The sequence below is a fragment of the Pituophis catenifer genome, unplaced genomic scaffold (genome assembly GCF_029215685.1).
Source record: "Pituophis catenifer annectens isolate HBS135680 unplaced genomic scaffold, rPitCat1.0.hap2 SCAF_1, whole genome shotgun sequence".
Lineage (NCBI taxonomy): Eukaryota > Metazoa > Chordata > Lepidosauria > Squamata > Colubridae > Pituophis > Pituophis catenifer.
Genome location: NW_027256881.1, coordinates 129,158,650 through 129,230,738, shown reverse-complemented (window position 1 = coordinate 129,230,738; position 72,089 = coordinate 129,158,650). Strand labels below are relative to the sequence as shown.

The 72,089-nt window shown below is 40.0% G+C and overlaps 1 protein-coding gene across 4 annotated transcripts; it reads left to right on the top strand.

The window, feature by feature from the left end:
* The first annotated feature begins 31,596 nt into the window (after nt 1-31,596).
* FBXO25 (F-box protein 25) lies at nt 31,597-59,874 on the top strand. Of its 4 annotated transcripts, XM_070932961.1 has the most exons (11): nt 31,597-31,661; nt 33,888-34,030; nt 41,216-41,313; nt 43,313-43,362; nt 44,353-44,445; nt 45,498-45,591; nt 46,203-46,387; nt 46,886-47,068; nt 47,672-47,815; nt 49,619-49,645; nt 58,686-59,874. In XM_070932961.1, the coding sequence occupies exons 2-11, from the start codon at nt 33,894-33,896 to the stop codon at nt 58,773-58,775; spliced, it is 1,101 nt and encodes a 366-aa protein (XP_070789062.1). In that variant the 5' UTR covers nt 31,597-31,661; nt 33,888-33,893; the 3' UTR covers nt 58,776-59,874. The 4 variants fall into 4 exon arrangements, with proteins under 4 accessions (XP_070789062.1, XP_070789064.1, XP_070789063.1 ...); XM_070932963.1 differs by lacking the exon at nt 44,353-44,445; XM_070932962.1 differs by lacking the exon at nt 49,619-49,645.
* The last annotated feature ends 12,215 nt before the right edge of the window (nt 59,875-72,089 follow it).

Genomic DNA, 72,089 nt, shown 5'->3' with positions numbered 1-72,089 from the left:
TCTACTGGATTTTTCGACGGGCATCTGCTGAGCGCGTCGGCGTTTCCTATGGCTGTGCCTGGCTGGTGCACGAGCCGGTAGGAGTAGCCGACTAGGAAGATGGCCCATCTCGTCATCTGTGGAGACATGAAGGTCGGGGTGGGTTGGTCGCCTGCGAGGAGTCCCAGGAGTGGCTTGTGATCGGTGACTATGGTGAAGCGTCTTCCGTAGAGGTATTCGTGGAAGCGCTTCACTCCAGCCACGATGGCCAGGGCTTCTTTGTCCAGCTGACTGTAGTTCCGTTCTGCGCCGGACATGGTCTTCGAGAAGTAGGCGATGGGGGCTTCCGTGCCATTGGGCAGTTCGTGGCTGAGGACTGCCCCCACCCCATACGGCGACGCATCACAGGTCAGCTTGATGGGCAGCGTCTCACTGTATTGAATGAGGACGCTTTTGGACGTCAATAGTCCCTTGATGGCCCGGAACGCTGCTTCCTCTTCCTGGCCCCACTTCCAGGAAGCCGATTTCCCCAGCAGGCGGTGGAGTGGCTCAGCAACTGTGGCTTTCTGTTTTAAGAAAATGGCGTAGAAGTTGAGCAACCCAAGGAAAGCCTGAAGCTCCGTTTTGTTTTTTGGGCTTGGAGCTTCATGGATTGCTTCCACTTTTGATTTGGTGGGGTGGATGCCAGTGCTATCAATGAGATAGCCCAGGAACTCGACTATGTAGTACATAGTACTCCTATGATGCACTTGTCCCGTCTGACCCTCAAACCCTTGGCCTTGAATTGCTGCAGGACAAGCCTGAGCCTTTCAAGGAGTTGAGCTCTTGAGTCACCGGAGATGAGCACATCGTCGAAGTAAGGCACCACCCCTGGAACGCCTTGGAGAAGGCGTTCCATCATAGATTGGAATATGCCGGGGGCAGCGCTGACTCCAAATTGGAGGCGGTTACATTTGAATGCCCCCCTGTGCATGACAATTGTTTGTGCCTCCGCCGTTTTTTCATCCACTGGCAGTTGCTGGTAAGCCTGGGTCAGGTCCAGTTTCGCGAAAATTGAGCCAGACCCCAGGGAATGCAACAGGTGTTGCACCACTGGGACTGGGTATGCGCTTTGTGCCAACGCCTTGTTGATGGTACAACGGTAGTCGGCGCAGATGCGCACCGACCCATCATGCTTCAGTGGGGTCACAATGGGGGTTTCCCATGAAGCATGATCGATCGGTTCCAGGACGCCCTGGGCAATCAGCTTATCCAGCTGTTCATCTACTTTAGGCCGCAGGGCAAACGGAACTCGGCGGGGCTTAAGCCTAATTGGGGTGATTCCCTTGTCCAGATTAAAGGAAATTGGCCTCCCCACAAATTTCCCCAGTTTACCATCGAAGACTTCCTTGAACTCTTCGATGATGGTGTCGAGTTCGTCCCTGTGGATCTCGTGGATGCCCTGAATTGAAAGTCCCAGCGGCTTAAACCACTCCACGCCTAACAAGTTCGGTCGGCTGTGCTCCACGATGGTGATGGGCAGCTTTCCGTTGAAGTCGTTGTACTTCACGTGGATGGTGGCTCTGCCCAGGATTTCGATGGGGTTTCCATTGAAGTCCACAAGCCGCGCCTTCGGGGTTTTCAGCTGGGTCTTTTTGTAGGAGGGCTTCAGCTGCTGTAGGTGCTGCCAGTCCATGATGGAGTAGGCGGATCCGGAGTCTACCTCCATCTTGCACGGTGCCCCCTCTGCTATCAGCGTCACGTGGAACTTGGTGGTCCCCTCGTCGCTTGTGTGAGCGATGGTGGTCTGGTGCACCGTTTTGCTTCGGGGATAGTCCTCCTCCCCGCGCCGGGACTGGTTTGAGGACCGTTTGGATGTCCTCTGGTTGTCTTTGCGATTCTCCCGGAATCGTGGTCTGGGCGGTTCCGGGGCTGGATCGGTGGCTCTGCAGGCCTCTGCGATGTGCCCCCTCTTCAGGCATCGGCGGCAGGTCGCGTCCCTCCATCTGCAGGTCGCCCTGGGGTGGTCGCCTCTGCAGCTGCCGCATCGTTCTCCCCGGTCGCCATGCTGTGGGTTTTCCCGCCTGGGGGGGTGGGAGACCTTGTGGACGGCCATTTCCTCATCCGACTCGGATTGGGTGGTTGCCTCGTCTGATGAGGTCAGGCCCGACTTGTGGATCTTATGGATCCCTCTTGCCTTTACCATCGCGGCGGCTGCTTGCTCAGATGTTTCAGCCGCTGTTGCTTCGTCGAGGACGTCTTTGAGCGGGATCCTCTTCCGGCTGAGGAACTTCTTCTGCAGCCCCACATCTCGCATCCAAACACAACGCGGTCTCGGATTGCGTTATCAACGTTGTCGAACTCGCAGTTGGCAGCGATTTGGCGAAGCGCTGCCACGAATTCCTTGATGGATTCACCTTCCCGCTGATTTCTTTGCTGGAAGGTGAACCTGTTTGCGATGGGGGTGCCTGTAGGTGCATAGTGCTCCTGTAGGACTTCCTGCAGGTCGTTCCAGGACATCTCCTCAATGTCCCTGGGTGCCACGAGGTCAATCGCCATCTCTAGGACATCCGATCCGCAATGAGCCAGGAAGAGGGCTCTTTTCCGCTCATCGTCGAGGTTCTGGTAGCCATTACCTCGCAAGAACTGTCGGAATCGGACCATGTATGATCTCCACTTCTCCCGGGATGGGTCGAACGGGTTCAGCGCGGTCATCGGGGCTTGCGGGGTAGCCATTCTGGAAGTCGCTGTGGTGTAGTGACTTCAGCTCGGTGGGCGATCGTGCCGTGAGTCTTTCTCAGGTTCTCTTCTCTAGTCCTTCGTCGCCAGTGTTAGATCAGGCGCAGGAACAGAAGACGTGACCAGCTCGATACATTGAATAACTTTATTAGTTATTATTGTTAACAAGTAACAAGACAAGACTGCTGGCGCGCTGCCGGAGCTCTCCTTATATTCGCTCCCGGCAGACGCACCGCCCCTTGACAGGGATTCAAATCTCCCGCCCGATGGCTAGCAGCCAATCAGGGTGGATGTCCTTATAAGGACATAACAAGATGAAATTTCTACTTCCCATATAAAAGATAATTTCTTCTAGCCTTGTATATGGAATTCTTTTGTACTAATTTCACAATTTTTCTATGGTGAATCAACTTTCTAAACTTTCATAACCTAGGAAATAATTTTCTTCTCTGTGGGAGAATAATTTTCTCTGTGGGGGTACCTGCCCTTTGGAACGAGCTCCCCCCGGAGATACGGACAATTCTGGATTTACGTACTTTCCGCTGGGCCCTCAAGACTTTTTTATTTCAACAAGCCGGGCTGGCCTAACTTCTCCAATTGTTTAATTTTAATTTTAATTTTAAATGGGGTATTTTAATTGTTGGACCAAATCGTTTAATATATTTTAAATTGCTTTTAAATTTCTGTATTCTATGTTTTTTACCTTTGGCTGTTCACCGCCCTGAGTCCTTCGGGAGAAGGGCGGTATATAAATTTAAATATAAATAAATAAATAAATAAATAAATAAATAAATAAATAAATAAATAAATAAATAAATAAATTTGCTTTGCCTTGCCTTGCCTTGGCCTGACAATAACATCTAACAATTTTGTTTGTAAATAGTCTATTCTTCTCTTGTAATGCTATTGACACAAATGAATAGTCCAGGAATTGTGTTGGAAGAATACCATCATGTCTACACTTCAGGCAAAATAACATCAAATGAATGACAGATCAGTGCACTGGCTTGTCTTTTTCAGTGTATAGCATGATAATAAACTATAGTAAACAAACTTTTAATTCAAAACCTAGTCAGTTGGTAAACAGAGAATGTATAAACAGCAGAACAGACAAGAAGGTAATAAACCTATCATTTTGCCCAGAGAATGGGTACTGAATTTTATTTACATCTAAGTTTAACACACATAAGGGATGTGCTGACAGAAACAGGGTAGTTTTTCTTATTGAAAGTGAAATATACTCTGGAAGATGAAAGTTCAGAATTTCAAAGGATATTTAAAATCCTTTCATTGATAAGTACTGTACCTAACACTTTTTGTTAATGACTGCATTACCTCAACTAAAATATATTACTCTTCAGCCAGATGTAAGTGTATGATGTAAAGTGTATGTTTGCAATTTTAAAACCCTGAGTTTTTCTAAATGTATTTGAAGCAGTACCTCTTGAAAATCTTTTCCACAATATTTCACTCTTGTCACTTTCCATGCTATATACACTGCCTGATGGGATTTGACTGCTTGTTTGATACCTGCATCAATCTTAATATATTTTTGTAATTTCCTTTGACAAATCTGTTGATGCCATTGATATTTCCTGCATCAATCATTCAAATGAAGTCAAGGTTATTTGGACATTTCCCATGCCTTCACTTATATATTCAGAATATGACCAAATAAGTCTTTTACAACATGTACAGTTTTACTTTTCACTTACCATGCTATAAACTGAGAGCTTTCATTATATCTTTTTTTTTTTAATTTGATTTATATGCCGCCCTTCTCCGGAGACTCAGGGCGGCTTACAATGCGTTAAGCAATAGCCTTCATACTTTTGTATATTTATACAAAGTCAGCTTATTGCCCCCACAAACTGGGTCCTCATTTAACCTACCTTAGAAAGGATGGAAGGCTGAGTCAACCTTGAGCCTGGTAAGATTCGAACCTGCAGTAATTGCAGGCAGCTGTGTTAATAACACGGTGCTTTAAACCACTGTACTACCAAGGCCAAGATCTTGCTTTGTAAACACCCAATAGAGTAGTCCATGTAAAATACTTTGCAGCTCATTCATCCATCTTCCTAGTTTTATTTCTGGGTGGGGAACCTGTGGCCAATTAATTCTGTCTAACACAGTGGTGGGTTTCAAATTTTTTTACTACTGATTCTGTGGGTGTGGCTTGGTGGGCATGGCATGGCTTGGTGGGCGTGGCTTGGTGGGTATGGCAGGAGAAGGATACTGCAAAATCTCCATTCCCACCCCACTCCAGGGGAAGGATACTCTAAAGTCTCCATTCCCTCCCCAATCCAGGGGAAGGTTACTGCAAAATCCCGATTTCCTCCCGATCAGCTGGGACTTGGGAGGCAGAGAATAGATGGGGGTGGGGCCTGTCAGAATTTTTACTACCAGTTCTCTGAACTACTCAAAATTTCCACTACCAGTTCTCCAGAACTGATCAGAACCTGTTGAAACCCACCTCTGGTCTAATGGAATATTCTCTGCCAGCATAGTAAAGGATGTAGATATTAGGGCATTGTTGAGTAGAATTACCTAGCCCTGCCTTTTTCCACCTCAATTCGACCTGCCTTTTTAATGTAAGTATGCCTACAACTACCATAATAGGAATAGGAATAAATCAATTGGGACTCTAACTCATCTGCATCTTCTAATTAAACAATAGTGTAAATTCAGCTAAAAGTAATTAGGTCTCTGGAATCCTCCCTTGGCTCTAACCCTACAGTAGCAAAACACCAATCATGTAAATGAATGTGTTAACTGCCCAATTGTAGGTCATTTGCCTGCTTTGGAATTCTTAAAACTAGGCACTGGGAGACAAGATTATTCTTGATAGGTGTTAGACTAAAATAACAATTTAGCTATAGTTCCAAAACCCGAGTTTTAAATTAAAGGATGTAAGTAAGTGTAGGGAAAGTGTGATTTCATGCTTCCATCCCTTTACCACTCCACTTAATTTGGGTATATACAATCACTAAAGCTAACCTTATAAATCACACAAATTATAATGACAAATCACAATTGTTAATTATTATTTTTAAAAACTAAAAAATTTAAAGAGGGCTTATAACTCCATCTTCCTTTAGGTTTTTGCATCCTGACCACATATACTGTGCCTGTAAATAAATACATTTATATTTCAAAGTAATGTCCTGGTCTCTGATTTAAATGTACCCTTCAGGGAAAATACTTTCTCCTACTCAACCCAGTTATAAGAAACATGGAATTATATAAATGATACAATTTGAAGAGGCCCAAGGACAGACACAACTATAAATCTCAAGGAAGATTTTGAGAGTGGATATCTTGCAGAGTATAGGGCCAGGCAATTTCTCTTGATGATGTCTACCTGGCTTCAGGTTCAGTAATCTCACCTATCAGTCACTATGACTCTTCTTTGGAAATAAAAAAGTCATTCTCAAATCCAACTTACCTCACTGATTTTATGAGGCATGTCCTCATGATGTCATCTCTGTCTGTTCCTTGGAAATGAGCACAAGTCCCCAAGCTTCTGTTGACTGCTTAAATCTACTGTGGGTGCCGGCCTTCACTAGGAACTGCCTCTACAGCCATTCAGACTTGAGCTCTGAAAGAGACAGAAAACCTGGCTTGCACAGAGTGGACCTACCTACCCGTATCTTTTTTGTCTGTTTTGACACAGTCCTATTGAGGACACACACACACACACACACACACACACACACACACACACACACACACAAACTGAAATGACCTATTAAAGCAATCTGATCTTATCCAAGATTGACAGAGTTATGCATAGCAGAAGCAAAGAAGATTCACCAAGATTGGGTGGCTGCATTCAGCACTTAAAACATGCAACTTACTGATTTGTTTGCTGTACAGCAGGGGTGTTAAACTTGCATCATCACAGCGTTATCACATGACGTATAGCAACTTTCCCCCCCTCCGCTACACCAGGTGTGAGCGTGGCCAGCGTGTGATGCATCCAGCCCGTGGGCCGTGAGTTTGACAGTCCTGCTCTACGGGATAAGAAACCTATGAGGAGAAACCATTTTCAGGTGAATAAAAATGCAAAAGACCCCTGGTGGCGCAGCAGACTAAAGCACTGTTATTAACATCAGCTGCCTGCAATTACTGCAAGTTCAAATCTCACCAGGCTCAAGGTTGATTCAGCCTTCCATCCTTCCTAAGGTAGGTAAAATGAGGACCCAGATTGTGGGGGCAATAAGCTGACTTTGAATAAATATACAAAAGTATGAAGGCTATTGCTTAACGCATTGTAAGCCGCCCTGAGTCTTTGGAGAAGGGCGGCATATAAATCAAATCCAAAAAAAAAAAAGATTTGCATCAGCTTTAAGCATTACAGGGATGTCCTCTTTTTTTCTGTACATACTCCCAACTGACAATGCAAATTGCAGCAAAAAATAGCGGGTCCCAAGACCCCAAAAGGAATTACATGTGTGAATGCAATTAGGACACAATGGTTGATGTGGAAAGACCTCATTTCTTTTCAACTAATAGAGAAATTGATTAGCAGCCTCAAAGCCACATTGCCTTGCCAAGCAAGCTGATTTAGAGCATGTGAAGGAGGAGAAGGTGGATGGGAAGTATCTTCCTAGATCTAGATCAAAGGGCAGCTAATTGTCTACTTCTTTGGCCTTTAATTGCTTTCTTTCTGCCATGCTCTAATTAATGCTGGTTCTGCTCTTCTGAAGAATTGGAAATTGAAAAATCCAGTGAACTCCCACAACCCCCCACCAGCCTTATCTAATTCAGTTGACATTCTGGTCCCTGGCATATTTGGAAGAGAAATTAAACCAGGGGTGAAATCCAGCAGGTTCTGACAGGTTCTGGAAAACCGGTAGCGGAAATTTTGAGTAGTTCAGAGAACCGGCAAATACCACCTCTGGCGGGCCCCAGAGTGGGGTGGGAATGGAGATTTTGCAATATCTTTCCTCTGGAGTGGGGAGGGAATGGGGATTTTGCAGTATCCTTCCCCCAGGAGTGGGGAAGGAATGGGGATTTTGCAGTATCCTTCCCCTACCACGCCCACCAAGCCACTCCCACCAAGTCACACCACACCCACCAAGCCACACCCACAGAACTGGTCGTAAAAAAAAATGGATTTCACCGCTGAGTTAAACCAATCACTTTCTACAGGACTGATTCACTTCCAAATTTTCCAGGCCTTGTGATGGCATTCTATCACACAAGCTCCACCTACATGGGCATCTTTGTATATGGACAGATGTGGGTTGACAAGCTAATCAGCAGTGGGAAGGAATGGTGTGAAATTTCTCTATCCTTTGTTGCATAGTGAGGGGGGGGAAATGCAATGAAAGTCCCATACACAAGTCAGAGGTTTTCTTTTCTATTCTCCACTGGCTCTAAATATTGTATATTAAGCTTTGGAAGAAAATATTTATAACAGGATCTAATCTGGGTCAGTTACCAGGACCAGAGGTTTTGTCTTCCGAGCTTTCAAAATCATGCTAGAACCCATCTTCAGGGGACTTCTCTCTAGCAGAGTGTGTGCTGTTTTGCTAGAGAGAAGCTCCCTTAAGATAGGCTCCAGCATGAGTCTCAAAGCTTGGAAAACAAAACCTCTGGTCCGGGTGACTGACCCAGATTGGTTCCTGCAACATCATCCTGGGAGATGTATATTCGCCTTCATTTGTGAGAATACTTGTAGCTCAGGATTGAACTGTGTGGTCCTTGGTGCTCTCTGACCTTGGTTGTGTTCTTGTAGACATTTCATTACCAAACTAGGTAACATCTGTGCTAACATCTTACATAGTTTGGTAATGAAATATGTGCAAGAACAAAGCCAAGCTCAGAGAGCACCAAGGACCTCATTTGTTGAAGGCTATATCACCAGATCTCCTTTTTTCTACTAGACCTGAAGGGAAGCCTTCTTGGGATATTGGTGAAGTCTGATTTTCTCCTGAGCCATGTGCTCCAAATAAATACTCCAAAGAATAACCTAACCTCTCTCTGACTTGAACAATCAGAGAGCCCTACTTCCAAAAGGAATTAAATATTGTGTGTGAGAGAGAGGGGGAAGGGAGGGAGGGAAAGAGAGAGAGAGAGAGAGAGAGAGAGAGAGAGAGAGAGAGAGAGAGAGAGAGAGATGTATTTGATTAGATTTCTTAGGAATACTTCACAATTGTCTAACCGTTTGGTCTTGTTCAGTAACTGGAGCTACTTTGGCAATACCCTTCATATGTGATGGGAACTACACCCCCTCCCCGACTCATTATAGTTTTGAGCTGGAATTGATGGTTCAAACTAATACTGGATCCATTTCCAATTAGGGTTTAGGGAAGTGCAGTCTAAAAGTCACTTCAATAGGAAGAATCCTGGAAATGTGGTCAACTAACGTGGCTGCTTTTGATAGGAGGTTTGAATCAAGTGGGATGACAAATTTTGGCAGCAACTGAATATAATTTATGAAATAAATAGTAACGGAAGACATATTCCCTATTATTTCTGCCAACATTTCTAATTAAAAATTGTGAGTCATGTTTGATGTACATGTGCTCCTCAGTACATAATTTTAATGACACTCGAGATGATGAAAAGGGGAACAAGTCCATTAAATGAAAAGGCTAAATTTATAATTCTCTTACCTGCTGTCTAAATTCCAAATGAATGATCATAGCTTTCGATTATACCAAATATAAGCCTTCTATGCTATGAGTTCTCAAAATGTCTGTAATGAAAAAAAACTAAGATGAAAATTATTGAATTGGATGGATATTGGATGGATTTAATAACTTTGCTTCCAGCAGTGGGCAACTTCTCATATTTGCATGAATAGCTATTTCATGAAACTAAGGTATCAATAATATCAAACAAGTTGTACGTAAGTTTTACACAGCTTTTATTAATTTACGGAAAGCACCATTTGTTTATTTCAATGCCAATATGCATACCTCTGTGGTACAGGCCATGGCAACTCTAGTTCCCCTACAGATGTATCAATTTAAATATTTGGAAAATGTGGTAAAATTGGCAAGAGTTCTGCCAGTTTCCTCCTATAGTAGAAGCGATCACCTACTACATCACACCTGTGACATCCTACTCTGGCTATTTCTGAACACAGGTTGTGAAATTGTATCACTAACATGGCTGGGATATTGGTATGAATGGCTCGTCCAGAAACTTGGAAGTTCTCACCATATTCTTAGGTTTTAATACTATGTTTGAATAAAGTGTCAACCTTAGTTCAAACTGCTTAATTTCAGTGAAACCAAAGAAATGTACTTCACAGGGAAATACAATTTGCCACTATCTTTCCTTTTTAGCAGCTTAAAAGAAAATGTTTCTAAACATCAACAACTGTTCAGAAATAGTTAGACATGCTGGCAGCAAATTGTTTATATTAGATATTATTAGCTGAAAATTGGAACAGGAATTTTTTTTTTTTGCAGCTGTCACTGAATCATCCCGTTTTTATTTTTACTAGACAAGATTTATAATTTCACATTGATGCAAAACACAACCCGCCTATCTGTGCCAAGTCACCAAATTCATGAAAAGTCACACTTCTGTTTAGTCTCCAGTGCAACATTTAGTTCGTGTCTCCATTTTACATTTGGCGTTCTCTTCCATTTTATCACACATTTGAATGTTTTTTCCCCCCAGCTAATTCTCCCACAATCTACTGCTTGTTTTCTCTGATGATGAGAAATCAACAACAGGGACATTGTTGAAGTATCAATAAGAGGGGGAAAAATCATTCCAGCTGAAAGATATGAAAACATGAATAAGGTCAATGCTGGCAGATCCACCTAGGGTTAATAACTTGAGCCCAAATAACATCAGCTTCCCATAGAGCACTGGATGAGAGAAACAAGCTGGTGACTTTTCTTCTAATACCAAACCTGTTATTAAAATATTTTTTTAGAACAGTTATTTTGGAAGGCTTCATAGCATATCTAAAGGTACTGGCCCTGTTTATCATTCAAGTCAAAGAATGTATACTGATATTTTGCTCCACATAGACCCAGAAGAAGAAGTTTTATGATTGCTTCCTAATATTACTTATTATTAATATTACTATTATTTCAGCCAACAAGCAAAGAACAATCTTCCACTCATGCATCGTGGCCTTTCTGGATCTTGGCACATGTGTGACATCACCACATGTTAAACGATTTTGCTTTTTTGGATAGATGAGAAATTGTATTGCAGTCTAAGTCTGCCACAGCCAGGAGTTCGATCCTGAGTGGCTCAAGGTTGATTCAGCTTTCCATCCTTCTCAGGTCAGTAAAATGAGGACCCAGATTGTTGGGGGCAGTATGCTAACATTGTTAACAGCTCAGAGAGTGCTGTAAAATACTACAGAGCAGTATATAAGTCTAAGTGTTATTGGTATTGCTATAAGAATTAGAGATTTCCACTTCAATAGCACGAATAGATGCCAATCTGCTTGTGGGGGGAGGGGGGGACGGACAGACGGACACCAAGCTGGAATAGTGAAGTAAAGATGTTCTGCCATATGGCAAGCTTAAAGAGGATGGAAAATAACATTCTAGAAAGTACTTTGTAGTACTCAGGTGCCATTTTGTAAGACTAGTCTAAATCAAATCGTCAAATTTTTATTACAGTTGAAAACCAGCATAAGAAAAGAGGGATGCAAATAATTAGTAATTTTAAAAACTAATAAATATATAAATACAGTTAAAAACATATGTCTATGTGTATAAAAAGATAATACACACACATACAAAAATCTAAAAAAAAAACCCTATAAATAAGGGTAAAACATTAAATACAGGGAAATATAAAACTTGTATATGACTAAATATGTCACAATACAAAACACTCTTAACTGACAAATTAAATACTTATTAAAGCTGGTTGCACATCATCTGATGGATTTTAATCATTGCTGCACAGCCCCTGGCAATGTTGTATGCTGTAGCAGGATCACTGACTGCATGTAGCAGGGAGGTGTATAATTGTCCTGGATATTTATACAGTATTGGTAAAATGAGGCTAATATGACTGTCTCAATAGCAGTGTCCCCCAACCTTCTGGATACCAGGGAATGGGTCCATGGAGGGTGGTTTTTCCATGAGCCAGTGTGTGTGTGTGTGGTTTTGTGCGCTGTCTGGATCCTGTGTGTGCACAGATGGGGCTTCATTCGCTTGCACAACCCAGGGATTGGGGACTCTATAATACAGGAATGGGAGGAACACATGCTTTTTATGTATCTCCAAAGACATTGTCTCTTCTGACAGGGAATTTTCCTATATTGGCTTTCAAGGACAGCTGAGGGGAAGGCATGACTCCATTGCAGAGTGAAGGCCCTCCAGTGGCTAGGTACTTCGAGCTCATAAGGAAGCAAGAGTACCTGTTGGATTCATTGGCAATAAAGGTTGGGGACAGGCTAGGTCCAATTGGTACTCAGTGTCTGTTATATACTGTTTCATAAGAGCTTTGGCCAAGTCTCACCCACTGCCGAGGAGAAAACCTGCAGAGAAACCCAAGGATAAGATTTTAATTCACTGCCTTATTCCATGCAAACTGCAAATCATCATGCGCTCCCATTGCAAACTGGTAGTAAAGGTAAGTAGAATCCACCCCTGATTTACCTATAAACCCTCACTCCCAAAACAAGTGCATCCTGGGAAGCCAGACTCCATTTCCTTTAGCATTCGGAAGCAAACAGAAGCACCAGGAAGAATCCAGCCTAATCCATGGCACATGTTCATCTGAGAACAAAAATCCACATCCCATACACATAGCATTGCTGCTGAGATTTAGATTTTATCTGTATTTGTTAATTGTTATGTTCACCAGCAACTCAACACTGCCTATTTTGTATTTGGGTTCTTATTGTATGTATTTCTATTTTTTCCAGTTTCACCAATCCTGTTCCTTTAATAAAGCATCCAGATCTACACACATGGTCTGTGTGTAGCACACAACACACAGTGTAACATGTAGTGAGGACAGAACAGTCATCCACTCCCTGGCCTTCACTTTTACAATGCATATTCTGAGTAAGTTTACAAAATTCCAGTTGGAAACCCTGTGTGTTTATATGCTGGATATAGAGACTTTTTGAGTCTATTGTATTAATAATAACACAAATTATAATAAATCATATTTACCCTTGTCTCCTATGTACTAGATCCAATGCCGATTCAGTCATTTAATGTTTCCAGTTGAATGAAATTACCCATTGTAGAAAATTAAAGGTTACACAAAAGCATATCATTAGGAGAATCTGGAATAGATTGTGATTATGAGATGCCTTGGGTAATTTGGACTCCCATAGATTAAATTTAAAAAAAAAATAGATTGTATTCTATATCATGTGCAAAAATTCCATTTTATATTAGGTATTTGATGGCATTTAATACCGATAGCCTAGTATGCAGTATTTCAGACACAATATAATCATAGGGCAGACATCACATCACAACAGCCTTTTATTTTTTATCATCATCACAATTCTGTTTTAATTCTACATCACGTTTGCCACCCCACTATCATCATAAAAGTGTTCTTCATCTGACAGAATCTCAGAATAAGAGTCAATTTATTGCTGAGAGTTATCTTGTGTTCTCAGAGGAGAACCAACATAGAACCTGCTCAATAGACACATTATGTGAAGTGAAGGAGAAGGAAAGGCATGGATTCTAGAGGACGAATACCACTGTCCAGTTTACTTGTTGGATTAGTTTGGTGGCACGTGCCACATTTGAGTTTAAAAAGAAAGGCTTTATACATAACTATAAAATGTTGTTGTTGTTAGTTGTGAAGTCGTGCCCGACCCATCGTGACCCCATGGACAACTTTCCTCCATGCCTTCCTGTTTTCTACCATCCCCCAGAGACCATTTAAGATCACGCTTCAATGACTCTATTCAGCCACCTCATTCTCTTGCCGTCCTCTTTTTCTTTTGCGCTCAATCATTCCCAGCATTAGGCTCTTCTCCAATGAGTCCTTCCTTTTAATTAAGTGGCCAAAGTATTTCAGTTTCATCTTCAGGATCTGGCCTTCTAAAGAGCAGTCAGGGTTGATCTCCTCTAGGACTGACTGGTTTGATCATCTTGCAGTCCAAGGGACTCGCAGGAGACTTCTCCAGCACCATAGTTCAAAGGCCTCAATTCTTCGACGCTCAGCCTTCCTTATGGTCCAATTTTCACAACCATACATTGCAAGTGGGAAAACCATAGCCTTGACTATACGAACTATAAAATACGTATACATATATGCGTGTGTACCCAAATACATAATTTTATAACTCTCTATGGATGCATAAATTGAGGTTGGTGGGTATTGTGGTTTGCAAACCACGGCTGATATCTTCAACAAATCATGGCCATATGTAATATGCGAATCCAACCACCAATTTGTGCCTTCATTACTTTTAATATTGATCTTGTTCTATTCACACAAGTCACCATTTTATTTCACTATTGCAACATAGCTGCGTGATTTTATCCACAAAACTCTTGAAGAACAGAAAGGGACAATACTCCATGCCCAACTCGTTGCAAGACAACTCACCGCAGGACAATTTAACAATTCAATTTAATTATTTAAAATAAATAAATAAAATATTTTAATGTTTGTCATTCACATTTTATTCTCTCCCTCTTTTTTGCATCCTTTCTTTAATGATTCTATTCCATCATTTCTTTGGTATTAGTGTAACTCTTGTCCTTCAGCAAGTTGTCCCACAGTGACTTGGCCGTGGCGAGTTTGGTGTAGCGAGTTGGCCATGGCGAACGAGGAATGCTTTGCCATTTTAGCACCTTCAAGCAGCTGCTCTTGAACCAATTCCAGCATCTTTCTGAAAGGATTATCCCCTGATCAGATCAGAATTAGGATTGTGTTTTTAAAAAGATAATAAAAATTAGGCCTAGTGCTAGGAACTAGACAAATTTAACATCTAACACTCATGAATTGACTTAGCAAAGCACTGACTCATCTTTTCTTTCTCCTGGAAAAGATGACACTTAAGCCCCATCAGATCCCTTAATAGACTGGGTTTGCCACCCAATAGATACTCTGTGGTTGCAGAAATCCCTTCATGGCTGATCCTGGGATGTCACCCTTGCAAGCATTAGGGCATTTTATTCTCTTTGAGTGTTAAGTACGGATTGAAAATTCATTTTTATAAAATACTAGACAATGTTGGATCATTGTTTTAGAGATACAGTATTTCCTGACTAGATTCCACAATGCCATTAACAATGATAGAACTTCTAATGTATTGCCTTCACTGGAAAAGTTGGAATACATTAAGAGATGCATCTGCCTTGAAAATAGCCCATGATGAACTATATACCACTGTCAAACATCAGCATGGGAAATGCGTTGTGACATTTTGTGCTATGTCATAAACTGTTTTATGATCGTTTTTGTATCACAAAATGTTTTATAACCCTAGAATAACTCTAAAATGGTATAGGGTTTCCTGCCTAAGCAGGGGGTTGGACTAGAAGACCTCCAAAGTCCCTTCCAACTGTGTTGTTCTATCCTATCCTATCCTATCCTATCCTATCCTATCCTATCCTATCCTATCCTATCCTTTGCCAAATTTCATTTCTACAGGAGTCATGGATTACAGATATTGGATCCACTCTATAAGTTTGCCCAACTGAGGTATCTTAGTTCAAAAATTGTTGCCCTCTAATACACCACTTTGCCCAGTTAAAGGTTACGGGAATGAGAATTTTAATATACTGGTATATTAACCAAAGAGAGTTTCTTAATTGTTCCTGATGTGCTGTAAAAGTTCTCCTTTACCAGCATATCTATTCTGGATAAAGCAGGGAACCAGGGCATCTAGTAATAAGGAAGGGAATATTAATTTTGATTCTGACCTTCCTTCCTCATGGTGGATGATAGAAAGTTAGGAATCAGCATCTTCCATTGGCAGGGATGAGCCGACAGGGGAGAGAGTGTGCCAAACAACAGATTTCCAACAGAATGGGAGATTCTGGACAGGTTGAAATGAACTATGATTCAGCTCCTTTTACTGAATAGCAACTTTACAGAGTTAGTTTAATCAAACTGCTAGCAGGCAGCTTATTGGAAGATGGTTTTTAAAAGCTTGGGAACATTTGAAATGTCATAATTAGCAGCTCAACCTGAACACTGCTTTGTATTCAGTGGCATCTACTGCCATAGTATTGCGGCAAGAGATTTGGGGTTACAACCTACATACAATTGCATTTATCCAATTTACTAGGAAGACTATTGTGATAATGCAAAGCTCATTAAAAATGAGGTATCATTTCGGTCTGTGTCTGAGAAACAGACACATACACAAAGACTCACTAAAAAAGATTCACTGGGAAAAAAAAGACTTATAATTTATAGGTTTTTCAACCTTATCACTGTTGCAGCATCCCCATGATCACATGATCTAAATTTGGATGCTTGGCAAATAGTTCATATTTATGACAGTTGCAGGCTCCTGGGATCATGTGATCATCTTTTGTGACCTTTTGACAAGAAAAGTCAATGGGGAAGCCGGATTCACTTAACAACCATGTTGCTAACTTAATAACTGCAGTGATTCACTTAATAACTCTAGCAGCAAAGGTCGTAAAATGTGGCAAATTCCCTTAACCACTGTCTCACTTGGGCTCAATTGTAGTCATAAGTCAAAGACTACCTGCAAAATCCTTATTTTTCACCTGAAAAAAGGCATATGTTCTTAAATGAATACATTACACCACAAGCACATTTCATTCACTGTTTCTCAAGCGGCATTACAGAAGGATCTCTGCTTTTCCTTCTTTGGGGACTTTTCCTTCATCTATTTTAAAGCTGATGCACAACCCTGAATAATCACATGACATTCTGCAACCTATGTTTCTTTGTGAGGGGTTGTCCCTTATACTTCCCACAACACAACATACAGCATCTCAATAACCCTCCCAGAATCCTGGACCATACAGGTAGCCCTCAACGTACAACAGTTTATTTAATGATGATTCAAAGTTATAACACACTGAAAAAAGTGAGTTATGACCGTTTTTCATACTTTGCATTGTGTGCAACACCCATTACAGCATCCCCATGGTCACGTGATTAAAATTAAAATGCTTGGCAAGTGGTTCATATTTATGATGGTTGCAGTGTCTCAGGGTCATATACTGTATTTTTCGGAGTATAAGACGCATCTTTCCCCCCCCCACCAAAAGGGGGTGAAAATTTAGGTGCGTCTTATACACCAAATGTAGCCCCGCCCACCCACTGGCTCCCACCCTTTGGCCTCTGCCTCGCAGCAGTTACCTCCTTGCAAGCAAACAGCAAGAAAAAGCAGCTCCTTTCAGCTTCAGCATAGCCTAATTAGCACAGGTTGATTGGATTGGCCTCCCGACTCTCAGCTGTTTTGCGGCTTGCTGCAAAGAGGTAAATTGCTGGAGCAGATTTTGTTTTTTCCTTGTGCTAATCAAGCTATGCTGAAAACGAAAATGCAAGTAAAGCAGGCTGTTTGCTGTTTGTTGCAATGAGACGAAATTGCTCAGAGGCAGAGGCAGAGGTAGATTTCTTTTTCTTCTTTTCCTCACCAAAAAAGGTAGGTCCAGTGCGTTTTATACTCTGAAAAATACGGTAATCCTTCTGACAACCAGATTCACTTAACAACCATGTTACTAATTTGATAAATGCAATGTTTCACTTAACAATTGTGGAAGAAAAGTTGCAAAATTGGGCAAACTCACTTAACAAATGTTTCATTTAGCAACATAAATTTGGGGCTCAATTGTGGTCATAACTCGAGGATTACCTGTACTTCTAAACATGAGGAAAAGTAAACTGCAATTATTACTACAGGCATATATAAGGGATCACTAGAGCACAGCTACTATTATCTTGCAGAAACAGGAGAAGAAAAACGAAAGCAGGGTGTGAGGAATTTGTGTTATCAATTTGGTGGTAGTAACCCCACAAGCCTGACACAAAAAGCCTAATCAGAAACTTGTCAATCCATGTTTTTTAAAAAAAATTGGAAAAAGAGAGAGAGGCTAGGCAAAAAAAAAAACAATAATCCCATTTTAATAATCACCCCAGGAATCCACACTCTAGTAATTATTAGACAGTGTTTTTAAATGGCACAAACACAGCAGAAATCCTCAAACACAGATGTTCAATCAAATATGGCTGTCAACGACTAGGGAGGAGATGGTCTAAATATAAAAGAGGCAATTATTATTCTGCTTTTTTTGTGATGCTGCTCTCAAACGAGTTTACTCAGATGAGGTCCTGTTGCTCTCAAAACCAAGAATTTTAAAAGTGAATTTTTGAGAAGTGACTATGGGAGTCTAATTTGCTGTTTATCCAACAAACCCAAGTTAAAACAAATAAGGGCTCAGGGTGATTTGCAAAACCATTAGGCTGGATCCAGGCTTGGACATCAAACACATAAAGTGATGCTGCCTGCAGAGGTGGGGCATTTATGGTCTCTTAAGTAGGGTTTACCTGAAGCTAAACATATCATTTGAGAGATTTATTTCTAATTAGCAAGACCCTATATTTGAAAGCCAGACAATAAAGACAATGTTTAATACAATTTAATGTGACAGCTATCTGATAATTCACATTATAGATCAGCTCCTTTTCCACTGTTATCATCATCCTTTAAACCTGGATACTAAAACATGAAGGTTTATACCCAACCATGACCAATAGAGATGTCTTTCACTTTTTCACCTGTAATTTAATTTATTTGATTCTTTTTGTTAGTTTTTATTGTTTTAAATGTGGTTTTAGATTCTGTAAATTGCCTTGAGTCGCCATGGGCGAATATTATTTATTTATTTATTATTATTTATTAATTCAATTTGTATGCCATCCCTCTCCGAAGACTCAGGGTGGCTCACAATGCATTTAAAATCATTATAAAAAAACATTTAAAAATTAAAAACATTAAAACTCATTCACACCATTCATGGCCAGATCTCGCCGAACCGCAAGAGTGAGATCAATGGCCCCAGGCCTGCCGGAAAAGCCAGGTCTTCACCGCTTTTCGGAAGGCCAATAGGGTGGGGATGGTCCAGACCTCAGGAGGTAACTGGTTCAAGACAGCTGGGGCAGCCACAGAGAAGGCCCTCCCCAGAGGGCCTGCCAGCTGGCATTGTTTAGCTGACGGGACCTGGAGGAGACCAACTCTGTGGGATCTTATCAGTCGTTGAGAGTTATGCGGTAGAAGGCAGTCTCGAAAAATAGGTGGCAATATAAATTCAATCAATCAATCAATCAACACTCAGATAAGCAGAGTTTAACACCAAGATTAACACTAGATCAACAAATCAAGAAATAAACAATACCTTAATCAAGGAACTACCGACAGTAAATAACAGCCTAATCAATGAACCACCAAGATGGCTTAGGTCCAGGTTATCTGAGGGACCGTCTCTTACCAGTAATACTGTAATACAGTACTGGTAATCCATTAGAGATGGAAGGCAAGGAATGTTGCAAGTCCCATTCCCCCTAGGGAAATAGATCTGGTGGGACCCAGAAGAAGGGCCTTCTCTGTGGTGGCTCTTTCTCTCTGGAACATCATTTCCCCAGAGGTTAGAATGGCTCCCACTATAACATTCTTGTGAAGGTCACTGACGACATGATTCTGCCAGCGGGCCTGGGGAAGACAGAGTGGGATGGAGCCCATTAAATGGCTCATATAAATATGTGCTGTTGCCAGGATGGGGATGAGTTTGGGGTATTATTTTATTATTCTTATTTTTATATGATGCTTTTATATTGTATAAACCGCCTTGAGTTGCCATGGGCGAGTAGGGGCCAATATAAATATTCTAAATTAAACAAAAATAAATAAATAAAATAAGATCATTCCCACTATCTCTGATAGGCAAGTCACTATTATATAAAAAGAGAGCAAACCTCACTCCCTTCTAGCACTGATAATGTTATCTAGTTCGGTAATGAAACAGCTGCAAGAAAACAGCCAAACTCAGAGAGCACTGAGAATCCCACAGTTCCATCCTGAGCTACAAATATTCTCTTCCATTGATATCAGTTTATATTACAGGTACACTTCAGTTTACAACTGGTTGCTTAGCAACCATTCAAAGGCACAACAGACCTACTTGGGAGTTCTTACAATCCAAATTTGATATCCATTCCATAGTTACATGACTACACTTTGGCACTCAGTAACCAGGCTATATTCATGGCCGTTTGAAACATCCCATAGTCACATGCCCACATTTTGCAACAATTTTGCAGAACACGGGCATTTCAGGGGTGAAATCCAGCAGGTTCTGATAGGTTCTGGAGAACTGGTAGCGGAAATTTTGAGCAGTTCGGAGAACCGGCAAATGCCACCTCTTGGCTGGCCCCAGAGTGAGGTGGGAATGGAGATTTTGCAGTATCCTTCCCCTGGAGTGGGGTGGGAATGGGGATTTTGCAGTATCCTTCCCCTGCCACGCCCACCAAGCCACACCACGCCCACTAAGCCACGCCCACAGAACTGGTAGTAAAAAAAAATTGGATTTCATCACTGGGGCATTTACTTCTGGTTTTCGGCAATATCCGCCCATAACAAACCACAGCTTCATTCATTGAATGAATGGATGAATGGTTAATTCATTGGATCAGGAAATATAGTAAGGCACATAATGAAAGATGGGTTAGCCTGGTCTTTTAATTTGATTTCACATTCTTCCAAAAATGCGCCCTAAGGACTGAAATTCTCTCTTTTGCATACTTCATAAAAGGCAAGGGAATGAACCTTCATTTCCCATGGATCCTGTTGCCCTCTAGTGTTAAGCCCAAGAAAATTTCACATGTTATATTTTATATATTTCTAACCATTCTTACATTTTAAACTTTCACTAAAACAGCATAATTGCTTCCATGTCATAGGTTCTCTATCATTATTGGAGATTGCCAAGCGAAGGTTGGATGGCCATTTGCCTAGAATGGTCTGAGGATTTCTGTCTTAGGCAAGGATTAGAGGTTCCCTTCATGCCCCAATATGCTATATATATATATATATATATATGCACCAGAAGGAAAGTTCTGAGGGAGACTGAACTTCATATGGAAAGGGCTGTGCCAAGAGAAATCTTCTGAGAACTGCCATAAAAATCAGACTGATATAAAGGCTGATATAAGGTAGCAAATTTGGCCAATGGTGCAGAATTGGTAACTCCAAAAACAGATGTGTTTTGGGTTTTGTTTTGTTTTTTTGTGCTTTGGGTGCAAAGTTGCCAGAAGTTGCCACCCAAGATTAATTTTCAGCATGTCAAATAGAAAATACAGGGAGATAAATCAGACAAAACATTTTAACTTAAATCAGATCCAACTCTTAACATTTCCCTTGGCCCAACTCACTTCCTTGTTCTGGTCCTACCACATTCTTTTTTTAAAAAAGTTTTTATTATTTTAAAAAATATAAACATCCCATCTTCTCTTAAACAGTGTGTCATCTGGGTACAAATCTCTCTGTGCAATAACCATCAGAATTTACAAGATCATTCACTACATTGATATTAATTCCCTAATCTGACAATTATAATATATTAAACAATTGAGCATAGTAAACTTATTCATTTTCTCCTCTTAACATATCTTCTAATAATAATATAATAATATAATAATAATAAGCACCATAATCCTAATACTAACAATTATCATATTGTTTATGTCTCTATCTTAACATATTTTCTACTCTTCTTTAATCTCCTTCTGGTTCTACCACATTCTTGAATGCAATCCACACATTTCTCAAAAAAACATGTGTACACCTTAGGTCTCCTCCTCCCCTCCAGCCTTGCCATGGTTGAACATTCCAAAACTACACTATTGTTAATTAGATGTTGGAAGTGAGAATAATATTTGCATATCTAAAAACACATCTGAGGAATGTTCATCTAAATTCATTAAAACAAAAACCAACAGCTTCAACCTGGGAAGTCTTCAACCATGCAAGTCTTTTCGGTCTGAGAGAGAGAGATTTCTGCAGCTTTGGTTTGATAAGGTTCCTTCTCTCTTTTTCCAGCTAACTGGTCTCTCTGTAGCTGCTCAAACTACGGAGCTGCAGTGAGGAGGAGGGCTTTGTGCAAATCCCTTCTTGAAAATATGCTTTAATATGGATTAAAAGCCCTTCAGTTTGAAATAAACAATTATGAATTTTATCCATATTTTTAATTGATATTGGGATTTCCCACGCAAGTTCCCCACAAAGTAATATCTTCCGGATGTGCACTGCAACTCACAGACTTCCCACCCAGTATGGTGTTTGTAGTTTCAATATAGCGTAGTCCTAACACATTAAAAGGCCACCACTTTGTGTGCTATAGAAGTGAAAATCCTTCAGATTTCTCCTGGAATCAACACATTCCAGCACATACAAACAATTGAAACTATTCCTTTCCACTCCAGGATGAATATCTTTGACTATTTTAGTGTAGAGTATTTCAACAGCAACTATTTATAATAGGATTGTAGTTGCAGACTCCTCCATGACAAGTGTTGTGATGGTAGGGGAGGAATGAACTGGATCTTTTGGTAAACAGAAGCTTGCTTACATTTTCAAGTTAGTCAAAAGCTGGCATAATGATTTGTAATAATTGTTTCCTATGTAAGGAGACATTGTAAACCTTTGCTAATGCGGTTCAATTTTTCAGTTAACTTTGCCAGCTTGCATGTACATTCCACTCCTTTTAAAGTCATTTCTTTTTCTTTAAGTGGTTGAATTGAATTCAGCCTCAGCAGCTGACAATTTGATCTTACTACTTGGAAATGCCAACACATTGTGGCACGAAAGACCAAGTTTGTAACAGAAAATTACATGCTCAGTTGTCATCAGTCAAATTACCCTTTTCACCTATTGAATTTGACCAGATGACAAAAAGAGAAAGAACATATTAATGATACAAAAATGTTGTCAACAAAAGAAAATGAAAAAAAAAAAAACCCTTTCATTCTAGCATTCAAATACCATTTAGGAAATGCCGCAAAGAAATTCTGTATGCATTGCTGTGTGTATAACATACGCAATCACACACAAGAATTTCAGACTCTGTGTAGCTTCAAAAGTACTTGTTTTCCCGTTATAAGGAGAGCAACATAAATAGCCATCTCTCTACTTTTCGTCTCATTTTTAAAAAGATTTTGAGTGTCCTAACATGGTTCACCTTTTTGATGGTGAACTACATATTACCTACACTAAAAACATTGTTTGTTTATTCAATTTATATAGATGCACATTTCACATGTGTGATTCTGGACAGTTCACACAGTTGGAACACAAAAAGCAAAACCTAATTCAGAAGCCATTTAAAACAATTAATCATGTCATGGGAGAATGCAACAAATATCTTACAAACAATACTAGCATTTCACAGACTCCATAACTTCACGAGATCACAGGTCCAATGTATAGTTTGGGAATGTAGACAAAGTTAATGATCAAGTGGAAACCTGGGTATTGGTAGCATCCACAGAAGATAAGGAAGGCAAATAAGGACATGTAAATGATCACACCAGCATGCAAATGTCACAACTTACACTCTTGCATCAGACATCAGGATACAAATAATTCTTGGTGGCATTTATGTGATGTCATTGTATGCATCATTTTGGCACTATCAGAATTTCTTGTGAAAATCACTAACCCAGGTCTCTCCAGTGCTAGTCTAACATTTTAACTATTATATATACTGGTTCTTTTTTCTATTTATGTTCTTCAATTGTAGGTGCCTAAGAAGATTAGATGGATTTCAAGGACAGACCTCATATTCTATATAGAGAAGATTTCAAGTTCAATCCTTATCTATCACCATTTTTAAGGACTAGGAAGCAGGAGATGGGAATGACTGCACTCTAAGAATTACTGCCAGTCAGAGTATAGTAATTAATCATCTTATGTGATTGTATGCAATGCATGTGAATGCAATGCGTGTGAGCTTCTAATCAATCCTTTCCAACCTTCCTGCCCTCCAGATGTACAGATTGCAACTCTCAGAATTCCCCAGCCAGCATTGGCAATCATTGAAAATTCTGGGAGCCAAAGCCTCCCATATATCTGGAGTGGACCCAGGTTAGGGAAAGTCATATGCTTCCTGACTCTAACTCCTCCTGGACACCTGTATTTGTAGAAGCAGCATTCCCTGGTTAAGACTGGGAATTTTTTTGGATTAGGCAGGAAAATAAATGGCACATGGCCCAGAGATGTCTTAGGGTTAACTTTCCCCAGCCTTTTGCAACACAGTATTACGCCAGTGTTGGTGTCCTGTTTTATGGCCTAATCTGGCCATAAAACACTTGCATGAAGTTAATTGCAAAGTCATGAGACACTAGAGGTCAAAAAAGCTGAGAGAGGAAGATGCAGGTCTAATTCTTCAAGCCCAAGGAGTCTCACAAGGGCCATCCAAAAACAGCTGAAGTGTCGAAGTACAAGAAAACCTCAAGTCTAGGTAACAAAATTCATAGCAAAGCCAAGAATTCCACTATGCACTGGACCTTTATAGTTACAGTGTACCTCTGAATAGGCACTTTTTCATGGCATCTGTATATTAGCCTACATGTTCTTTATGAAACTGTACTTTATAAAAGACTCAAAGGTTTTCTCTCTTTTACAGAACAGAAGGATGTTGCAAAAATTTGTCTGCTGCGGCATTGTCCTTTTAAAAATATTTTTATTAAAAGTTTTAACAGCTGTAATATATTTAAAAAAAGAAAAATAGAAAGGCAAGAAAACAAAAGAGAAAAAAATAGGAAAAAAACCCGAAGAAAACAAGTAAGCAGAAAAAGAGCGAAGGTGGACTTTCCCTAGAACTTCACAAGGTAAATCTGGTAGTTATACAAATAAATGCTTTAGCCTGGCAAGATTTCTATCTATACAATAAACTACTCAGAAGTAATTCAATTCATTCTTGGATCTGCCAGAGCTGAAATAGTAGTCCTAACTGTGTGTAATATAATTATTTTTATCCCTTGTTTATAAGCATCTAAGTTTAGCCAATACCATCTCTATCTTACTAAAAACATGTGAGAGCCTCAACTGATCAAAGACATCATGAGGAAGGGCAAGCAGAGGACAACATTTAAAGGCCCAACTGTTGAGCATTACTTTCTTTCCTCTTCAGCTATATTTTATTTACCCATTTTTTACCGTTCTCTTAATGTTGCTTAAAGGGAACTGCATAATTGGGGATGCATGTTTATGTCTATTATTATCAATTGCCCAATTAATGGGAATATTTGAAGAAATCCATATTACTAATGTAATTCTATTTTATTAAAAAACTTGTGTTGGTTTTAATGAGTATGGAATCACCTAATCATTTCAAACACTGAATATTACTTTAGGTAAGTTTTCATCTTGTGTGTGTGTGAGAGAGAGGGGGGGGGGAGAGAGGGAGGAAGAGAAAGAGAGAGAGGCAGAGAGAGAGAGGCAGGGAGAGAGAGAGAGAGAAGGAAAGAACTTCTATTACTGTTCCCCTTAAAATAGCCTTGCCCAAGATTACACAAAACTCTCCCATAAAAATGAGGATAAAATAATATTGGGTTGGTCACTGGGACCAGATGTTTACTCTTCTGAGCTTTCAGACTCGTGCAACATTATCCTGGGACATGTATATTTGCCTTCATAATATAATCAATCTCTAAGTATCACTAAGGATACTTAAGGACAGATGAAATGTGTCGTTCTATCACACTCTGCATCTGATTTGGTTTTACTGAATAGCTAGAATGGAAATGCTGCATATAATAAACAGCATTAACTTATCCTCCTGTTAGAAAAAAAAAATCCCCCTCTGCACCCAGCTGTCTTGGGAAAAAAGTCTCTCTGATTAAATCAACCCCTTGCACATTCAAGGATTCCATGCCAATTTCTATTTATGTATTTATGTTTTTAAAAAGTGATGATGTAATTATACTATAGTTCCAGCTGTTTAGTGCTAAGAAATATCAGCATCCAAAATAACATAAATATATCCAAATAACTCTTAGTTCTGACTTTGGCAACACTCATCATTATGTAAGTTTGCTTCCCAATATTTTTCTTCTCCCCCCCCCTTTTTTTTTTCTTTCTACTTCACTCTCCTGGTGGAATGTATCTAATGTCTCCTAACTGTTGGCCTTATGATCTTCCCTTGTGATTCATTAAAGTAGCACTTCCCTTTGGTGAAACTGGAATGCTTAACTTTATGATTCAACACTAACAGAAAACTCAGGTGGCTGAGAAGTCTTCCTTCCCATTTTATAAATGAGACTTGGCCATCCCTATCTTTGCTTCTGTCGCTGTTGCAAAGCACTTGGGATATTTTTGTAAAGTGACTTCAGCCAAGGAGTAGAAATATAGTGCCAGATTCTCCATTGATGGATATATGAATGACTAAAGATTCCACTTTTGCCTTGCTTTTCATCCATCCTCTCACCTTAGAGATTTATAACCATAAACTGTTGCCACCCAGAGTTCCTATTTCTGCCAAAAGAATTCACTACTGTATCCAAAAGTTAAAAACAATGACTTTCACCTGTCAATTTGGAAAGAGTGCTAGACTAATGATTAAAAATCAGAACTAGCACTTCTTTGAGTATTAATGTTATCCCACACAGAAAAAAAAAATGAAACTGGGAAGAAAAAACTGGGTATTACCAGCTCTCCACATTGGATGCACTACAGATTTTTAACTGCTTCTGCCAGAAAGGATTTCATGTGGCAGCTGTTTTTTGTTAGGTGAAGAGAAATTAATCCTTCCCAGCTTGAATGGCACTAGGTGCTGCTGGCTGCTGTGAGACCAGAACTGGAATCCTTCCTCACTCACTTCTATCATTGACATTTCCTTTCAAACCTTATTCAAGGATACCACTAGCACTTAGACTTATATACCACTTCACAGTGCTTTACAGCCCTCTAAGCGGTTTACAGAGTCAGCATCTTGCCCCCAACAATCTGGGTCCTCATTTTACCCACCTGGGAAGGATGGAAGGCTAAGTCAACCTTGAGCCTGGTGAGATTTGATCTGCCAAACTGCTGGCAGCCAGTGATCAGCAGAAGTAGCCTGCAGTACTATACTCTAACTAATGAGCCAACGTGGCTCTTATAGGATGGAACTCTTTCATTGTTAGCTGCCATTTTACCCTGTTACTTCATTCCTATGGGACTCATCTCTTTCAGAAAATCACTACCATAGACCTAGAAAGAGTAAAACTGACAGGCGAGAGGCACAGAGGAGGGGTTGTCAGAGTAGGAACATAGAAGGTCTTGCCTTCTGCTGGTATTTGGCAAGGCACATCTTTCTGCATTAGCAACCCGTTAGGCAATTTGATATATTGCTAAAACCTGCTCTCCTCAATTGCCTATTCTTGTCCCACTTCATGTTGAGGAGAGTGATTGGTGGTTGCTTTGCCACCAGCAGGGAGGAAAGGAAATGATCTAATTCTGCAATCTTGTGAGTACAGGTCAGTTCTGATCTACTATTCCCAGTTTCCTATTGAGAAAGAAAAAAAAAATAGAGAGCAAGGGCACTTCTCTCTTGCACTCTTCAGGATGGAAGAGGTCCAGCCAAACCCATAGGAATGGAATGAGAATGAGAAAATGATGAGTTCTTTTCGTAACTTGGGTAGTGAGCTGTGAAATGAGAAAATGATTGAAGAGAATAAAGACATATAGAGATGCAATGGGTGAAGGTATTGTCACCCTTTTCCCTGTCCTATCAGTCTCCCAAATTCTACTTTGTCTGTGCACAAAATCAATGCTTGGAAAGACATGTAACTGCTATTATTAAGTCTGGCCTGATCCTTAGCCATCCTGATTCACTGGGGATTTAATGGTAAACATATATACAGGATAAACGATAAAGATGTCCATGCATATTTCATTGTTATATTATAATAGAAACTTTAGGATAGGGAAATAAGCTCTTTTAATTTAAATTATTTCATGAAAGCAACCTTGATTTCTAATTTCAGCTCAAACACAAACTTTCCAGTATACATTTTTTAAAAAGATGTGATGATCCATATATAATTAGAGCACTCTTCCAAAGCTAAAATTGAATTTGGAGGGAGAAACTTAAGGAGTGATAATGAGTACTCATCATCTGTGGAATATACTCCATAAAAAGTGGGAATTTAAATATAAGGCAGAAAGAAAAAAAATAATTTCATCTCAAGTAAAATGTCTTTGAGTCGGCTTCTTTCTTAAAGAAATAGTAGTCAATGAAGCACATATGGCTTTGCAGATGCCTTTACAAGATCAGCCAAAAATATTTTGCTGTTTCCAATGTCATAGAAAAAGGTGCTCTTCTCTTCAAGTCAAGCTATTCTCTAGACCAGGGGTGTCAGATGTGCAGGTGTCACATGCTGGCCATGCCCAGTTTAGCAAAGGGGGGAAAAAATTGTGATATGTCACGTGACACTGCTATGACGCCATGAGTTTGACACTCCTGCTCTAGATTATTAATTTGCTAAAATGATTTTCTTTGGAAATAAAGGTACAATGATAAATCAAAGATCAATTTGCTGCCCTTTTTCAAAGCCCCAAATCATTCAGTTGTCTAATAGCAAGTCAAGCCCTATGCACATCTATCCGAATCTTCTAGGGAAATCGTATGGTTTTAAGTAAACATGTGTACAGTACTGCTTTAATCAACATGGTTGAAGAGAGGGATATTAAGAATGAAAAGAAATTAAAATGGTTTTTCTAAATTTAAAGGTAATGAGGCTTTAAATATTTAACACAATATTTCCAACTTAATCACATCTTTAGTCATTGCAGCTTTAACACAACGCTTGATTCTCAAAGAGCACATCTGGAGAAACCATGTTGGAAGAGCATAAGGGAGAGCATGGCCCAGTGCCCCTTCCCAGAATTCCTCCTGTCAACATCTTTTTCCCTCCTGGTTATTAGCTTGAACATGAAATGATTAAAGTCTCTCTTGAGTGGACCTCAACTTCTGGTGATCCCATAGAAGAGAGTGATCTCTCTCTCTCCCTCCCTCCCTCTCTCCATACACGTGTGTGTATGTGTATTAATATACACATATCTATATATCTTCCTCTATCTCTGATCACCCCACTTAACAATGAGGTGTGATGCTAATTCGCCTCTTCATGGTGCACCCTGGATAGCATGATAGTGTGAACCAAACGTCTAGCAACAATTGGCAGACAGACTACATTGAAGAATTGGCAGTTAACGACAACTGGCACCCAGACATCTTTGTAGAACTCCTGGCTCTCTAAGTACTGTATTTTTTGAAGTATAAGATGTACCGGAGTATAAGACGCACCTTAGTTTTTGGGGAGGAAAATAAGAAAAAAGCTGGTTGGCAGGTGGATCGGATCCTGGAATGCTCCCAATCAGCTGTTCCCAGAGGTGAATTTTAGCAACAGGTTCCTTGGTTATGAGCTCTGTGCCTTGCTTTTTTTTCTGCCACTGAAACTTCTGAATCTCTGTTTCAGAAAAACTTTTTTTCCTGCCTCTGAAACAGCTTCAAAAAAAAAAAAAAAAGCCTCTGAAGCTCTGTTTGGGGGCTTCTTTTCTGAAGCTCTGTTTGGGGGCTTCTTTTCTGAAGCTTCATTTCTGATGTTTTTTTCAGCCTCTGAAACCTCCGTTTGAGAAGCTGGGCGGGGCTACATTTGGAGTATAAGACGCACCCAGATTTTCACCCTCTTTTTGGGGAAAAAAGGTGTGTCTTATACTCTGAAAAATACGGTACATGGCAAGGGATAAACAAAAATGGCCATTCTTTTTTTAAATATATAGATAATATAGATATGGCCATTCTTCAAGAAACACATATAGAGAACCATGATCAGCAATACAGCAGAGGTAAAATCCAAGGATTTGATCTACTGGGGGCCATGTACCACCACAGTTATGGCACAGCTATGTATGTCAGAAGGAATATGCTTTTCTACTGTCAACCTCAACAAACAACAATACACATGAAGTTGTTTCAAAATTACATGATCTCACAATAGTCAACATTTACAAGCCATCTCAGATATCCTGGCCATAGTATGTTTTGGATATCAACCTGCAATTTACGCAGGTGATTTTAACAGCCATCATGTAAACTGGATCTATAGCTCTTCTGATGAAAATGGGGATCAGCTTTATGACTGGGCTGCTGCAAATAAAGTCCACTTGATTTTTGATGCTAAAGACAAGGGTACTTTCCAATCTGCAGCCTGGAAATGTGCAACTAACCGAGATTTGTGTTTTGTCTCAGAAGGCCCAAACATGCAGCCATTCCCAATAACAAGGAGTATTCTGGACAAATTTCCTCATAGTCAACATTGCCCTGTTTTGCTTGAAATCGGAATTCAGATTCCCCTAATTTGCTCCACACCTAGACCCAGATGGAATTTTCATAAAGCCAAATGGCCAGAATTTGCCAAAGCCTTGACGGTATCATACAATGGATCCCACTAACAAGTCAACATTACCATAGATTTGTGAGGGCTGTACTTGCTTCAGGTAAAAGATAGATCACTCGAGGATTCAGAAAAGATTATATTCCAGGATGGAACAAAGAGTCTTGTAGCTTTTTTACAGAGTGGTGACCAAGATTGCCAATGATCTCTTACACAGCCTGGATGCAGTTCGTCGCAAGACATGGGAACAACTCACAACCTCATTAAATTTCAGCAAATCCAGCAGGAAAGCCTGGAGCCTACTAAGGACTTTGCTTGTAATCAAAAGTGATCACATGACATCGGGACATTGCCACTGTCATAAATACATGCCAGTGGCCAAGCATCTGAATTTTCCATCACATGACTATGGAGATGCTGCAATGGTCATAAGTGTGAAAACCATCATCAATCACTTTTTTCAATGCCATTGTAACTTTGAATAGTTACTGAACAAATGGTTATAACTCAAGGACTGCCTCTATCAGGAGGCCAAAACCTCAGGATCAAACTCATAGAAAAATATATTTTCCTCTCTGCAGGCCATGCTAATGGCATACACCGTTTTGGGAATTGCAGTCAACTGCAATATTATTATTTTTTATTTTCCCAAGAAAATTAAGATTCTTCTCTCCAACCAAGCTCATGTCAAGGTCAGCAATAATTTTAACTGTTGTTGTAAGATTTGTTTGCCCTCTTTTCAGCTGCCTCCAAGGGCTGCCTAACAACTGGATATAAATCTTATTTATGTCACAGATTAATATCTGGGAAGGCAGCTTTTCAAAGCACCTTGCCAAGAAAAAGCTGGGATAAATCTATCTGACACTTGCCAGCCTTAACCCTCCAAATACTTTATACCTGCTTTTATACCATCTTAAAAAGTTATTGGAATTCGAAATCTTCTCTCCTTCCCTCCCCCCCCACCCCAATTTGCCAAGCTACATTCAAATGGTTAAAACTCGACACTCGCCTAAAACCTGCCAACAGATCTGTCAAACTCAAACCTACGTGCTGCCAAACTTCTCCAAAGTACAGCAAGATTTCAACCTCGCAGCCCGATCTCTACTTTAAAAGAAAGCCTAGGCGTGCGAAACCGCCTACGGTGTTGACTTTCCGGCAATTACGGTACCGCAAACACAGCTTTGCACCCCACGCAGTTCAATCAATTCAACAGATAAATTTAGTAGATCGATAATCTCGCCCCCCTCCCCCACCCCACGCCACCCACAATTCCAGCACCATAAAATGGAGCCAAGGTCTGAAACCCCGCCCATGGGGAGGTGGGGGGGGGCTGACCCCGCCCCACCCCGCCCTGCCCTCTCCTCTCCTCCTCCCCTCCTTTCGACCAAAACATTGGCACGTGCTCCGTGGCTTCTTCATCACGTGAGGCCGAAACCCTGGGGGGGAAAAAAAGCACTACGGCCCGTTTAGCCAATAGCCGGTCGGGATCCCGGATGGCAACAAGCGCGGCGCCGGCGGACCAATCATCGAAAAGCAAGGGGGCGGGGATATGGAAGTTTCCGTGTCGCCTCCTTCCATAACAATAACATAACCCTGGGAGTCGCTCGGGCTGCGCGCTCTTGGCTGGGGTGAGCATCGCGGGAGGATCTCGCTGCCGTGGGCGAAGCGAAGGGGGAATCGGGGGTAGAGGACGCTTTCGGCGGAGGAAGGGGCTGCCTTGGCAGAAAGAGGCGGTCGGTATGGTGGAGACTCTGCCTCTCGCTTGGGCGGCCAAGGGAGCCTTTTGTGTTCTCCATTGCAACACGTCTGGGAAGTGGGGGAGGAATCCTCAAGCTGGTGGCTGCCTTTCCCATCTCTTTCCCGCTGCCCCGCCATCCGTCCTGCCCCACCTATCCCAGCAAAGAGAAGTTGCACGGTTTTGTTTTGTTTTTTGCAAGGCGAAGGTGGTGGCCAGGCAAATCCAATTCGTAGCACGGCCCTTCCCCCCCCCCCCGAATGAATTGTGTCCTTCGACACGTCGTCCCCGCTATTAGAGTCGAACAAATAAAAGCACGCATTGTGATGGCAAAGTGGCCCTCTTGACACAGCCGGGTCCTGTGATGGCTACTCGGAGGCAGATCAGGAACGTGGTTAGGAACCCAGATTTAACAGATTAACAGAATTGGAAGGGACCTTGGAGGTCGTCTAATCCAATCTCTTGAAAGCTTCCAGTGGTGAAGCTCCCACAACATCTGAAGGGAAGCTGTTCCATTAGTTGATTGTTCTCACTGTCAGAAAAATTGTCCTTATTTCTAGGTTGTTTATTATTATTATTATTATTATTATTATTATTATTATTATTATTATTATTATTATTGGTTCGATTTATATGCTGCCCTTCTCCGGAGACTCAGGGCAGCTTACAGTGCGTTAAGCAATAGCCTTCATACTTTTGTATATACCTGCTTAGTATATAGTATAGTATATTTTGCCACCCCCACAAGTGATGTTCTTTTTTTTTTAATACAAAGTCAGCTTATTGCCCCCACAAACTGGGTCCTCATTTTACCTACCTCAAAAGGATGGAAGGCTGAGTCAACCTTGAGCCTGGTGAGATTTGAACTTGCAGTAATTGCAAGCAGCTGGTGTTACTTAACAGCACTTTTAGTCTGCTGTGCCACCAAGGCTCTTTGAATCTCTCCTTGTTTGGTTGAATCTCTCCTTGTTCAGTTTCCTTTCCATCCATTATTCCTTGTCTGGCCTTCAGGTGCTTTGGAAAATAGCTTGACCCCTTCCTCTCTGTGGCAGCTCCTCAAATATTGGAACACTGCTATCATTTCTCCCCTAGTCCTTCTCTTCATTAAACTAGACATACCCAGTTCCTGCAACCGTTCTTCATATGTTTTAGCCTCCAGTTCCATTATCCTCTTTGTTGCTCTTCTCTGCACTCTTTCTAGAGCCTCAGCATCTTTTATAGTGTGGTGACCAAAACTGGATGCAGTATTCTAGGTGTGGTCTTACTTAAGGCTTTATGGTATTGTATTAGTGAGGTATTAATACCTCACATGATCTTGATTGTATTCTTCTGTTACAATTGCATTATCCTTCTTTTAATGCAATTTAGAATTGCATTGGCTTTTTTGGCTGCCCAAATTCTAGCTACCCAAATGCAACACTGCTGAAATATTCTTATGTCGTTTCTTTTTCTCCCTTCCTTCTCTTTTGCAAGGTGTTTTCTTAAGCCCACTTCCTTGTTGCTGCTCCTCCACGGTCAGTTTTTGGAGAGTTGCCCTTTGCTTTCCAGTTCCTGTAAAATGATCAGTGTCTTGATCTCCTTTATCTTGAAGGTGGCGACTAGGGTTATCTACAACAGGGTGTCAAACTGGCGACGTGTGGGCTGGATGCGTCACACGCAGGCCACACCCACCCCAGCTCCATGAATGGGAAAACCATCACAAAATATCATGTGACAGCAACATTATGTGGCTTGTTTGATACCCATGATCTACAATGAAAGTTTGATTCCATAACAGTATTATTTCCCCATATTTTAAACCACCTGCTCACAATACAGTAATGGTAATTTCCCCCTTAATGCAGCCTCAGTTCATTAATCCTTACCTTGTGTTCACAAGAGCATGTGCTGGAAAATATGATGTATCCCCAGCATTCTGAGGTTGCCACCCCGTTGACTTGCAGTTGAAAGTTCAACAGCACTATAAGCAAAAGGAGATGGGTTCTGTCAAGATCAGCTGATTACTATTAACATTTTCAGCTTCCCTGCCTCTTGTACTAATTTCCTTGCAAGAAGTTCTGAAGCTCACCCATGCCTAAGAGCAAAATGGTTAATTAGCTTGATTGCTTGTTTCCTCAAGGAAACCATGCCTTTTCTGGGCCAGGACTGGCGATCTCCAGGATGGAGATGGATTAAAACAGAAGATGGTTGGAAGCGAAGTGACCCTTGCAGCTCAGAATTTGAGGATGAAGGCAATCCGCTTAATGACATCAACCATGCTATGTAAGTTTTCTGGGAGACATGGTAGACAAATGAAGATGGGGTTTTTCATAAGCTGGATCATAGAATAATTGTATAGTATGACACTGCTGTATATACAGATTTATATATATTAAATGTCATACTGTCCATCTTATTTAGTTTATAGAGGAAGCCACCTTGAGCCAACGGTTCCATCCAGATGTGGATGGTTCCTTATGTCATTCAACATTGCAGCTGCATGCAGGTAGTCCTCAACTTACAACTGTAATAGAGCCCAGCTTTTCTGTTAAGTGAGACATTTGTTAAGTGAATTCTGCCCCATTTTATGACCTTTCTTGCATCAGTTGTTAAGTGAATCACTGCAGTTGATGAATTAGTAACCTGGTTAAGTGAATCTTGCTTCCCCATTGACTTTGTCAGAAGGTTGCAAAAGGTGATCACATGATCTTGAGAGACAGCAACAGTCATAAATATGAATAAGTTGACAAACATGCAAATTTTGATTACATGAACATGGGGATGCTGGAAAGGTGGTAACTGTGATAAGTCACTTTTTTCAGTGCTGTTGTAACTGGTCACTAAATGAATTGTTGTAAGTTGAGGACTACCTGTAATGTTGCTCTTCTGGAATTTAATTTGTGTGTATGTGCATGTAATGAAGCCCACATCTAATGTGAGAATAAATGCCATTTTGTTGGAGGAAAGGACTTTGCTTTTTTTCACATGACATCCAGGCCTGAGTATAATTGCAAGCAAGCAATTATGTGGGGGGTGCTTCAGTCCTGGAACCATACTGCACTGCACTGCATCTCTGTAAAAAGGTTTAGAAAAATGGACCACTTTGAACCTGCCTGGAGTCTTTATTGAGGCAATCTGATTGCCAATAATGCAGAGACAGCACAGTTGCTGAGCAGAAACAGCGTTTTGCTGAGTAGGATTTGGGTGTTCCTTGTTGAGGGCACATTGAAGCTCTTTGCTCAGATACCTGACACAGTGATTTTCTCCTTGGATATAGTACCTGAATTAACCCACCAAACACTGCTACTGCTGCTGCGTTACCTTCACCTTCCACTCTTGGGTTACTACAGCCTGCCTAAATGACAGGCCTGTGTGTGTAGTGTATTTTTTTATGTAATGTCATGATCCTCTACTAAGATACCCAGGAAATAGGCTTTATAGACTTTTCTCAAGGCCAGGTGGGAGGAAGAGAGGACTGCTAGGACAAACGATATTTGTTAAGCCCAGAAAGATGGATGCAAATAAAGGAGATGATGAGTTTTGAATGATGTTGGTAAAGCCAGGCTGACACTTAAGAAAAATCCACCCTTCTTGGGATAAAACGGGGGTGTCAAACACATGGCGTCACATGATGTATCGGGACTTTTCCCCCTTCAGGGGTGGCCAGCATGTGATGCATCTGGCCCACAGGCCACAAGTTTGACAGCCCTGGGATAAAACATTTGCAGGTTTCAGTAGAATGTTTTACAGCCAACAACAATTAATTGCAAAAGATCTTATCGCTGCTTTGAAACACACAGCTTAAAATCTTACATAATTGGGGTGTAAACCAACTGTGATCATGTAAATGTTAAAAACTATTATCTTCCTGCTGTTTTTAAACATTTAAATCAATTATGAGAGTAATTGCACAAGCCGTGTACCCTTCATGGTGAGATACCCATTTTGGGTAAGATAAGGCGAGCTGAAATCTGCTTGTATTTGTTTAAAATATCATGGTGTTCATCTGTAAAATAACAACCTAATTATCTGATGCAGTGTTGCCATGGGGACTTCAGTACTTAAAATACAAGGTGGGCTGTTGGACCCATGTTGCTAAAACTAGGTTTAAGCTAAAAAAAGGGGGAAATTGCAGACTTGGGGAGGAATGGTATTTTCACCACAAAGATATTCAAGAAATAGCAGCTTGAAGACACAAGCTCTAATTTTCCAATACAAATTGCAAAAAAGCAACTAGAGTACTTTTTTAAGAAAGAAGAGTCTGTGATTTTATATATTTCTTCATACAAGGGCAGAAGTCATTGGATGTAGTCATCAACCTTTTCTAATGGAACAAGAAGATATTTTTTTACATGGGACTGTTTTTCCGCCTTGTTTAATTGTGCCAGCTTTTCCCAATGAGCATTCTCTGTGTTGGAGGATGCTGGCCTTCCCAGAATTGTTACTGGTTAGAGTTGCAGTCTATCAGAAGGATTCTGGTTGGGGAAGGCTGAATTGTAACATATGTCCAAATTGGCTATAATTGATTGAAAAATCACTGATAGTAACAGGAAGGCAATGGTGAACTTTTCTTTTAGATGAAAGATAAAATTAAAAATCAGAGACCTACAATGCAAAAATACAAGCGACTCAAATGATCTCAAAGCAATATTAGGGAAAACTTCTTTTGCTGCCATCTAGCAATCATCTAGATATTTGTAACCCTATCAAAGAATCTGGAGATCAGTGTAGTACAAGGGTGTCAAACTGGATTTCTTCGAGGGCTGGATCAGCATTGTAGTTCTCCGCAGGCTGGTGGGTGGGTGGGTGGGGGGCAAGGAGCGGGAGAGAGATGGGACGGATGCCTACATGGGCTGCACCTCATTTTCATCCTCCATGGCCTCCGTGCGGCCCGTTTTTGGCCTCCCTGGCCTCCAGCAGCACTTTGCCGACCAATAATGGACCACATGGCCCGTTTTTGGCCTCCCCGGCCTCCAACAGCACTCTGCCAGCCAAAAATGGATTGCATGGAGGCCTTGGGAGGCCTCCACATGGTCCGTTTTTGGCCGGCATAGGCACCACAGGCAGCATGTTCTAGGCCGCCTCCGCGGGCCGGGTTTAAGCACCCCTGGTATAGTATGAAAGTCTCAAAGTTTATAATTCAACTTACTATTTTACCAGCATGTGCATTCAGTTCATTTGTTTACTTGAACAAATTAAGAAATCTTGGTTCCTTGGATAAGTAATTCATGATTTAATATCTGGCTTGTTTTAAAACACAAGTTCAAACAATATAGTGTTACAGTGTTCCTGCTTGGATTGCTTAACAGTGAGCTTTTACGTATAGGCAAAATAATGTTAATTTCTCAACATATTACGCTAAAAATGCTGCTTCAAATATGACCTGAAGCAGATTTAAAGCATTTTGTTTAGCCTGATAGGCTCCAGATTTGTACAAGGTAGGGCACCTCTTAACTTTCCAAATCCTGTATTTTGGGATAAACTCCATGCCTATTATATCAAAAATTTGTCTTTGTTCTTCACAGCTGGATCACATAGTTTGCCTATGAGTAATAGTCACAACACTAGTCATTTGCAGCTGATGAATTCCAGCTAATTGCAGCAAATGTTTTGAGTCTTCCTAAACTATTTATTCTGGGCGGCACTGGGTATTTCATTTCATGAGTTCACCAACCACTTTCCACATAGTTTGCTTGTGTATTAACTTTGTTCCTACTGCAGCATGTCTGTAAATTTGCTTTCACCTGGGAACAAACATAACAAGGCTATACTTTTAATAGCTGTGTTTTAAACAAAACTGCTCAGATATATAAGAATATGATTGTACACCTGCTTCCTTTAAGTCACAGGTGTCAAACTCGCGATGTCACGTTGCCGTCACGTGATATTTTGTGATGTTTTTCCCATTCGTGGAGCTGGGGTGGGAGTGGCCAGCGCATGATGCATCCAGCCCATGTTTAACACCCCTGCTTTAAGTGTTAAGGAACAGTAAATGTCTATGGAGATTCTCAAGTCATCCGGGTCATGGTTGTTCCAAAGGTGCATTTTTTTTTTTTTAGGAGTAGTAGATTTTCATCCTGAAATCAAGTTGCTGATAAGTGCATATGCATCTTTGATTAATAACTATTTTAACTAGAGGTTAAATATGTTGTGCACAGAATAGCAAATAAAAATTTTCTAAAGTAATGTTTCTACAGCTTTTGCAGCATAATGATCTCTTGTTAGATCAAAAATTTGGCATCCCTCATATCGTAATTATTGTCTTGTTAGTATTTGGGGCCAAAAGGAAAACACAATAACAGAAAGTTGGTATTCAATCCGTTAGCACTTTTACAGTATATCTTTGATTGGGTTTTGCAATTTCTCACTCTTGGTTAAACCCAAATCCTTTTATTTCAGCCTTACGGCAAATAAAACAAGCACAGCCTCTTAAGAGGCCATTTGAAGCTGAATATCAAGTCCAAAACCCTGGGCAAAAATGGTATTAAGCAAAAAACAGAGCAAGCAGTAATTAAGTTCTGTACTTTTGTAGGGTTATTCATTTCGATTTAACCAATCCTGATGCCGTTTAGCTTTTGAAGAATCATTCAAGAATTATATACTGCTTTCACTTGTTGCAAGTTTATGCACATTTACTCCAAAAATGTCCAGGAGCACAGGTTTTTCCTCCACTGGCTCACTCAACACTAAGGAGATGCTAAGAACCAGGAACCCAGTCCGAAAGCCTCAAAGTGCTAATCCTTCTACCATTCCTTTCTCCCCACATCTGAATTTCTCACTTTGTAGATTCACACAATGTGCTTGAAACTGTGAGGTGATTAAAGGTAAAGGTTCCCCTTGCACATATGTGCTAGTCGTTCCCGACTCTTAAGGGACGGTGCTCATCTCCGTTTTAAAGCCGAAGAGCCAGCGCTGTCCGAAAACATATCCGTGGTCATGTGGCCGGCATGACTAAATGCCAAAGGCGTATGGAACTCTGTTACCTTCTCACCAAAGGTGGTCCCTATTTTTCTAATTGCATTTTTACGTGCTTTCAAAGTGCTAGGTTGTCAGAAGCTGGGACAAGTAACAGGAGCTCACTCCATTATGCGGTGCTAGGGATTCGAACCGCTGAACTGCTGACCTTTAGGATTGACAAGCTCAGTGTCTGAGCCACTGCATTCCTTTAGTGAGGTGATTGGTTTATGCTTTATGTGTTGTCTAAACCGAGCATACTGTAGTTGGTTCAAGGAAGGTGGACAAAGCAAGGCGGGGACCAGATGTCAAGTGAGCATGACTTTTCTGACCCTAACTCATCAACTATCCCAGCACCCCTCCTTCCACCTCTTCAATCCTGGAAGGAAAAGGCAGAGTCATTTTCAAGAGGCCCACAGTTTTGTAGATGAGAAGGAAAGCAAGAAATATAGCACCAGTGTTCAGTGCTTCATTAGCCCAATTCATGGTATAATAATGGAGTTTTCTGATAAGTGAAGATAGCAATAGCACTTTGACTTGTATACTGCTTCATTTCCTAAGCGGTTTACAGAGTCAGCATATTGCCCCCCAATTATATCTGCATCTCAGTAGTGGGTTCCACTTACCGTTGTTACCGGTTTGGAACCGGGAGTGAGCGCGCGTGTGCGCTCACGTTGCTCATGCATGGTACTTCTGTATATGCGCAGAGCGTCCATGATGACGTCCGGGCAGGTGAATGGAGCCTCCTGCTGCCACCACTACCGGTTCGCCCGAACTGTGGCAAACCGGTAGAAACCCACCACTGCTGCATCTTCATTTTGCCAACCTCAGAAGGATAGAAGGCTGAGTCAAGATTGAGCCAGTGAGAATTGAACCGGTGGCAGTCGGCAGAATTAGCCTGCAATACTGCATTCTAACCACTGCACCATCATGGCTCTTATGACATCATATTCTCAAGAACCAATGTGCTAGAATTCCAGTTCTATCGTGCCCAGCAAGCATGACTGCTGAGAAAAGTAACAGGTACTTTGTTCAAACAGCTTTTGGAGGGCCATGACCTTCCTGTCCCTCCAAATTTATTTCTTTGTGGGCATGCAGCAAGACATAGATTGGGATTGAATGGGGTATTCCTGATGTTTTCTCTTATTTCATTTAAATCAAGTATTTTGGTTCTTTGGTAGTAGAGAAACCTCTTTCATAACTGAATTATTCTTTCTTCTGGCTAATACGTTCTGCTGTTTACTGTAATATTTTGGCAGATTTTTCTTTGTGTAAATGGAAGTGAACTTAAAGTCCCAGCTGAGTGCAAGTTAGCAATGTCAGGTTTCATTTCTTTCTTTGAAATAAATCCAAGGTCTTCGTCCTTGTGTTTCATAGCGCTTGGGCTGAATCTATTTTCCTAGTGAGATATTTTTCATTAAAATTTGCTATTGGAAGAATCTACTTCTGATTTAGATTTAGATTTATATAGAGCAGATAATTGCTATGCCACAGATGGCTGGCGGTATTTGTATTAAAAAAAAAATCCAAAGAGATTTTTTTTTTTCTTTTCAAAAACTCTGATGCATTGCAATGTTGAATTTGTGATGCACTCTTTGCTTTAATAGTTACTGTTTTATCCCTAGAGAAGTGGGTGGAAGGTTTTTTTCCTGCATCCTCTATTCTTTTTCTCTTTGATGCTTACTGTGTTCCGTGTATACTGTATGAGTTTCTTAAATCTGAATTGGCAGTGATAAATACTTTTCATTTGATACTGAGCTCAGTGAATGGAGAAAATTCCTGTACGCAATTTTCCCATCAAAGAATAAAAATAGCCAAGTAACACCTTTATTTTTCATGTTGCATTGTTCATGTTTATAGTTTCAGTATTTGGGAGGTGAGCAAAGCAAACCATATTGGATTGGGTTCTGGGAAAATAAAGTTTGCTGTATCTTTTTACCAACCTACTTTTTAAAAAAAATTCTTTATGAAAATTGAAAGTGTAATTATAGAATTCACATAGATTGATCACTTGGTACTTCTACATTAAAAATTTAAATTTCGCATTTAAAGGAAGTTTAAAATAGCACAAAATACTGGATTTAAAACAAGAATAAAATATTGTATGACCCTTGGGTGTAATTTTTATTGGAACGGTCTTTTTCTCTGTGGTGTCTGACTATAGTTAACTACTTTGCCTGAAAGGAATGACGTGAATTACTACTTTATACCAATAATAATTCATATATCCATATGCTCCAATTAGCAAGATTTGCCTGTCTAAACATTGTCATGTGGCATCTTTTAAGTCGAGGTAGAAGAACAGAATCTGAGCCATTCTCTGTGTGAAACGTGTCTCCACACATCTATACCTGGAGGCCAGGAATGTTTTTGTAAATAGAAGAGAGCTCTTTTCTTGTGTTTGCGAGTGATTCTTCACCCTGGTGCTTGTTTAAATATTGCTTGAACACAGCCGGCGTGGCTCTTTCCTATGTCAAACACATTTCATGCATTACCTCTGTGGTTTGCTTTCAGCCTCTTGAACAGCGATGAAGAAATATGCAGCACCGAGTGTGAATTTGCAAGCAAGAAAAGGAAAAAGGATCACTTTAGGAACACGGCAAAATCTCAGTGTAAGCAAGAATTTTTGCAATTATGCAATTTGACAATAGCTTTTGTGCCTCAGCAGAGCTGTTATAAGTATGTCCACAAAAGATTTATATACTTGAGAAGCACAGACTAGGTAAGGGTTGCTTTGTATGTGTGTATGTGCATAAAAAGTTGTATATGGTTAGGGTTTGCACCATATTTTAAAAAAAAGAAAAAAAGAAGGGTTTATTTGACTCACATAGCTCTTCAAGGCTATTACGCTCTCTACAGCAGGGGTGTCAAACTCATGTCATCACGGCAGCGTCATGTGACATATCAGGACTTTTTCCACCTTCGCTAAACCGGGCGTGGCCAGCGCGGGACTTATCTGGGCCGTGGGCCGGGAGTTTGACAGCCCTGCTTTACAGGGTAAGATTAAAACAACTTTTCAATGCTCTTTTATTAAACTTTTATTAAAACAATTGTTCATGTATATATTTAAATGTATGATTTAAGAATTTTCCCTTTCGGAGGTTCCTAATAGGGTTGGTCATGTATGAAAAAGATTCAGGAGAAGCACCACAGTACAAATGCCAACATAACTCACCCGCCTTGTATTAAAATAGACTGATTCTTTCAGGCTACCTACTCTCCTGGGTCTGAAAAGAAAGTGGTATGCTCTTTAAGAGTTCAACATGGTAATGTTAATGCACAGAAGCCTGGAAAAAATCAGGCCTGAATAACTGTGAAGGCCTCTACTTGTGCTCTGGCTGAAGTATTTTGAAGCATCCACAGCCCTGGTTGAAAGCTTGAAATTTTCTGAGGCAGAATCAAAAGCAAATGAGTAGATGTGGCTAAATACCAAACTGTGATGTTGAAAGTGTGTTTCCCAGTGAAATTCACCTCTTGATGATTTCAGGACATTGGCATTTTTACAATGAAACATTTATTTGCAACCGTAGGTCTTAGCAAAATTCATGTAAAATTATAGCAATCCAGATCAGTCCAGGAAGTCATATACTGGCTTTTAGTTAGAATATAAATCTGAAGTGTTGGCTGGACTGATTCCACTTTAAAAGGGGGAGTCTGAATTGGCCCAGAGAAGGCAGGTCTTCCCCATTTTTAAAGGTGGTTGCAAAAGCTTTTAAATTGTACAGAATCTCACTTCAGTGTAACATGATGATTAACTAGAAGGAAGTGAAGAGATGTGAGAAGAACTGGTATGTTAATTACATTTCTGTTGTTATTAGTGAGAGGCGGTTTTGCTGGTCATTTTGTTGAATCACATTCTTTCCCAAAGTCTACAACAATCTAGTTTTTTTTTTTTAAAGTAAAAAGCTAGTGAGGGTATTCAACTAAACAGAAAGGAAAATAGCTGACCTTAATACCTCCTCCTTCCCGTTTGATATGATGTGCATTGAGTCAATATTACCTTCTCTGCTCCACTGATTGAAATTTCATCCCCTAAGCCAAAACTGTAAATATTGTCCTCTTTGTTCCATCCTCCCCCTCACCCCCCAAACTCTTAGATTTGGTAGCCTGTGAAATAACTGGAAATCTGTAATATTGGTGAGGACACCATCTAAACACTGAAATTTTTTTTGGTCCAAAGAGAATGTTCGATCCCTTTCTCTAGATTTGAATGAGGGCAGTCTGTTGAAGAGCTGTCCCGTACATACGTCTGATCATCTTTATTGAATAATTCTTGAATAATATACTTGACAGGACAGCAAACGCACGGTCAGATATATGGATTCAATGGAGTCATTAACAGAAAAGCCTTAAGACAAAACCTATTGTGACATTCCTTGATTGATCAATATTAAATCTTAACTGGTGTTTACATTACCACCACATTTTGTCCAACACCAGAAGCCTGCTTGAAATAGCTACTGTCCTGCTAGCTAATGCTTTGGTGGGAGTCACTTTAAATTCAGCCAGGGAATTCTATGAGTGCCATAGAAAACAAATGTGGGCAAGGGCGAATGTTATCAATCCAAACTTGAAGTTATTCAATGAGTTTGTGCTTGGTTCTGTTTTCAGGTTTTTATCGTGAAAACTGGATATATGTTCATAAAGAAAGTACCCGTGAAGTAAGTGTTTCTGTACAGTGACTGTTTCCGAAAGGTCCTGGTAGTCCCTCATTTAAGGAATCTATTCTTGCCACTGCAGAAAGGAGTATACTGTATGTTAACTCTTTTTCAGGATAGGAACAGTTTTATCAAAATATTTCGATCGATTTATTTGTATTATCTGTAAAAAAAAAAGATCTAATGAGACTTGAGGAGCCGCAGTATCAATCATTTTTTTCTTTTTTCTTCCCATACCTATATTTCAGTGGTGAAATCTTCCCCGGTTTGCCACCGGTTCGCTGCCTGTGCATGCGCAGTGTGCACCAAATGCACGCTGTGCACATGCACATTCACAATACATGCCAAATGCACACTGTGCGCATGTGTAGTATGCGCCAAAGGTGCGCTGCACACGGAAAAAGGAGGCTTGGCAAGGTAAGTAGAACAGCGAGGGGGGAACAGCTGTGCCACGTGATTTAGATTCAATTTTAATGATTTTAAAATTAGATTCAATTCAATGATTTTAAATCGCGCGGCACAGCTGATCGTCAGAAATACCGGTTGTGACCAACCGGTAGCTTTTTTTTTTACTACCTGTTCACCAAATCAGTAACTTTTGTCACTACCGGTTCACCCGAACCGGTGCGAACCGGTAGGATTTCACCACTGCTACGTTTGTTATCTTAATTGGTCTAAAGTACAACATTACATGTGTGTCTTCCCTTTTGAGAGATAAAAGAAAGCATTCTAGGCATTGAAGACTTGCCACAAATGAATGTAGAAGCAGAATGAGCCCTGTTAGGTTTATGTAGAAACTTCCTCTTGCCTTCCCTCCTTTGTACTCCTTTGGTGATGATGTTGAGAAATTAGACAGCTTGGAAACTGGAGCATCAGCTGCTGCGTGAATCACTCTTTGTATAGCTTGTGTACTTCTTATTCCTGCTTCATCTTCTCTTTTTAGTCCTTCTGCAACTCTAACATCTGTTTACTTTCTTTCTTTTTTGTTTCAAGAGGCATGGCTATTGCACTTTGGGAGAAGCATTCAATCGTTTGGATTTTTCAAGTGCAATTCAGGACATCCGGAGGTTCAATTACGTAGTTAAAGTAAGATGTTTCTGGCCTGTGTAGTTCCATGATTGAATTAATTCTTATAGTTAATGAACGTGCCTTATGCTGTTGACCTTGAGGTGGTTCAGAACAAGTTTTAACTAGCTATCTGCATGTTGATTAGTGTAATATATTCGGATGGCCTGGCTCTAAATTTGCATTGCTTTCACTACCTACCTACCTACTTACATCCCAACTCAATTGATGATGATATTATCGGAGTAGTTACAAAGAAACTTCTTTACTCTCAGAAGTTTCTCACACCTAGAGAACCCCTTGGCCAACAGCATTAATCAGCACATTGTCTAACGTTACTGTTTTGTGCTTTAGCTGACCCATAGAGTTGGATTCATTCAATATATTTACTTGATTAAACATGTTTAGGATTATTTTGACATTCACTTAAGTATCTTTAAATTAAATACTCAGGCATATTGAGCATCCGAGCATGCCTCCTTTCCGGGTGACTTTTGTTGATTTTCTTAATCCTCCTATTGAAATCAGCGGGAAGTCCTGTGGTTGGAATGTACTTAAAATGGCTCAAGCATAGTAATAATATTTGCATCTCCCTCATAGATGTTTGATGAAGTAGAGCAAAAACATTTTCTGGACTTCAAAAATATTTTCAAGAGAACGGCTTTGCAGGAGTTCATCCCCCCCCCATCTGCTATGCAGGAACTCGAAAACTACCTTTTAATTCGGCATTTTATGTGACAAAACTATATCGCTCAGGAAGTGCCTTTGGTTTGAAGTTGACAGGATTAAAATTGGAGGTGAATTGTGTGTCACTCTTAAAGTAACTCCTGATGTTAAGAGCGGCTGTAGACAGGTGGAGGTACAAGTGACTTGCGCTCCTGCTGTGACTCTCAAAAGGGAATTTGCACACATGCAGAGAAGAGCAAGCCCCAGATTCAAAGGCCGGTTACTTTTGACGGCATCAGAAGAGTCGTTCACTTGCACTCCACTTGATTAGCCCTGCTGTAGCTTCTTGTGATTAATATGTGCCATTTGACTTTACCTACTGTTTAAGGGTGGCTGTTTTCTTTTAGCTTCTGCAGTTAATAGCCAAATCCCAGTTGACATCCTTGAGTGGTGCTGCTCAAAAGAACTACTTCAACATTTTGGATAAAATTGTTCAAAAAGGTAAAACTGCATCATATTCTCAGAATTTCAGGTTTGTTCACTCACCCCAAAAAGATTGCCTACCGGGGTCTATGAGAATTCACTGTGGGGCCAACTCCCCATGGCCATTTTGCCACAGAACAACTCACTGCAGGACAAGAGTTGGTCAAAGAAATGGTGGAATAGAATCATTTTTAAAAAGGATGCAAAAGGAGGGGCAGAAATTCTCACATTTCAGAAAAGAAATGTGAATGGCAAAAATTAAAATATTTTTTATATATTTTAAATAATTAAATAGAATTGTTAAATTGTCCTGAAGTGACTTGTCCCATGGCAAGTTGGCCATGGCAAGTTGTCCACTGTTGAGTTGGCCGTGGTGAGTTGGCCACAATACATTGGTTGTAGCAAGTTGTCCCATTCTGTGCCTACCAGTAGGGTTATTTATGTTATTTGTAGAGTTCATTCTGATTAATACTAGCTAAGGATTAAATAGCTGGATCAAATTACCTGTTCATTTGAAGCATGTTATGGGGCAGGTTCTGTTTTAGCTAAGAGAATGAATAGTCTGTACACTATATTTAAAAGCGGGATTACTCATCCACCTGTATATATCTTTCAATTCCCATTCCAAGTTTTGGAAGACCAGTATAACCCACGCCTGATAAAAGATCTTCTTCAGGACCTGAGTTCCACCCTCTGCATGTTAATCAGGAGTGTAGGGAAATCGGTGCTGGTAGGAAACATCAATATTTGGATTTGCCGATTGGAAACTATCCTTCTGTGGCAGCAGCAGCTCAGTAATCTTCAGATGACCAAGGTACATCCAGCTTTTATGCCTTTGTTATATAAAACTGGAAAAATCATTTGGAAATACTGGGAGACAAAGAGGGGCATCTTTTCTGTGAGAATCTCATTAAGGATTAACTCCCTTCATTTTGCTCTTTAGGACAAGAAAGCATGAAATAAATAAAAAATCTTAATCTAAAATAGATGATCTGTGAAGAATCAGAAATGGCAATCTAGCTAAAACATGAAGAAATAGGCAATGTTTTAGCATTGGATTTTTGTTTTAAACAAATCTTATTTTTTTCTAATAACTTAATAATATTTTGAGCACCTGGACATGTATACTGTATAGCAATATATATAGTTAGTCTACTTCTAATTTTCAGAATTATTGGAACATTTAGTTTTGACTTTAGAATATCATGCTTATTTATTAAGCTTTGCTTTTGATATAAATGTTTGAATTTCTAAATCCTGTTTACGCTTGGTGTTTAAATTAACAGACAACTGTATTGATTTTGATTTTTAGCACATCAACAATGGACTTACACTTAGCGATCTTCCTTTACATATGCTGAACAACATTTTACATAGATTTTCAGATGGATGGGATATCATTACTTTAGGACAAGTGACTCCAACATTATATATGCTCAGTGAAGATAGGCAATTATGGAAAAAGCTGTGTCAATACCATTTTGCTGAAAAACAAGTAAGAAAAAGTTTTGTTGTGCATATACTTTTGTTTAGTGAGGTTTTGAAACTTTGCTTCTATGTAAAGAATCAGGAAAAAAAAAAGGAGAAAGAAAAAGGAAACCAACTTGCTTGCAGTTCCAAAAGGAAGCATGAACAATCATTAGCAGCACTCTTTTGCTCTCTTATGTACATAGTAAACATAGTGGGTCAGAAAGAAATCTCTGGTTTCAGCAGAATTTACTTCCATTTAAGTATAAATTCAATGGTAAAGAACATGTACTCATTCTGGCTGGAGAATGCTTGGGGTTGAAGTTCACACCTCTTAAAATTACCAAGTTTGAAAAACTCTGCTCTAGACCCACGTTTTGCTTACCTTTAATAAGAGGCTATAATAATTGAAAACATTTGCCTAGCATTGCTTGCCATGCCATAACCTAACAATTATTTGATGGACAGGAACCAAAAAAACCCTTAGTGAGTCAGTAACCCCCTAACATATTTCACAAATTATTTTCTAAAACATTTCTTTTGATGTGTACAAGTTCTGTTCCATTATTGTTATCTGACTTGACTGCTGGATGAAACATGATTGCCTTCAAATGTCACTTTTTATATTCAGTTTTGTAGGCATCTTATTTTGTCAGAAAAAGGTCATATTGACTGGAAGCTGATGTATTTTGCACTTCAGAAATGTTATCCCATAAAGGAACAATATGGAGACACCTTGCAATTTTGTCGTCACTGCAGTATTCTATTCTGGAAGGTAAGAACTGTGTAATATTTTGGAGTAAAGAAAAATTATTAGCTGTGTGCTAATATCTACTTCACAGCCTCCTGAAGTGATCATTGTTCCAGTATATAAATAGCTTTCCAAATAAGATATGTGATTGAAGAGTTCAGCTTTGCACTGTGAGAAATAATGATATGCCTGCAGAAATCACTTTATGAATATACTTCATATATATAATGAAATACATATTTCATTAAGAATGTACCAAAGTCAGAGTTGCAAGCAGCTTTGATGTTGCTAGATAGACCAGCAAAAATAGTTTTTACTTTTCATTTTTGCTTTCAAACACCTCCTTACTCTCAGACAGTAGTGGGTATGCAAAAGCTGGCTTTGCAAACAGGTCCATTAAATAAATGCAACCCTTAGCAAATAATTTGTGTTTGGAAGCCGAGGTATCCAGAACAAGTGGGATGAGTTTTACCCCTGTGGCCTTGTGTAGTTTGAAACATTTATTGGCCATTTGAAGCTTATAGGAAAAATGTAGGAATTCCTGTGCCATTGTTGGGATAATCCCTATCCACTTCTACAGTTACGGAGCTTGAGGAAGAGTGACTATCTTTCCTACTTCTTGACATGGGTGAGTAGGTTTATTAAAGCTTGTTCATAAAAGTAAACTATAATTTGAAGTCTTATCTAGCACCCTTCTTCCTTCTGGACACCCTACTAAAAGGGACATGTGAATAGTAGCTTTCTTTGCTGCTGTTCCCCAATGGCTGCCTGATTCTACAGGGAGAATGTAGATGCTCAGGTATTTCGTTGGTTGCATTCCTTGTGATATCCAGCAGAAATCAGCTGCGTGACTTTGGGCCAGTCACTCTCTTTCTCAGCTCAATCAACCTTACAGAGTAGTTGTAGGAACAAAAAAGGAGGAGGAAGGAGGATTAGGTATGTTGGCTGACTTGTGTTGTTTATAAATATAACACAGGTGGGGAATCAAAAGGAATGCTGTGGCTCAGTGGCTAAGACGCTGAGCTTGTCAATCAGAAGGTCGGCAGTTCAGCGGTTCGAATCCCTAGAGCCGCATAACGGAGTGAGCTCCCGTTACTTGTCCCAGCTTCTGCCAACCTAGCAGTTTGAAAGCACCTAAAAAATGCAAGTAGAAAAATAGGGATCACTTTGGTGGGAAAGTAACAGCACTATAGGCGCCTTCAGCATTTAGTCATGCTGATCACATGACCAAGGAGACGTCTTTGGACAGCGCTGGCTCTACAGTTTAGAAGCACCTCCCCTAGAGCCGGAAACAACTAGCATGAATATGCGGGGGAACCTTTACCTTTAAGGATGTTTTCAGTCTGATTTATAACAAGGGTGCACTAGTGCTCCTGGCCTTTCCAGTGACTGTCTTTGCATTTGCAGCCAGCAGCCTTAAGTAGCAGAAGTGGGGCAAGAAAAGTCTTGTACAGGAAAGGTTACAAGGATGAAATGCTGAAAATGGGGATAAAGAATTGCTAATAATAGCGCTGGTCAATAGCAATGACTAATTGTCATCTTAAAAGCTTTCTCTCTGTATTGTTTTATGTCTAAAATTTTACTTTATTGATAAGGAGAACGGATCCATTGGTTTCAGCTCATTTGCTTCCAAGAAATATCTGGCTAATTTGCTATTTTTAAGTTTTTTCCCAAGAGAGTGGAAGTTTTCCCTTCCATCCTTGCTTAATAGTAGTGCCCACAGAACACTTTTATAACCATGATTGGAGTATTGGTTCTGTCCAATAAAATCTTCCTCTCTTTTGTTTCACTGCCTTCCTTCCCGTTTCTTCCTCCATGACCTCAAAGGACTACCAACTTGCTTTGTTATTCAAGGTACTTTTCATTGTACTTTCAACTTGGCTTTCTTCTGTGTCCATGTTGTTGTAACTGAAGTGAAAAGACGTGTCCTTTATAAGTGGAATGTGGAATGTTACAACCCTCAACATGCTGTTCTCATAACTGTTGGCATTTTAGAATTGTGTCCCTTAACTTGAGAATCCAGATGTGTGTAGAGTTATCTATTTATAGGGGAAAGGGCACTTTAAATTGCAACATTTTGCCTGCTTCCGCATGGAAGAAATGGCATGTTTGGTTAACATCCACTTCATGTGCTTTCTTCTTAAAGAGATGGTTCAGATTACTTATGAGAATTTTAGCGAATGCCTTAGAGAATTAAGAGTACACTAAGCAAAGGCCAGAGGCTTTTTTTTGACTTTGACTACCTCAATTATTCCTCAACCCAGTCTTGGACACAGTGTGACAAGTGGGCACCAAAATGCAGAAAGCCATGTGAGGATTATATTTGATCTTTTATTGCATTTGTAAAAGGCCTGCCCTCTACGGACTTTAAATGGCATGTATTCCCCCTTTCAGTTTTATATGGGAACACTGAAGTAGACTAAGTTGAGAGAATGACTAATTCAGCATGCTGAATGGCTGTGTCTGCGTGTGCATGTGTGCATTTCTCTCTCCTTCCTGGTTTGACATTCTAACTGTGGGTTATTAATGCCAAGAAAAGCACATAATAAAACCAACAAGGAAATCTGTGTGGGGGAAGGTCATTCTGAGTCCCAGTAAGGCCCAATTAGATACATGATATAGTTAGTCATAATATAAGGCCTTTATTTATAAACCATGTTCTCTATATCTGGGACAGAGGGTCTCCCTACCCCCCATTAGCATTTCAGACAACATTTTTTAGTAACATCTATATTGGTTTGCTTCATGGTGGACTGTTTCCCTTTCTGGGATTTTGGCTTTTTAAAATTTCAGCTTTCTGCTCTCTTATTATTGTAATTATTGTATTATTGAGGACCTAGTTTGTGGGGGCAATAAGCTGACTTTGTATAAATATACAAAAGAATGAAGGCTATTGCTTAGCACATTGTAAGCCGCCCTGAGTCTCCGGAGAAGGGCGGCATATAAATCAAATTTTTTTTTAAAAAAAAAAAATTGCCCCACGAAGTTCATTGGAGTGAGAATTGTTGAAATGTCTACTTAGGCACAGGTGTGGCTTCTCATGCTTCTGAGGTACTCCTACAATAATAATAATAATAATAATAATAATAATAATAATAATAATAACAACAACAACAACAACAACAACAACAACAACAACGACTTTAGGATTCAGACTGACAGGCACTTGGTCCACAACACACCTGACATAACAATAGTTGAAAAGAAAAAAGTATGGTTCATTGACATTGCAATACCTGGTGATGCACGAATTGAAGATAAGCAGCAAGAAAAAATCACAAAGTACCGGGATTTACAAATTGAAGTTGAGCGACTGTGGAAAAAGAAATCGTGTGTTGTCCCGATTGTAATTGGAGCCCTCGGAGCAATACCCAAAGGGCTACCCTGCTATTTAGAAATTCTAAATTTGCCGGACTTGAACATTTTGACTCTACAAAAAACCACCTTACTCGAAACAGCTTACATCCTCCGACGATACCTTAACAGTTCCTAGGTCCTTGGTTAGGACTCGAGCTGCTGAGCTATTAACCAGCCTCAAAGGCTGTGAATCTCACTAAAGATTAACCAATAAATAATAATGCAAAAAACTGGAAATTTATGCAAAACTGGAAATAATGCAAAAAACTACTTGGAACATCATACATCTTAAGAAGGTACTTGGTGATACCTAGGACACTGGCAGCAACTCGTATCAACCATTAGCACCAGTCAGTGGTATTTGTGATGCATTTTTGATTGTTCAGTTGACTGAGTTCGAACTTTAATGAATAAAGTAAATAAGAATAATAATAAGAATAATAATAAGAATAATAAGAAGAAGAAGCACAAATTGAATAGAAACAGCTAGAAAAAATAAAAAAATACTGTGATTTGCAAATTGAAGTTGAGCAACTACAGAGGAAGAAATCAATGGTTGTACCAATAGTAATAGGAGCCTTTGGAGCAATACCCAAAGAGCTGCTTAGATACATGGAAATTTTGAATTTATTAGACCTGATATACTGAGAAGTTACCTTAACAGCTCCTAGGTCCTTGATTAGGACTTGAACTGTTAAGTTTTTACCAGTCCCATACTGTGAATCGAATTGAAAATTAAATCAATAGTAATAATAATGATGATGATGTATCATTCAAAGAATCTATGGGAAAAGAGGGAATGAACTTGATGGTTTAGAATGTAACACAAACTCAATAATATTGAACTCAATAATACTGAATTCCAGAGATATTTCTCTTGCAGGTTTTACATGTTCTTGAAAAAACAAATCTTTTAACTTATTGGAAATTGGCGTGCCTGAAAGGTCCAGCAATGTTTTAGGACCTCATAAAGCATTCTTAGAAAGTAAAAATGATGTGTGAGTTAAAGTGCAGAGATTTACATAAAGGAGCACTTTTCCACTGGGGGAGGGAAAATGAAAAGTCACCAGAGATGCTAGAAAACATCCTGCAGGGATGGGAGGCCTTGGCGAGAACAATCTCAGCAGTTTGCCTTTTGGAAAATGGTTATTTTATAACAAGCCGCACCAAACTAGAACAGCCATTTTATTAACTGTGGTAAGAAGAACTGAAGTGAGGAGTCAAACTGACAAACTAAATAGCAGCTCTTAAAGAAGTTAAATACAAAATTGCTGATCTTTTCACAAAAAAATAAGTACTTTAACACTGGCTATTTTCAAAATCTGAAGAACAAACACAATATAACCCTAGTTTTTCCCTGTATGCATAGAAATGAAAAAATGAACTTGTGATTTATGGCTTTGATGATTAGGCAGGATAAATTGCAGAAAGAAGGGAATCTTGATGTAACCTTAGAGAAAGGAACTAAAATATGTTTTCACTTATAGCTGCTGTGAAGAATATTGGAACTCACTTCTTTGTATCTTTTTTCTTTCTTTCCGATTTTTCTTTTACTTCTTTCCTTGCACTTTTAGCTTTCTCTTTAATTTCTTTTTCTCTTTTCTTTCTTAGAAAAAAAAATGCCACAGTATTTTATTAGTTAGTTTGTATATGGTTAGTTTGTTTCTAATAAAATATAAACCTACTTTTTTCAAAATAGATTGAAAATCATTTCAGTTAATTTAACATATCTTCCAGGGCAAAGGTTAAAAGAATTATTAAGAGGAATATTTCTGTATTCGAAGAATGAACTTTGTAAAAAATAATGTGTCTTCAGATGCAAAAAAAAAAGATAGATAGATAGATAGATAGATAGATAGATAGATAGATAGATAGATAGATAGAAAGGTAGGTAGGTAGGTAGGTAGGTAGGTAGATAGATAGATAGATAGATAGATAGATAGATAGATAGATAGATAGATAGATAGATAGATAGAGTTGGTTGGTTGGTTGGTTGGTTGGTTGGTTGGTTGGTTAGCTAGTAGTTAGTCAGTTAGGGTTTTTTAGGTTATTGTGTATAGACCTGTCTGATCTAATAGATATTCTATATTTCGATTTGAAAAAAGCTCTTTTTCAGTTCTGACTTCAACAAAGTCAGTTGTGCCATAAGAGGACGAGCACTTTTATGGACTGGCAACCAATTAAAATAAGCAAAGTAGGAATAAATGAAAATCCTCCCATTGACAGGATGTGCAAGGTTGTGCCCACCAGGGATCATGTGTGAAACTAATGCTTCAATGTGTACACAGATGATTTATGGCAGAGGTATCACACTCGATTTTATTAAGGGCCGCATCAGGGTTGTGTTTGACCTCGGGGGCCAGAGTGGCCATGGCTAGGGTGGGCATGGCCAGCTTGATGTCACTTGTGTTGGGGACATCTGTGGTGGCCCAAGCACTCTGCCAGCAAAATCAGGCTCCAGAGCTCCATTTTCAGCTGCGACAGCCTCCTGTCATCTTCTGCCAGTGAAAATGGAGCTCAGCAATGGAGCTTGATGTTTCTAGGACAGCCCCGCAGGCCAGATCTAAGCACCCCGTGGGCCAGATCTAGCCTAGGGTTAGGGCTGAGTAATGACATACCATACTTTTCGGAGTATAAGACACACTTTTTTTCCCCCTTGAAAGAGGGTGGAAATGTTGGTGCGTCTTATACACTGAATACAGCCATTTTTGTCCTCCTGAAACCCCACCCCGCATGTCCCATTTTCACCAAAAACAGGCCAGTTTTTCACAAAAATGGGATGCGCAGAGGGTTTGGGAGGCCTGCAGAGTGCTCCTGGGGGCCAGGGAGGGCAAAAACCGGATGTGCGGAGGCCCAAAACTATTTTTTTCTTGTTTTCCTCTTCGAAATATTGGTACGTCTTATACTCCAGTGTGTTTTATAGTCCGAAAAATACGGTACCTATGTTTGCTGTTCAGGATGGTGAAATCAAAAAAAGATTATGAAGAGTTCCCAAAGGATCTCTCCAACCTGGGCAGCCTCAGAATGGCAAAAACTATTCTGTGCAAACAAGCAAAATAATGCATGCTGGCCCAGAAAAATTCACCACTGTTACTGTCTTGGCAGTGACTGATTGATTAGGAATGGAATCTTGGAATCATAGTGAACAATTTGATGAATATGTCAACCCACTGGCAGTGGTTGTAAACAAAGCAAAAACCTCGCTGGGTATAGTTAGGAGGAGGATTGAAAATAAAACTGCTGATGTTGAAATACCTAAAACATGTCTCAGGTGAGACTTCGCTTGGGGGATTGCATACAGCTTTTGAACACCACACCTGAAAAAGAAAATTATAAAACTGGAAATGGCATGGAAAGGCCACCAAAGGGATTATACGGCTCAAGTATCTCCTTTATCAGATAAAAATTGGGCCTTTTTAGTGCAGAACAAGGAAGGGGAGAACTGAGTAGAGGTGTATAACTAAATTGCAGGGATAATATAACAAAAAGCTTTCTCCTCCTCTCATTATATTAATTGAGGTGATATTTATTGGAATTAAATGCCTAGGTTGAGAGAAGAAAATGCTTTTGATAAAGCACGTAATTAAACTATGAAACTTCCTGAAGCCGGTTTAATTCATAAACAAACAATATTTCATAAAAGTAGACTGAACTAATGAAGTTGTCAATGAGAACTGATATTGATGGCTGTTTTCTACTCCTAAATTAATATTACCAATGCTAGTTGATGGGAAGTGAACTATTATTCTACACAGTCTGGGCTTGGGAGTTTTCCAAATACTTCCTGTTGGCCACTGTGAGGCATAGAATACAGGAAATTCTCCACTTACAACCATTCATTTAGTGATTGTTTGAAGTTATGATGATACTAAAAAAAAAGTGACTTATGACTGTTTTTCACATTGATGATCATTGCAGCTTCCCCATGGTCATGTGATCAAAATTCAGCCTCTTGACAAATGGCATGTATTTATGATGGTTGCAGTGTCCCAGAGTCATGAAATCACCTTTTGGGACCTTCTGACAAGCAAAGACAACAGGAAAACCAGATTCACTTAATAACTGTGTTATTATCTTAACAAATTCAGCGATTCACTTAACAATTGTGTCAAATAAAGGTCGTAAAATGGGGCAAAATTAACTTAACTGTCTTCCTTAGCAACGGAAATTTGGGGTTCAGTTGTGCTTGTAAGTCAAGAACTACCTGTACTAGATGAGCAGAATATTACAATCTAAGAGAAAGTTAGATGAGTCCGAGTTCTGATCCAGCAAGGCTGTTGTTATTTTTCTAATGGGGAAGTTCGTTCTTTACGATGTTTTTTTTTCAGCAGCAAGCTGTTAAAATTCCAGATTTATCCACCAGCCTTCAAAGTTGAGGATCTTAATATAAAAAGGCTTTTTTGTGTTATGCCAGAGAGATGGAACGATTACATTATTGTTCATGTGTAAGTTTGATCCCAGTACTAGGTGGAGATTAACTCTGTAGAACAATAATTCAATAAGGAACACTTTATGTTGGCGCATTGCCACAAATTTTCACAACAGCACTTCATGAAGCCTCTTGAGATGAAGGATACAAGGCTTCTGTGCAAAATACAGGATGATTCCTTCATTATGTGATGAGCTTTCAAAGCATTGTTTTCATTTGCTTGCCCCATTAAAACTTTCCCCTTCTGTTTTTAAACCCGTATAGTTGTGTCAATAATTGATTTTTAAAAGTGTTCCAGATTGAATAAAAAAAGGAGCAAAGAAAAATAAAAGGGCTCTCTGTGTGTGTGTAGATGACATCTGGATGATGAAGCCAGCATGCCTTCAACTGAAAACATAGAACATAGAATAATTAAAGAGTTGGAAGACACCTTTGAAGTTTTCAAGTCCAACCCTCTGCTTCAGCAGGAGACCCTGTACTAATTAACTGGAAACCAGGAATGATTTTCTCTCGTATGTTTGTAGAAACACATAGGCCGTTGGTTTTTATTCTCTTTGCAAAGTTGTGTTACTTGCTAGAACTGACTACTAGAATAATAGCAGGGTTTAGAAAATGAAAGAGACAAGGAGGGCAAGAGTTAAAAAGGATTCTTAAACTGCCATCAACCCCAGCCATTTATCAAAGCAGATCTGTGCAGAGATACACATCACAAGATGACTTTTTTGTTTTTTAAATGACCTGGTAACTATATGCATTTGTTCTGAATGAATAAAAGGGCTTTGAAAATCTAAGCACTGTGGGAAATATATTGCTCTGCGGTAGTTAAGGAAATGGAAAGCAACAATCTCTCAGTGTGAAACTTTAAAAAAAAAAAAATTAAGTGCTTCATTTGAAGCACTTTACAAGTAGAAATTCTGATTTTCCTGTGTAGCATCATAGTATTCCATTTCAAAGTAACTCACTTTGGAGTATTAGGTGATTAAGCTCCCAGATGGTGTTAAGCCATAACCCTAGTGCTGATATTCTGAGAGTAGAGGCTGAGGCTCACAAGATTTGCTATTAGCTGATATAGACAATCCCAGATATGTCTTTCCCTAAAACAGTTCCTAAGACCTATCTGCAGCTGTCTTCCTGATGTGGTACACTCCAAGGATGTTGAGACTGAGCGTTCCAGAATCTTTTATCATTGTGGTCATGTTTGTACATTTTAAAATCTACAGTGTCATTTGAGAGTGCCAGATTGAATAAATGCTAAAGTAGTCCTCAATTTACAATCATAATTGGGACTGGAATTTCAGCTACTAAGTGATGTAGTCATTAAGCAAGTCATTGAGTGACTGGACTTGATTTTATGAACATTTTTACTACAATTGTTATGCAAATCACAAATCTGAGTTTGATCTAGTGGTTAAAGCACCAGGTTAGAAAGCAGGAAATGGTGAATTCAACTCCTGCTTTAGACATGAAAGTCAGCTGGGTGACCTTGGGCCAGTCACTCATTCTCCGCCCATCCCACCTCACAGGGTTGTTGTTGTGGGGGAAAGGAAGAAAAAGGAGCATTAGATATGTTCACCGCCTTGAATTGTTTATAAAAATAATAAAGGTGGGATATAAATAAATAAATAAATACATCTAGCTTCCCCAATTGACTTTGCTTGTTGGAAGGATGCTTTTTCTTGCAACCAATGGTAAATGCAAATTGTGAACACATGACCACAGGAGTAGGCGATGGTTGTAACTTCAGGGACAGGTTCAGGGGTGAAATTCACTTACCTTCCCTACTGGTCCGCAAATGTGCAGGCACCATCCACCATCCGCATGCGCAAAGCCTTAAAATCATGAGCAAAAAAGCAACCTCATGACGTCCGTGTGGGTGGGCGGAGCCTCCTGCAGCCGCCACTACCGGTTCACCCGAGCCAGATAGAACCATCTGAATTTCTGTTCTGTCCCCATTGCACGCACACACACAAACAGACAGCCAGGAGTTAATGAATCAAACAGTCAGGAATTCCTTTAAGATAACCGTCTTGGCAGCGAACCATGAACTGCCTGCCAAGAGATTTTACTCACTAAGGGAGGTTTTTTCTCCTCAGTCCAATATACCAAATTAATTCCACAAAGCAAAGAATTGTCAAAGTCCAGTCCGAAGAAATCCAAAAAGAGCTTCTAACAGGGTTCTAGAAACACAATATGACTTCCGAGCTTTTCAATTTGTCCGTCACCCCCTTTTATCCCTTGTGGGGTGTGGTCCAGTGACTCAGCTCAATCTCTGGCCCGCCCACACTTCTTTCTCTGCAGCGCACCTTATCCTTCCAACGCTGTCTGGGATCCAGCCAAAACTCATCTTCCTCGCTCTCTTATCTGCGGTTGCTCCAAAGTGCCTTGCTCCTGGCATATCTCCTGGCCTTCAGAGGAAACCAGAGGCATTGCCAGAGAGGAGGGTCCTGGAGAGGGAGGCCTTGCCAAATCCTCTCCTTCACCTTCTGAGTCCTCCTTCACCACTTCACTCCTGGATAGGTTGTGAGTTACTTTTTTCAAGGCCATTGTAATTTCTATCTTTAAACAAATGGTTGTAAATTGAGGACTACCTGTATTTCCCAAAATCTTTCTAGGAGGGATGAAATCGACTTTTTTTTCCAGCCAAGAATTATGCTTGACTTTTGAATAGTACGTTGGAAGCTGCAGTTTTGGAGTGAGTGGGACTGAACAAAGCACCCATGTGACATTACTTAAATACATGCAAAATAATTATTCCCATATATTTCAAGTAAATATTTACTGTAGCTGACAGGCTAGGAATAAATACCAGTGCATTAACAATCTCTCCCTCTTGTTTCATACTGAAAGAAAAACTTTTGGCAAGTGCTTAAGGGGGTAAGTTGTGGCTTGGGTTACAAGGTGTGCATTCTTGAACTCGAGAATTGTTTGTGGGGCCTTAGAGCTCAAGAGATGTTTTGATCTAGCCTCAGTTCTGATTTAAAAATAGAAGCAGGAGACTTTGACCCAGATGTTCCTTTGTCTCAGCGCTGCTTCCTGTACAAAGTCCCATTTGGCGGCCAGCAATTTTCTAGTCCATAACAAGAATAACGGTGTTTTTCCTTTCTTTAGGACACGGGTCATCCTTGTACAGCTAACGATCCCACTGGGTGCTTCACACCAGTGTCACCTCAGCACTTCATAGACCTCTTCAAATTTTAACGGCAACCCGTGGCAGAGGCTGAGGTGTTTTTTTGTTAAAGTTTGGCAGCGCCATGCAGTACGTGAATGGGAGTTTTGTGTGTGTGTGTGTGTGTGTGTGTGTGTGTGTGTGTGTGTGTGTGTGCAATACTTCTCCTGAGATGTTTCAAGTTAAAACCTGGGTGTAATCAGGTCAAATAGAACGTTGCTGGAACTTCCATTAAAACCTTTAATTTCTAAGGAGGCAGAAAAGAGAAAGACAATTCACTTAGGAAGGGAAGATATACCAGAAAGAGATAGGTTTCTGTGAAAGTAATAATTGGAATTGGGCTATCTGCTTGATAGCCAACAACACATTAATGTTTTTCTTTGAGTTTCAGTGAGATGTTTGGAGTTCACTTGTTACTGAAGTGAAGAAACTGATGAGTTTCTTCTTACTTGTCCAATTCTAAATATACCCAGTTGGTACATCCTGTAAATACTCAGAGGATACTCTTAGGATTTCTATGTATATATCATGTTGATTGTGAGCATTACACAAGGGCAAAATGTCCTGTATACCACTTGTGCAGGATAGCCAGCAATTCCATATTGTAAATACGTTCAGCACAGTATTTATTTTCTTAAAATACATTCTATTCATTCCGTCCCATCTCTCTGTCTCCTAAATAATGTGAGCTGTTAGTATCCTGACTGCTGAGCCAAGATGCTGTTTTCTAGATGCAATCCAATGAATTGTGTTGAGTGAGAGATATATGTGTTTTCCCAGTCGTCTTCTCATTGATGTATCCTCAAGTCTTAATCGCTTTGAGCAAAATATGTGGCTGGGCTTTGACAGAGAATGGGACTTTGTTTGAAGCAGTGCTGTTGAAGCTTTGCTGTGAACATCTTGGCTAGTTTCTCAGAAGTGGAAGATAATCTGAATGCTCTGAAGACTACTCTGAGAATGGGATTGGTAGGAGAAGCGAAGGGCAGATTTGCAAGAACTTCCACTGTTTAGAAACTCTTAAAATCACCATTTCCATTTAAGACAATACATAGATGAACAAGGATTTATGTTATGTACCACCATATATATTGAATCTAAGTTTCTACCCGAATAAATCATTTCATCTTCTAACTAGAGTGTGGAGTTTTTTATGTTAACACATTACATACTCCTGGTTTTAGCATTCTGTACTTATAAACATGGATTCTAATGCTATACCTATATTTATGTTTATATAAGCTATGGGGAAAGCCTACCACATGTTTTACGATCAGATGTAATTAACGTTTCCAATATTTTCATAGCAGTTCATATTAATATATTGCTATTGTAGCCCTATGGGATAGCAGCCAACACCATGTTTGTATCGAATTTCAAGAAAAAATGGTTTCTCAGAGATTGAATAAATGTTGGTCTTCTTTCTACTAAGAAAGAATTTTTGATTCTTAATGGGATAGCATTGCCAGAAGTAACCAGTAATCACCCAAATGGTCAATCTTCCTATTTCTCATCATCTCCAATAGCTCATCTAAAGTTGGATCGAGGCTGGAGAGATCAGAAATGGAGTTTCTCAAGCATTTCTGTCATGATTTACATACACAATCATGCCCCATGCCCTCCCCCCCAAAATTACACACAGAGAATTTAAATAAACCCAGAAGAGTAAGATTGTTCGGGTAAACTATCCTTATGGTAAACTATAATTTGCTTTTTACTTAGATTATCCCCATCAGATGTCTTTTTTTAAAGCATTGGGAGGCTTAATATAGACATCTGCATGCAACATTTATAATATCTTTTATATAATTTTGCACAGAATTCACATTGCCTTATGAAAAAGGTTTTTTTAAAAAATAGAAATAAACCTATACAGTACTTGAGGTAGGACTAAGTATTAATAAACTTTCCCAAGAGACAGTGAAAAAAAATCTAACCAAATCTACCTGTCAGAATAAGTGAAATAACGATAAGAATAACTTCTTTTTCACTTGAAGCCATATGTGGGCCCTTCCTCAGGGTTAAGGCGAGAATGCGCTGAAGGAGGTTTAAAGTGCTGCAATGCAAAAACTTGCATTACGTGGGCAAAAATTCACACACACCATGTTGATTTTCATCTGATGAAGATCTTTTGCTGGAATATCAGTTGCTACCAATTTGTATTCCAGTGAAAAGCATGGACTAGTCTCCACGCTGCATCCTTTCTTAGATTTCTACATTACATCATTAACATGGTTGTGCAATGAGCTTACCAATTGGTTAAGACAAAATTTGAAAGTCTATTTTTCAGCAAAACCCTTCAAAGTTGTCTCATTGCAAAAACCCAGGATCGACGGAGCATCGATGGTGGTGGTATGTCAACTCTTTCGTTTCTCCTTTTTGTAAGTGCAGGGTAAATTGTGCACAGTAAATTGTGCTGATGAAGATGAATACATGTGATGCAATAGGGCTATGATCTGAACGGTCCTAGGAGCCCTTACTATTATGGGATGTCTCCCCCAAATTCCTCCCACAGCTGAGGATGTTCAAATACGATCACATATTTGGATTTGATCCAGGTTGTTTAAAGGTGGGGCTTCAGTTTGTACACTAGAGTTGTTTGAAAGAAGAGGAGAAGCAACTTCCTTTTTCTAATCCTGCTCCTTATAGTCAGTTACAAATATTTGCCAGGCTTAAGAGATGGGTTACTTCTGTAAGTTTTTAAAATCTGCTTTGTTTTTTCATGGTTTTGTTTGGGTAGTTTATTTGTATGTGTGCGCTACCCACGTTGACGTCTGTGAGATGGCAGCTATATTAAATATATAGACAGACTGACTGACAGACAGACAAGATACATACTGTACATACATACATACATACATACATACATACATACATACATATCCACTCACATTTTGGGTTACTTTGACCTTAGAAGGAAAGGAAAACCAAACTTGGTCAAGAACCAACACTTGACAGTTCCAACCATCTAGCTACATCATGGCTTATTTTATATAAATTGTGATCTCTGTGGAAAAGGCACTCAGCTTGGCAGCCTTAACAAAAACTACTGTATTTGCTTGAACTGAGTGCCTTGCATGTATATATTTTAAAGTGACAAGTTTAGTTCTGCATCATAAGCTATGAGAACTGCTAGAGATGCCCTTGAAGAAAAGGGTGAAAATACTGTGCTAATGGCATGAAATCACTATTGGAGAGCGCTCCAACAAAAAGGAGATGCTTTTATGGCTTTCCACAAAGCACAAGTTTATATATTGTTATGAAAATGTCTCAGTGTGTCAACTTCAGCAAAGGTAAGTGCCTTAAGCACTGTTTCACGGGTCAAGTGGTTTCTAAAACTTCAGGGATTTATTTGGTAAAAAAAAATCCTGCATTAGTAGTTGGGTAGTCCCTCCCCGTACTTCTGTATCCTGGAAGAAGACTTTTTGTCAAAAAAAACTTCCCAGCCTCTTGATCTTCCCCATTTTAGGTCAGTCTTGGCTTGTCTGACTGTTGGCATCGCATTCCTGTTTATTCCTGCCTGAAATTAATTCCTTGCAATACAAGGAATTAATAATTCCTTGCTTGTCTTTCTGACAGTATTCCTCTTAAAGTTCATTGCAACTCTCTGAGCTGATTTTCAAACAAAAAAACCCGCCAAACCTTAGCTTCTCTGGCTCTCCTCAGATAAGGGATAACGGTGCTTGCTTTCATCTTGATTTTAAACTGTTTTCAACCAAGTAGCTGTATTGCAAGCCAGAGAAGCTAAGGTTTTGGGGATTTTTTTGTTTGAAAATCAGCTCAGAGAGTTGCAATGAACGTTAAGAGGAATACTGTCAGAAAGACAAGCAGAGTGTTTATGTATCTTTTTAATTCTTATTTTAATGAAATAACTTTAAAAAAATGCATCACTGAGATCTAACATTTTCCCTTTATCAGATGTTCCAAAAAGGATTCAGGAGAGAGGACACCAATTGACAATCCATTTTCTATCCCTGCTGTAGTAGACAGAGATTAAACCTGCAGCCTTTTATTCTGGATAGTGAACACAGATGGTTTTGTGCCCCTAACTTGGGAAGGGGGTTATCCAGCAGACAAAAGATGACCGTAACACCAAGCCTGCTAAAAAAAATGCAACAAACCTTTTTTTTATTTTCATTTATTTATTTATTAAATTTATATGCCACCCACCTCACCAATGAAGTCATTCTTGTTCTGACCTAGGCTTCCTTAGAAAGTATAAAGCACAATCTTAGCCTCGGCAAAATCTCTTTTATTTACACGGCTGTGAATTATTGTCATTCACAGTCTGCAAGGCTTCACAAACAGTCTTTCAGGGGAATGTTTAGAAACACCTACCTTATCTCCCTTGGAATGCTGCCAGAGAACTAATTGCCAAACGCAGGGCAAGGCCAAACTTGGCAGAGTCAAACAGAACTTTTCAAAGCTTGAACTGACCAGATGAACTAATTGCTTCCTGCAAAAGCTCACATCCCGTTTGCTCCTTTTATGTCTTATGGGAGGGGCCAATCATCTCCAAACCTTACTCCCAAGTCGACCCTGTTTCCTTAATTGTTCTTGTCTTCTGGCAGCTCTGCGCATGCACACACTGGGAATAGGCTCCCGCAGTTCTGCCTCACTGATGTCAGACTCCAGAGACAGAACATAACTATCAGATAGCCTTGGCCCCCTCTCTGCCTCTGATACAGAGCCCTCGTCTGAGCTTTCCCCAGCCCCCAGGACTGGCCCAAGTTCCTCCCCAACCTCCTCACTGTCTGAGTGCTGCCAGCTTCGCTGGCCTCCGGTGGGCCACAACTCTGGGCACTCCCCCCCTCTCTTCTTCATTGTGTTAATGTATCCATTTTACATGAAAAAAGAGATTGAAAATGTAATCTCAGAGTTAGTGGCAGTTTACCATGCTTCTTGAATTTTGCCATGCTGATTCATATCGGTTGCGCTGCAAAGAGCTTTGAGGATTTTTCAGACCCCTTTCAAAAAGGCTTCAGGACAGGATATGGGACAAAACAGCACTTATTGGAATTGTAGAAAAATTTGGGCAAGTGGCATGGCACGTTACATTCTTCTTTGATTTCCTTGATTTTTCAGTAGCTTTCAGTACCAACAATCATGATATTCTCTGGACCAGTCAGGGGTGCTGATTCCAGTGGACATCTGAGTCCAATCCAGGTGTTGGTTACTACCTATAAAACCCTGCATGGCATGAAGCCGAATTAAATGTGGAGCTTTTTGCCTGGTTCACTACAACCAATACACTGGGGATGTTCCATATCCAATCTATTAAAAGGTAAAGGTTCCCCTTGTACATATGTGCAAGTCGTTCCCGACTCTAGGGGGCAGTGCTCATCTCCGTTTCAAAGCTGAAGAGCCAGCGCTGTCTGAAGACATCTCTGTGGTCATGTGGCCAGTATGACTAAACGCCAAAGGCGCATGGAACATTGTTACCTTCCCACAAAAGGTGGTCCTATTTTTCTACTTGCATTTTTACATGCTTTCGAACTGCTAGGTTGGCAGAAGCTGGGACAAGTAACAGAAGTTCACCCCGTTATGCGGCACTAGGGATTCGAACCACTGAACTGCCAACCTTTTGATCGACAAGCTCAGCATCTTAGCCACTGAGCCACCACGTCCCTCTATCCCATCTATTAAGCATTGCCAATTAGTGAGATGCAAAAAGTGAGATATTTTGTTCACAGCAATTTCCCTTTGGAATAGCATATCCACTGAGATTCATTTGGCTCCAACTCTGCTGGCATTTGGTAAGTTCTTGAAGACTCGGAAGCTCCCCTGGCATTGGGTGTGCAGTTTGGGTGAGCTTGTCAAAGCAGGTTTTTTTTCCTTGACATGCCTGTGGTTCTATAGTTTGCATTAGATCGCCCTTGGATGAAATGACATATTATTGTTGATGATTGGTTTCCAATGCCATGTTCACGGGCCAAAGTTACAATTTCGAGATGGGCAGATTTATAAATTGATAAATATTAAATAAGCTTATAATCATCTCCTGAAGTGTAATAGTGGAAATATTGAGGATTGTTTGGTTGAGTAGCTGGGGTTAGTGAAGCAGACTACTGCATTAAAAATCCATGTAAGCATTGGCCACACATAGGAAAACAGAATGTTTATTAATCTTTTTTCTGACTTAGTAGAACAATGTCTTCTGTCACCTTTTTAAGACTCAAGGGCACTCTCATAAAAAACGTACACTATGAAAGGAAATGATTATGTACCACCTAATACTGACCCTGGCCATAATCCAAGGTACAGCTGGAGATAGAAGGAACTCAAATTTACAAAAAGATGCCCTGCTTGATAATGCCAGAGAGCCTAAAGAGTTATAAAAAATGTTTTCATTTAAGCAAAGTCAATTATGCTACCGGTACAAAAATAATACAAATCTGCTGTATGTTTTTATGGGCCTTCTTCATTTTGAAGGAAGTCAACTCATAGATCTTCTGAGACAATAGTTTATTTCCTAACAGGAAGTAAAGCCTGATTTCTTTTCCTTTAGTTTGTCGCTATCATGCTTCGTTGCCAATTTATTGTTGAGTCTTCTGTTTATTTTTTAAACAGAATTCACTACAGGGAAAAGGTGGGGAAAGAAAAGAAAAACAAGGTTTTTGAGCAACGGTGTGTGTCTGCAAATAAAGATATTGAAGAACATTTTGAGTGTCTTTGTTTAAATATGTTTTATGATTATTCATTGAAAACAGAAAACAAAGAAGTAATATTTATTAACATTGTTTCACTATTACATATTTACATAGCCATTGTTTTCTTATGTGAATTTTCCCTGAATGCTTCGTCATGAAATATGCCACTTGCCTCTATTTAATTACATTTTTTAATGACAGGCAGCTTTTAAAAAGTACACTCACAATTGTGTGAATTGTGTGAAGTGATTGTAACAATTTCTCAGAAAATAGTTCACCCAATTTTTTTTTTTAAAAAAGGCATTACAACTACAACACACACATACTCCAGAGTTCCACTATGAAACATTTCTATTGATCTTTTCCAATAATTTATTTTATGAGGTTTAGAAAAACACATTGGAGTAGTTACGGCTAGAGAGTATACTAATTGAAATAAAAAACTGAAGGTTAATCATGGCTCATGTAGTTAATTTCAAAGCAATTTCTAAATATGCAGCAAATTTTCATATTTTGCTCTAGATCGGGGAAAAAAACAAATTCTGTTGGCATCACCCATGTAAACTGAAAAGTGTGTGTGTCTATGCAATAACATACTTCTTATTCACACATTAAATATATTCTGGAATAAGATCTTGCTCTAAAACTACAATACAAAGCAGCTGTATAAAGTTTATTAAACCATGATATAGCTTAATCATTGATTTGGCACTGCCTACTTGTGATAGTACCTAACTGATGCGATAGAACCTTGCTGATCTTGTGTAAAAAAACCCAACAACCCAACAAAACCCCACCACCCTAAGCAGCAACAGTCATGCTTAGTATTTGGATGGGAGATAACCAAAGAATCCTAAGTTTATCCTATGTACGAAATTCTAAAAATACTCTGAAATAAGGCAATGACAAACAACTTTAATGTGATTCAAAGGTAAATGTGTTTGAGGCTTCACATTGGAAGACTCAAGTGGGTGATTATCTCAACTATAAACTAGTTGTAGTTAATGTACATTTATAATTTAACAGGTTTTTGCGACAAAATTTTCTGTGGTGGTTCTGCAGGTGTTGGCCTGTATGGACAAACCAGATAAGAATCATAACCGGATGAGCTAATCCTACTTTAATGTAATGTAAAGCCGCATTGACCGAGTCTTGCAAGTTTGAAAGTAGAATCCTTTCCGCCCATCCCCTTTGCAGCCTGAGAAAGTGGAGAGGGTCCCTTCTGAGCCTCTTGCCTCACCTGCTATCCATTCTGGGCTATGCTGTCTTAAATTGTCTCTGGTCAGTGGTTGAATGGCCTAGATACAGGGGATATAGTCATTGAACCCTTGTCATGGTCAGACCATTCCCTCCTTAGACTTGACTTTCTGACCGCTACACCCCACTGCAGGGAGGCGGAACTGACCAGGTGGTTCCGCCCCAGGCGCCTGATGGATCCTGATAGGTTCCGAATGGAGCTTGGGCCATTTCCTGAGACTCTGGCTCACGACTTGACAGAACACCTGGTGGCCGACTGGGATAGGGCGTCCGCTGGTGCTTTAGATCGGGTCGTGCCTTTGCAGCCTCTGACCCGGCGCCGAATCTGCCCAGCTCCTTGGTTCTCCGAGGAGCTGAGGGGGATGAAGCACCAGAAAAAGATGCCTAGAGAGTAGTTGGAGGGCCAGTCGCTCTGAATCTGACTGTACACTAGTGAGGTCTTACATCAAGACCTACTTAGTGATGATAAAGGCGGCGAAGTGTAATTACTTTTCCACTCTTATCGCGTCGGCAGATAATTGCCCAGCTGCCTTGTTTAGGGTGACCCGCTCCCTTCTCCATCTGGGAGCACGGGAAGACCCCTTGCAAGGACGTGCTGAGGATTTTGCGCATTATCTGCACGATAAAGTCGCTCAAATTCGGGAAGGCTTGGACTCTGACTGGGTGGGTACAGGCGGGTTTTCTGAGGTGTGTCTTGAGACTGTTACTTGGGATGAGTTTGATCCTGTGACCCCCCGAGGACGTGGACAGGATGCTGGGGAGGTTGAACGCAACCACGTTTATTGGACCCGTGCCCCTCCTGGTTGGTGCTGGCTACCTGGGAGGTTACACGAGGCTGGCTCCAGAGGATTATAAACGCTTCCTTGAGTGAGAGGTTCTTGCCTCCCGCCTTGAAAGAGGCAGTGGTGAGGCCCCTCCTCAAGAAGCTCTCTCTGGACCCAGCTGTTTTGGCAAACTATCGTCCAGTTTCCAACCTTCGCTTCTTGGCGAAGGTTGTTGAGAGTGTGGTTGCGTGACAGCTCCCACAGTACCTGGATGAAACCGTCTATCTAGATCCGTTCCAGTCCGGCTTCAGGCCCGGGTACAGCACGGAAACGTCATTGGTCGCGTTGGTAGATGATCTCTGGAGGGCTCAGGACAGAGGTTGCTCCTCTGTTCTGGTCTATTAGACCTTTCAACGGCTTTTGATACCATCGACCATGGTATGATGCTGTGTCGGTTGGAGGGGTTGGGAATGGGAGGCACTGTCTTACGGTGGTTCTCCTCCTATCTCTCCAACCGGTCGCAGTCCGTGTTGGCTGGGGGGCAGAGATCGACCTCAAGGCACCTGGTTTGTGGGGTGCCACAAGGGTCGGTCCTCTCGCCTCTCCTGTTCAATATTTATGTGAAGCCGCTGGGTGAGATCATCCATGGTTTTGGGGTGCAGTGCCATCTGTACGCTGATGACACTCAGCTGTACATCTCCACCCCAGACCACCCCAACGATGCCCTTGAAGTGATGTCCCGGTGCCTGGAGGCCGTGCGGGTCTGGATGGGGAGGAACAGGCTCCGACTCAACCCCTCCAAGACTGAGTGGCTGTGGCTGCCGGCATCCCGATATAGTCAGCTGGTGCCATCGCTGACTATTGGGGCGAGACATTGGCCCCCACGGAGAGGGCGCGTACTTGGGCGTCCTCCTGGATGCATGGCTGTCTTTAGAAGAGCATATGACTGCTGTGGCAAGGGGGGCTTTTTATCAGGTTCGCCTGATACGCCAGTTGCGCCCCTTTCTGGATCGGGACTCCTTATGCACGGTCACTCATGCCCTCTTCTCTTCCCACCTGGACTACTGCAATGCTCTCTACATGGGGCTCCCCTTGAGGAGCACTGGGAGGCTCCAACTGGTGCAGAATGTGGCCGCGCGGGTACTTATGGGAGCGACATGGCGCTCCCACGTGACACCTCTCCTGCGTGAGCTGCATTGGCTTCCAGTGGTCTTCCGGGTGCGCTTCAAGGTATTGGTTCTCATCTTCAAAGCGCTCCATGGCTTAGGGCCCGGTTATTTACGAGACCACCTTCTGCCACCGATAACCTCCCACCAGCCAATATGCTCCCACAAAGAGGGCCTCCTCAGGGTGCCGTCGGTCAGGCAATGTCAGCTGGCGACCCCCCGGGGAAGAGCCTTCTCTGTGGGGGCACCCGCCCTCTGGAATGAGCTACCCCCAGGGACTGATCCCGGACCTCCGTACCTTCCACCGGGCCCTGAAGACTTTTTTATTTCAGCAGGCCGGGCTGGGTTAAACATTTTTAATTGGGGAATTTTATGGGTAAGGGGCTTTTAAATTGGGAAGCCAAATGATAAATTTAATCTGTTTTATAGTATTTTAATGTTTGTATTGTGAGTTTTTAATTTTTGGCTGTACACCGCCCCATGTCCTTCGGAAGAAGGGGAGGTATAAAAATTTATAAATAAATAATAAATAAATAAATAAATTTCACTGTTCCCTTGCAGCCTTTTTTTGCCCAGTCTCCCAAGGTCATTACAAGAGTTGACTGCACGATTCACAGTATGTAAGCTTATTTATTGGACTTAAAACAATTGGAGATTTTGGGTGCTTTTAAATGAGGCTTTTCTATGATTTTTCACAGTATTTTAGAGCAGGGGTGTCAAAGTCATGTCATCGCATTATGTATTGTGACTTTTAACCCTTCACTAAAACAGGTGGCCGTGGCCATGTAATGCATCCGGCCCTAAGTTTGACACCTGTTTTAACGGTCAAAGCAACATTATTTTCCATGTGTAAAGTTTTCTCACTGCTTTGTCTTTTTCCTTTAAAGGAAAATACATGTTTAGGAAAAGATAGAATAGCTGCATGATGTTATTTGTCCAGGTGCCTCTATTTGGAAGTGCCTAGATTGCTTATGAATTAAGGGTATTGATTTTTGCTTAGATTGCCATAATTTGTTTAGAATCTCAAATCGCAATTGTCAAATTGTTGCTTTTCTATTTTAAACTGTCCCTCATACATCGCAAGATCTAATTAGTAAACCAGCAAATACTAGAGCATTAGGAGTCTGTGTAATCACTAATTCCTTTGGGGCTAACTACAGGAACCAATAAAATGGATAGAAACTGTTAAGATGAATATGTAATTAATATCAAAAAGGGCCTTTGCTAAAAGAGAATTGTGGGATAAATATGATAGAAAGCTTTTGCCTAGTGTGACATTGCTAGAATAATGTACAGCTTTAACAGCCTGCCAACTGCTATAAATCTGCTACAAAGGTCATTCTCAGTGATCTTACCCAAGCTCTGGAACAACATGTCCAAACATAAATGAATATTATATAGATAATTGTTTTAAAATATACTTAAAGTTAGTAAATAATTTAAATATCATGTGTTAGATTTAAACCCATCTTCCCTCAGTTCCCAAATTTCTTTCCTGAAATTTTCAGTGCAGTAAGGACCTACCTGTTAAAGTTATCTCTGAGAGGTTCTTGGTGCTCTCTAAGCTTAGTTGTTTTCTTGCAAAACTTTCATAGGATCTCTCAAAAGAGCCCCTTTTTTGCAGAAATTTGACTCTTGTAATAACTGTTACTATGCTTTTGATTTTTTAATATTATTCTAATTTTTTTTGTTGGCTACTTAGTTTTATTACGCACTGCATTTTTACTGACTTTTTGTCCTAAAGGTGTGGGAGACAAATATAAAAAATAAGCAGATTTTTACTGGTTTTTGGAAGAAAACTTTAAGATCAGTGCTTAAAGGCCTAGGATCAAATCAAATCAAATCAAATCAAATCAAATCAACTTAATCAATGGCACTTACACAGGTGTGGCAAATGTATGGATGCAAATCCTTTACAACTACAATAAATAGTAGCTATATTCTGCTACAGTCTTTGGAACATATAATCAATAAAATTAAATGAAAATTTTCATTAGATTGGTTTTAATTAAGTTTTTATTCATCTGTGAAAATACTATTTTTAAGTAAAACTAATAAAATACAGAAAAGGAAACATGAGCATTGTGACTAATTAAAGTCACATAAAGCATTTCACCTTCATTGACTTCAAGCCAAGAATTATGCATAGATGTAGTGAAAAGGCAACATGAACAACGTATGAATCATTACATTTGTGCAACTTTCAAGCAATGTTTTTAAAACTAATAAACCTTAGTTAAAATCAAATAGTTACAAAAAGAAAAAGGGTATGTATTGTTTAAAGGAAGGCTAACACATATCAAAGTAGTGATACATGAAAAATGCAAATAAAAAGTTGTCAAGCAAATATTCACAAGGAAAATTATATTTTAAAAATCTACAAAAGCACATCAATAAATTATATTAAAATTTAATCATTGCCTTTAAGTATTAAGTAGTTCTGCTTTAGGAAAACATGGACATAAACCAGCCATAGTGAAGGACACTTATATCCCATGAATTTTGATGACATTAAGCATACAGAAACCAATGTAATAATGTGCAACTTTTGATAGACTTTGTGCGTGTTTATAAAAGAAGTTCCATAGCTTTAATATACTAGGCAATACCTTATATATCTCAAATTTTCACTTTAGACCTGGTCTTTGGACCTTTTTCCTACTTCCAAAGCACACAGGATCCAGAATTAAGACCAAATAGACCATATTGCACATTACTGCACACAAAAGGATCCAGCAGAGCAACTGATAGCATTTTAGGGTTTCTATGGCAAGCCATCACTCAATATGTAATTTGCACTGCAGGTCAGAGAGGAATGACTTGTGGTCCGTGGGTTTTGTGAAGGCTGTACTGAAGGATTGCCAATCACGATTGCGGCCAATGAACAGAATAGCTTTTGTAACAGTGGGGCCAAACCATCCATATCAGTTCTACTTTTCAGGTATATTAGCTTCATCATCACAACTCGTTATTAATACTGCAACAGCTTAAGTCAACACATAGGATGCAGATGGTGGAATTTGTTTTACAATAGGATTTAGTTTGGTAAATCTACCCATCTTTATATAAATATAGGACAAATGTGTGAATATGGAATTAAGCTGGACATCACAGAAATGACATCAAGATGAAATACAGGCACTTGACAGGTATAATATGCAAGGCAGAACCTCAATCTGTCACAGTATAAAAAAGTTTTGATAAATGGTAAGTAAGAATACATATTTAACTCTTTTAAGTTTCACTCCTGGATTTGTCTCTATGTCGCATCTCAATGCCAACATACTTTTGCTTCTTTTATATGGTTATCTTCCATAAACTGTAAACCAAAGAGGTCTTTGCATAAAGAAAATGGCTATATTCTGGAATTACTTTCAATTAATTTAAAGAAATAAGGGCACACATTAGACATAGTCAGGCAGTAAATCACTTTCAACAGATTATGCATATTTGTAAAGTTTTCTCTGAACTCAAAAGGGGTCTTAATATACTTTTACTCTCAATGGTTTGGA

What these genes read in the sequence shown, in the direction of transcription:
- FBXO25 (XM_070932961.1), top strand. Translation starts at nt 33,894, where the DNA reads ATGCCTTTTCTGGGCCAGGACTGGCGATCTCCAGGATGGAGATGGATT. An exon ending in ATAAAGAAAGTACCCGTGAA is followed by an intron (nt 43,363 to 44,352) that starts GTAAGTGTTTCT and finishes TTTTGTTTCAAG; the next exon opens with AGGCATGGCTATTGCACTTT. An exon ending in GGTTCAATTACGTAGTTAAA is followed by an intron (nt 44,446 to 45,497) that starts GTAAGATGTTTC and finishes GTTTTCTTTTAG; the next exon opens with CTTCTGCAGTTAATAGCCAA.